Source organism: Dermacentor variabilis, chromosome 11 (assembly GCF_050947875.1).
Source record: "Dermacentor variabilis isolate Ectoservices chromosome 11, ASM5094787v1, whole genome shotgun sequence".
Taxonomy (NCBI): domain Eukaryota; kingdom Metazoa; phylum Arthropoda; class Arachnida; order Ixodida; family Ixodidae; genus Dermacentor; species Dermacentor variabilis.
The window spans coordinates 48,462,807-48,523,754 of NC_134578.1; the positions used below are offsets into that span (position 1 = coordinate 48,462,807).

Genomic DNA, 60,948 nt, shown 5'->3' on the forward strand with positions numbered 1-60,948 from the left:
GATGCGCAGCTGTTTTTCATTAAGTACGTATCACCGCTTCACTGAATTCACTGTAGATTCAAGTGCTCCATTCTCTCAAGGACACCGTATCTCATTTCATAATGTGTAGAGAGCAATAATTTTTTTAATAGAAAAACCTTCTTTTTCCTTTCTGAGTATATATATAAACGAGAAGAAAGAAAACAGAGGGGCCCAATTTTTATGAGCCATATCCTAAGAAGACAACAAACAAGTACCCCAAGGAATGCATAAGGGAATTTATTTGTACTTGTTAAGTGAATATTAATTCACCATTCAAGTGATGGAAAAGAAAGTGCATACTAAAAAGAACAGGCCGTAGGTGGGATACCAACTCGTGACTCCGCAGTACGCCGGTATGATGCTCTTACCAGTTGAGCTGCTGTAGCGCTGCTTTCCCATGAAATATATATATATATATATATATATATATATATATATATATATATATATATATATATATATATATATATATATATATATATATATATTACGTGGATTCCACTACCTTCCATCCGTTTACAGCTAATATTACACACATCGAAACGCTGAGTTCCCCTAATCTACCGTCTTTCTGCCTCGCCGAACAGAATTGGCAAAGAGGCACTTTTTTCGCCTTTTAGAGATCAGCTCTAACGCCCGTTCCTGCACTGTGCGTCGGCGTGCGTCAGCGTCCCTTGTAACCAAGCGAGCGATCACAGCGACAAATGAAACAGCCAACACGGACCGCAGCGGGGGATGAAAGGCAACGACTGCCAAGAGAGCGCGAGGAGGAAAGCGGAGGAGGAGAGTATGGCGATACTGGGAGGAGAAAAGCGTAGTGCTGCGCAAGATTAGCTTCGCAGCGACGACCGCTACGAGATGGCGGCACAATAGCGCGCCGTCGTGTGTTGACGGGTGGCATGCCGAGAGCGCGTTGACCGATACCATATATGGAAACAAAGCGCTGCATGAGTGGAGGTCTTCTCTGCGGTGACTGCTGTGAATGGCGCTCAAGCGTAACCCACAAGCCGCCTCTCACGATCTGCGGATTAGCGAGGTAGCCGCGCCATGTTTCGCTCAGTTTGCAATGTGCCACACGAGACGGATTGGGCGCGCCAGTTATTATATCGCGAAATGAAAACGATTATAGAGCTGCGCTGACATTTCGCATTACGGATTGTCGTAATAGTCGGTGAATATTTTAAACAACGTTTTGCTGTCGGTCTTGATAAGCACGAATTACAGCGTTGGACAAGCAGTTCGCGCGTTGATTACTCTGTCTGTGGTCTAATGGAGACGTGCTCTCCTGCAAGCGCTCTCAAATTTTAGGCAAGATGGTGCAGACAACGTGACGCAAACCCCAGTCGTCTCAAAGTGCTAGTAGGCTTTCACAAGAGCAAAGTAAACCTAGTCACTGGCTGATAAGTACCGCATTATGCTCATGTACTAGCCCACCGAGGCTGAGCATCACCATCGGACGCCTAATTAATTTATTAAAAATTTCAGAAAGGCGCTGAAACAGAAACCTACTTGCCCACCGAGAAGTGCCAGGTATTAGACGAGGGTGATTCGTACTACTAATGTTTATTTATATTTCGTTGATAAAATTTCAACCAAGAGTAATTACAATATTTGAAACTAAGACACAATAATGACTATTGCATAAACTTTCACAGGGTGAATACACACTGCCAATAATTTCTACCAAGAACATTGAAGCACATGCCGGCGGATATTACGAATGTGCAATATTCCCACCTAAAGGAAGTGGTAATTTTAGGGATAAGGGTGATGTTCTTGCAGATACTTTGAGGTGCACGGCCTCAAATATCGAAGCTTTATGCTGTCGTAATGTAATAGGTTTTTTAAAACATAAGAAAATATTTTCCACTTTTAATAGAACACTTTCCAGCTGCATACCTCCAACAGTTCTTCCAACTGCGTTGACGGCGTACGGAGCGTAGAATATGTCGCATGACTCTCCGTCACTGAATACAAGGGCGTCTTCAAACGTTACATTCTCTTTATCTGGGGAGATGGAAAGTAAGGTTGTGAGAGTAACTAACCAAAACATTTATTACCACCCAGCTAAGCACTTCTGTTGTGCAAGATATTTAGAAAATGTTCAAACGTATGTCAAATGGGACACCTAATAAAGAACATTCTCATTTTCGCCCATCTTTCTCCTCCCCCTAGTATTTACCTGGACAAAGAGTTGCCTAACTGTCCGTTTTTCGTTGTCATATGTGGAGTATGAATGAATTTTCTGTTTAATATGTAAGCATAAGTCCCGGTGTTTGTACGGCCCTAAGCGTTATAATAGCATGAGCAAATACACTAGCAGAAAAATCACTATCACTTGTATCACGGCAGATGTTTAAAAGCTTAGCGAGGTTTCAAGCACACATTCAATCATGCTCGCCAGTTACGTGCTTGGCACGACAGGGAGTCCAACAGTGAAAGTATTTGTAATTAGCAGTGGATTCCATAAGTTGCGCCGGGAAGAGAAAGCCTACGTGCAATGCGACATTGGAGGTCTTTTTTTTTTCGTAACAAGTGATATCGCTGCACATTAAGAATACATACTGCTAGACTCTCTTGGGAAGCAGGGACTTCAGTATCCTTACTTCTGTCCAACTTGAATGAATGTTGTCACGTTCCAACGTGCGTATTTAGTTTCATAGCTCTGCTAAAACAAATACATGAGGACCATGCAGGGTAAGAAAATGCGAACCGATTGAAGGTCACAATAAATTATGAAAGCCGCCATAGAGTGAGAAAAAGGAGGATGCTAGTGAACATTACTTTTATCCCCACTGCGCCGCTTGTCACAGGGGATTACTAATGTCGCGAAGCATTAGTAACGTTTACGCTATATCCTCACTGATTTCCGTCGGATGTGATGCAGTCTATGAGGTCACATGACACCAGAGGTATCGTGGGTTCGTGTGCTTTCTTTCTTTGCATTTTTATGTTGGAATGATAGAAATGTTCGTGGTATCTTTTACTGTATAGCGCTGAGGATAAAGGCTCAGGGAACAAACACATTCACAAAGGGAAGACGTCGGATAATCATACATTGGGGGCACCATATGGGGCATATATTTCGCAGAAGGTGGCTTGGTCTTTCTTTGCTGGTGAACTGTAAAAAAATTCTCTATTGCGGTGCGGAGCTGAATTGTGGCTGTCAATATGCTATAAGGCTATATCGTCCCTCACATATCTCAGTGCCACTTATATGCTGTAGCACAGGTGAATGTTTCGATGGAATAACGAGGACACGCATGAATGTAACAACGAAGACAGTGAACAGGAAGGCAACGAAGGAAACAATGAACACTGCAACATAAACGCACCAAATGATTAGTTAACATCTACCTAGACAAGTGTACAATTTGCAGCCCGATCGCGATACAGCAATATGCTGGCGATAAAATTTGGACTGAAATGGTATTCGGCTCTATTATAATTCGTCTTTATTATTCTCATTGCCATACACGTACAACACCTACAATCTTACTAATTGATGAAAATATTTTATTCGAGGTTGGCAGGGCATTTGACCCTATTCTGCCATGTAAAGATGGAAATTACAACGTAGTATTATCTTTTTTTGCACAAAATATTGCACCCGCCTTTCACGAGCATTCAGCATCGCACATATAAAGCTTCGCAGAAAAAATAGAAAGTTTATGGCTGTATGCAACAATCACAAAAGATGCTTACCTTGAACCTCATACCTAATGCCGTTTGTTGTGTTCCTGTAATTGTACATATGAATGGCCCAGACTTTTTCATGTGAGGTTTGTCTGAAAATGCAAAGTCGTGTGTTGCAGACACATTTTCAGAACGGAGAACACAAGACAATGCTTGTAAGTATCCGAAAGTTTAGATGGCCGCCTATTAGAGAGCAAACATGAAGGAGAGCAATCGATACACGTTTTGCGAAACTTCCACATACATTGACTTCTTTCAAAAATTAATATTCTTTAGATGGAAAATGCAGTTGGCTGTAAATAATGTACTAAATAATTATAGGATGGGTCGTTTTGGCCTTTGCAGCTGCGGTGTCATGTTGGCAAACGAAATATTATATGTAAGCCTAAGTTGAAATTGTTACAAGTTTTTTTTTTCAGATTCTCCGTGCAATTATTTCCTGAACTAACAAAATCTTATCGTGTCACAATGTGTTTGTAATGCCTCTTTGGTTTGTCATCAAATATATGTTCGAAAACATCATTTCAGAAATGTATTCCTAGTTATGACTTTCTGCAACAGATTCAGTGTGGACGGCTGGCTCTAATTAGATATGTACGGTCGTTCTCGGCTGACATGAAAAAAAAACTAGGACTTTTAAAACATATTCAAAGGGAGACACTTCCAAAACGTTCTTAGTTATATATGGTACTGCGCTGCATTCCTACGCCTTAAAGCTAAATATAGTGGTGTTTTGCGAGGTACATTTTGTTGTGCTCGTAAAAAAATGTATTTCATATAGGCTTTGACTTTTTTACGAAGCAACCAATATCACATTTTACCAAAATACACATCCTATATATCCCATGGAAGAGTTGCACGAAGCAACAGTTCTTACCTTTACCTTTGGTAACGCTTTTGTGTATAGATGTCAGATGAATAAAGTTAGGTAACAGTTATTACGGAAAATAAGCCCGCCACTCACATGGAATATACTTTCTTTTTAATAACTACACTGTGATCTACACGTACAGTTTCTACAGCGCATATGTTTTGGAACGCATATTTCAGATAGGACGCATGCGTATGATACTAACGTTCGAAAGCCTAACTGACGTTTTTTTTTTTTGAAAACGCAGGTATCTAGTTGGGAAAGTGCAGGAAAGGACAAGCTCCAGGAACGTCAGCCCAATATCGTCAACTTGAGGTTCAAACAGGCACGTCACTCAGGGTCGTCAACTCAGTGTGTGACAGTTGTGCTCCTCCGTTCGCCAGTTTTTCGTTTCTCTTTGAAACTGGCGGAGATGAGCATGCGGTAAAAATTTGAATGGTCAGCTTTGTGTCTTGAAACACTTGTAAGGTTCACATATGATGGTTTTCATTTCTTTCAATGTGGTGAATCGTCTTACTGTTTTAGATACCAAGTTAATTAGCCTAATTTACCAAAATTCTTGGCCCCATTACTTCCTCTAGTCGTGCCCAAATATATATCGTCGTGGTAAACACAGCCGAAGGCAAACCAATTGGTTATTTTTGCAACCTAAGCAACTTTCAATGCATATCGAGAAACAGCTTGTCAAAAAGATAACGTCTTCCAGAAGGATAAAAACAAAACTTAAATGAAAAGCAGACTAAAGCACGCCGTTTCTTCATTAAAGAAGACGACAGCAAAGCATTGAAGAGCCTTGTCTTGAGAAACCAACAAATTAGCAAAACATCATCAAAGAGAACGAGTAAAAGAAATCGACTACATCATGAATTCAACCTGCCAATTGATCTACGTAACACGAGCGACCAAAGAAATTGTAAGGCATACATAGCATAAATCCTTCTTGCGGAATGAGAGGCCGCTAAAGTCCTCTGCGCACAAAGATTCTGCAAGCTAAAGTGCACGAGCGTGAAATCATTACCGCTTCGTTAGTAATACCTTGCAATTCGCTGTTGGAAATTCAACTGAGCGTTCGCGTTCGCTAATTCACTCTGTTCTATTCATGCTGCAAGATATGGAACGCTAGAGAGAAGATGTGCGTGGTAGTGTTCTACGATAACAGTAACTAGCATATTAGAGAATGAAAAACCTGTGTGCCCAAGTCCACGCCTCCATTCTAGAAAATGACTACCTATGTTTCCAGTACTTCGCAATGAATGGTGTCAGTCTAAAATAAAAAAATGCACTCATCAGCTAGGGCTGGATCGCCAAGCTGCAAACAACTTCCACCCCGGAGTGTTGGTAAGAGTGAGCAGCGTTCGTTACGCGGTGACAAACGAAGCAGCACAAATTTCAGGCGTAGTAAGTTCCCCGGCACGTTGTCTACACGCCTAACTCACACTCAAGCATAAGCCCACTCGCTTATGCACGAATTATTTAAGATAAGTGAATGGGTGCGCTTTTGGATCAGCATGCTGCAGTATTGGCGACGGCTAACACCGACAGCACACAAATTTTCCACGCAGAACGGATTGTGAAGATCTGTGAGTGAGCGAAAAACTGACAATCATACGTCTTTGCAAAATTATGTTGTAAAGAACAAGTCCACAGAAACTAAGCGTGCAGAATATAAAAAACGCATGGTGACCAAACGAAAGAATTTAAAGAGTCCAAAAAGAAATTACACGCCACTGCCAGTAAGTGAGTGTCAATAAGAAATGCCGTATGCATTTGGTGCAGCGAGTGTCCAATTATGGTTCTTGAATTACCATACTGTCGCTCTGTTTTTTTTTTTCAAATTTGAAAGGTACCAACCTAGCCGAGTTGCTATGGCACCTGCTGACTTCGAGGTCACGGGTTCAATCCTGGACGATGCGGATTCCAACGACAGCGCAATGCAAGAATGCTTGTGAGCCGTGCACTAGGTACCCGTTTGTGTACCCCAATTTTTCTAAAATATTTCGGAGCCCCACACAACGTCCTGGCTAATAATCGGATAGCGGTTACGGGATATTGTTTTCTTTCATTAGTATCTAAAGGTACTTACAGTGTTTCGTGATCTTTATTCATGTAACGGATTTCTACTTCCGTGCTCTTGTTGTCTTGATTCTTACTTTTTTCTGTAACACTCACACATTTGAATCCTTCGCCCCATACTCTATCATTATTATATGTTGCGTTTGTGAGATAGTATGTCAAATCGCCAATCTCGATGCTCTGAAAAACAAAAGTTAACTACAATGCATTGCAGTTAGATGCCTTCTCTAATACTTTGCCACTGTCACTTCTCGTGTTAGCGCTAAACCACTTTCTTTTTTTTAATTTTTAGGATAACCAACAACCGAGGCATTGCATTAAAAGGCAAATATTTAAGGCACAACATTATTTAAAGCATACGGAGCAACATAACCTGTAGACTTGGCTTCATAACATACGTTTTAGCCGAACATACACGCAGAACATACAAGTGCTTAAATGTATTACGACTGTTTGCAAAAAAAAACACAGCACAATAAACCGCGAACTGAAAATAGTTCTTCCGCGCCAAATGACACTGAAAAGACTGAAAAATGAGCTACTGTACTTTCATAGAATAATCACGAGAGGTTTAGCATGTAAACGCAGTCACGACATTATGGTTAACTACCTAGCGTTGTGTTTAGCGATCAGTAATACTTAGGAAACAGTATATTACTTGGGCTCCTCTCCTCGAACTGAAATTATTTGAGGCTGGTAGTGACAAGAGTCAGAGGAGTGAATAAAGAATACGGATCGAAATACAGATCTATCCGAACACGCTTAGAACATCCTAAAATACGACACAAATAAATGTTCGCTAAAGTCTGCTCATCTATGAACCACACTATTGCAAAAATTATGGCTAGTGTAAAAATTGTTTTCACCGTCCACGCCTCTTGGAAACGGGAAAATTTGTGTTCATTCGCCCAGCGTGGAGGCTTTTCCTCAGGCGACTCACTCTCCTGCGCCGTCGCGCAATGAGCCACTCCAGACACAAGGAAAAGGACTAGCAATTGCATACTGAGTAACTTAGAAGATCCGCCGGAGGATGGAATGCTTCACAAGTCGCCACTTCACTTTTTATGGCGCCCCTCCTGAGGATTAACAATAGGATCACATGCCAACACCTTTACGTAAGCACACTGACGCAAAAAAAAATGTTTGCATGTGTTCTGACAAAGTTTGAACTTTTTATTTAAAATAATAGTGTGGTCTGACGCATTTGGATTGCGATTTTTCTCTTCTTGTACTTACATACATGTGTGCGCTACACTCATTCTACTCCGTTTTGTTTATGTTTTAAGTACATTTTTTTCTCAAGTAACGAGAAGTCATTTGATACATCAAAGCGGCACGCTCTGAAGGCCTGTATGTTTCTTAGAATAAATTGGTGGTTCTAGGAGAGCTGCCTTTGGCAAAGCTGCACATGCGTAGTCTTATATTAGGGTTAAAGATATTTACAGTTCTTGATATGAATTTTATTCATTTATTTTTATTTCAAAATGACCACGAAGGGTAGGGGTCTTCCTTATGGTACACTGAAGGAACAACAATAGTGAAAATAATTTCGGCGTTAGTCCTACATATGTACATTGTACCCAGAAATGCTACCAAAAAGATTCCTAGATACAATTTTCGTAGTTCTTTTGATAAGAATGGCACATATGTGCCAACAAATATTCTAGGAGTGTGTTCTCACAAGTGAGTGTACAACGTCATGTAGCACATACACATGTAGCCGTATGAGGCAGATAAAGAAAGTATTAGGAAGACAAATAAGTTTAAAGGAAGTTTAAAGGAAAGCAAAAAATGCAGCGCCGTGGTCTTAAAGCGCACCCGTGGTAGAGAAACGGAAGGCGATATAAGCGTGCGTGGCTATGATACGCACACGACAAACTGCCTTAAAATATTTAGACTTGAGGGAAGGCTTCGTTAACAAGCGTTAGCACAACAATCAGCATTCGAATATAATTATAACCCTTATAATAATTGTAAATATTCATCTCATCTATGGGATCTAATGCGCGCGTTGTTGCTTTGTCTCTGTGTGTAGTAGTTAAGAGAGCCAGTTTAAGGGCGGAGAGGAAGGAAGGAAAGGAAAGTCTCTGAAGCAAAATTTCAGCGCCGTTGTTTTAAAGCGCAACCGTGGTAAAGAAACGGAAGGCGATATAAGCGTGCGTGGCTATGATACGCACACGACAAACTGCCTTAAAATATTTAGACTTGAGGGGAAAGCTTCGTTAACGAACAATAACACGGCAATCAGCACTCGAATACGACGAGAGGAATTATTGAGACGAGGAAAATTCCCTTCAAAGAAATATGGTTTGCGAGACAAATGCTTGGACAGGCCGCCATTGGAATCTGAACCTGGCAACGTTTAACGTTAGAACGTTATCTAGTGAGGCGAGTCTAGCAGTGTTAGTGGAGGAATTAGAGGGTAGTAAATGGGATATAATAGGGCTCAGTGAGGTTAGGAGGACAAAAGAAGCATATACAGTGCTAAATAGCGGGCACGTGCTGTTCTACCGGGGCTTAGCGGAGAGACGAGAACTAGGAGTCGGATTCCTGATTAATAAGGAAATAGCTGGTAACATACAGGAATTCTATAGCATTAACGAAAGGGTGGCAGGTCTTGTTGTGAAACTTAATAAGAGGAACAAATTGAAGGTGGTACAAGTCTATGCCCCTACATGCAGTCATGATGACCAGGAAGTCGAAAGCTTTTATGAAGACGTGGAATCGGCGATGGGTAAAGTCAAAACAAAATACACTATACTGATGGGCGATTTCAATGCCAGGGTAGGCAAGAAGCAGGCTGGAGACAAGTCAGTGGGGGAATATGGCATAGGCTCTAGGAATAGCAGAGGAGAGTTATTAGTAGAGTTTGCAGAACAGAATAATATGCGGATAATGACTACCTTTTTCCGCAAGCGGGTTAGTCGAAAGTGGACGTGGAGGAGCCCGAATGGTGAGACTAGAAATGAAATAGACCTCAAACTCTGCGCGAACCCTGGCATCATACAAGATGTAGACGTGCTCGGCAAGGTACGCTGCAGTGACCATACGATGGTAAGAACTCGAATTAGCCTAGACTTGAGGATGGAACGGAAGAAACTGGTACATAAGAAGCCAATCAATGAGTTAGCGGTAAGAGGGAAACTAGAGGAATTCCGGATCAAGCTACACAACAGGTATTCGGCTTTAACTCAGGAAGAGGACCTTAGTGTTGAAGCAATGAACGACAATCTCATGGGCATCATTAAGGAGTGCGCAATAGAAGTCGGTGGTAACGCCGTTAGACAGGAAACCAGTAAGCTATCGCGGGAGACGAAAGATCTGATCAAGAAACGCCAAAGTATGAAAGCCTCTAACCCTACAGCTAGAATAGAACTGGCAGAACTTTCGAAGTTAATCAACAAGCGTAAGACAGCGGACATCAGGAACTATAACATGGATAGAATTGAACAGGCTCTCAGGAACGGAGGAAGCCTAAAAACAGTGAAGAAGAAACTAGGAATAGGCAAGAATCAGATGTGTGCGTTAAGAGACAAAGCCGGCAATATCGTTACTGATATGGATGAGATAGTTCAAGTGGCTGAGGAGTTCTATAGAGATTTATACAGTACCAGTGGCACCCACGACGATAGTGGAAGAGAGAATAGCCTAGAGGAATTCGAAATCCCACAGGTAACCCCAGAAGAAGTAAAGAAAGCCTTAGGAGCTATGCAAAGGGGGAAGGCAGCTGGGGAGGATCAGGTAACAGCAGATCTGTTGAAGGATGGTGGTCAGATTGTTCTAGAGAAACTGGCCACCCTGTATACGCAATGCCTCATAACCTCGAGCGTACCGGAGTCTTGGAAGAACGCTAACATAATCCTCAACCATAAGAAACGGGACGCCAAAGACTTGAAAAATTATAGACCGATCAGCTTACTGTCCGTTGCCTACAAAGTATTCACTAAGGCAATCGCAAATAGGATCAGGAACGCCTTAGACTTCTGTCAACCAAAGAACCAGGCAGGATTCCGTAAAGGCTACTCGACAATAGACCATATTCACACTATCAATCAAGTGATAGAGAAATGTGCAGAATATAACCAACCCTTATATATAGCTTTCATTGATTACGAGAAAGCGTTTGATTCAGTCGAAACCTCAGCAGTCATGGAGGCATTACGGAATCAGGGTGTAGATGAGCCATATGTAAAAATACTGGAAGATATCTATAGCGTCTCCACAGCCACCGTAGTCCTCCACAAAGAAAGCAACAAAATCCCAATAAAGAAAGGCGTCAGACAGGGAGATACGATCTCTCCAATGCTATTCACAATATGTTTACAGGAGGTATTCCGAGACCTGGAGTGGGAAGAATTGGGGATAAAAGTTGATGAAGAATACCTTACCAACTTGCGATTCGCTGATGATATTGCCTTGCTTAGTAACTCAGGAGACCAATTGCAATGTATGCTCACTGACCTGGAGAGGCAAAGCAGAAGGGTGGGTCTGAAAATTAATCTGCAGAAAACTAAAGTAATGTTTAACAGTCTCGGAAGAGAACAACAGTTTACGATAGGTAGCGAGGCACTGGAAGTGGTAAGGGAATACATCTACTTAGGGCAGGTAGTGACCACGGATCCGGATCATGAGACTGATGTAACCAGAAGAATAAGAATGGGCTGGGGTGCGTTTGGCAGGCATTCTCAAATCACGAACAGCAGGTTGCCACTATCCCTCAAAAGGAAAGTGTATAACAGCTGTGTGTTACCAGTACTAACATATGGGGCAGAAACCTGGAGGCTTACGAAAAGGGTTCTACTTAAATTGAGTACGACGCAACGAGCTATGGAAAAAAGAATGATAGGTGTAACGTTAAGGGATAAGAAAAGAGCAGATTGGGTGAGGGAACAAACGCGAGTTAATGACATCTTAGTTGAAATCAAGAAAAAGAAATGGGCATGGGCAGGACATGTAATGAGGAGGGAAGATAACCGGTGGTCATTAAGGGTTACGGACTGGATTCCAAGGGAAGGGAAGCGTAGCAGGGGGCGGCAGAAAGTTAGGTGGGCGGATGAGATTAAGAAGTTTGCAGGGATGGCATGGCCACAATTAGTACATGACCGGGGTTGTTGGAGAAATATGGGAGAGGCCTTTGCCCTGCAGTGGGCGTAACTAGGCTGATGATGATGATGATGATGATGATGATGATGATGATGATGATGATGATGATGATGATGATGATGATGATGATGATGATGATGATGATGATGATGATTCAACATTGCTAGAAAAAGACGCACATTGTATAACTGAATAAATGAAACTGGCTAGGTGACTATGTCACCGCTGCGTTTCAAAAGGGTGCCAATAAATCAGCATCAGAATTACCATCGTATCGTGGCACTTGCCTTCCAACGCGAGTATCGCGCCGCGTGGCATCCATATGTGTGCCCTTTGCATTGCAGTTGCAGATGTTTACAGCAGGTGGCACGCCACTTAGCAGCTGCAGACGCAGCTGTGCATGGTCGATATAGAAGTATTGAGGAAGGAAAAGAAGATTATGGATATATATATATATATAAGGAAAACCATGTGTGATAAACTTGATTATTTCAAGCAGGCTAGGCAGCTCTTTTTCATCGTCTCATTTCAAAAGGAATGTCATTCATTCGGCATTATCATCATTACCATCGCAATGTGCCATTTCACATGAGCGCCCTGCAGCGTCGATACCTACACACTTTGCATTGCAGCTTCCTTACGTTCCACAAGGTGTCCCTTCATGTAGTTGTTGAATACGATATCAGTTGCATGCTGCACGTAACTGACTCTGGATGAAGCAGGCTAGGTGACTATTTGTCACCATCCCGTTTTGCAGGGGATGCCATCATTGACTTCACCATTATCAACAGCAACGTATTTTGACGCGGGACAAGGGATATTACATGTGCACCATATAGTCTGGATACCTGTGCTTACTCTTCGGCACACAGGATGATCCTGAAGAAGCGATTCGTAGAACTCTGTGCGCAGCTGCAACCAGGCAACATCGAGCTCAGCACCTCTGTGCAGAGAGCACGACAAGGCGCAGCTAGCCGTTGAAACCGGGCGGACAGTTCAGATCGTTCTCGTGCAAACGACGTAAAGATACTTCGCCGCGAAGACCTGTAGTGCGTGGTGCCGAAAATAGAGCTATGTAACCGCTCCTCTAGTTTAGGGTATGACTTTTCTACGTGAACCACGCAGGCCTGTGACCTTTTTACTTCCAGGATGCCCTCTTTGTCTTTGGTGCAAATTAACAAATAAGCGATAGCGCCTTCGATACAGCAGCGTTAACAACTGTCTGCCACTCTATGCGGCATCACTGCACTGGCACCCGTTCTTTTCCGAGAAAACTGCACACTATCTCACTGAGCAGTAGTGCCCACAAAACTACACATATAGAAGTATACTACATCATCGCCCATGCAAACTGCATTCACGGCGAAGTGTGTAGTATGACCGAGAATGAGCACCAAGGTTCACTGCCAGGAACAACTCTACTGTGTGGCTCATGTGTCCAAGCCTGGTTGTCTTGCAACGTTTTGATATTACGTAATGTCAACACTGCGCGGTTTCTGCTAGAGCATTTCTACTATACTTAAAAGGCACGATGAGCCCTACATATCGTTTATGCACCTAACGGGGTGCGAGCCCCCTCGGCTGACATAGGTGTTGCAGTGCTCTAGAAACTTGAATTAGAATAGCGATTTGTTCTAAAGTTTGTTACAGCGGATATGTATGAAAGACGTTGGAACAGATAAGAGCGTGCAGTACGTTAATAAATGAGTTGCAACACAGAGGTCGCCAGCCTAGCCCACGTGCACATAAAACTGTCGTATTGCTGCAATGCAACAACAGGTTCGTTTGTTTCCCCACGATTGCACACATGCTAACGTGACCTTGGGCTGACCATTTGCAGATGTGCTCTCGGGGAGTGAGTGAGTAAAAACATCATTGAAAATATATAAAATAAGGCACGGTGGTTGGGGCCCTTATTCCAGGGCCTCACTGGAATAAGGGCAACTTCCTGGGCTTGGTCCCAAAGGGCCGATTGGCTCTCCCGATCCTCGTCTGCAAGGCAGGCCACCCACTGGCTATTCTTTATTAGTGGAAGTTGGCGTATTATGGGGCTATCTATGTGCAGAGGCCTTCTAGGGCGATACCGTGTGATATCTTTTAGGGTGTGTATCTGTGCACCACGGGCACTCGTCAGTGAACCTCGTGGGTGCTTTCGGTCAGATTCAAATTGCAGGTATTGGGTTTCCGAATGGGCGCAAATTGAGCTCGAGGCGGTCTCTTTGCACCATAAATCATAACTTATAGAGTTTTCTCTTTCCCGTGAATCCATCCCCATAAAATGAAAGCTCCGTGTGCGAATAATAATACGCTGCTTGCGCTCCCACTGCGCCGTTGTAATACATGCGCATGAGAAAAACAAATAAACGTAAAAATATCACAAGTTTCCCATAAGCGTGAAGCGATGAATGCGATAGGAACACGTTGGAATATTGCACACGGTGTAAGGCTCGTAGCTGTAGTGGCAGTATGAATTCAAGTATACGTAACCTAACTAAAAAGGAGCTGTTATGGTAGGAGTCCTCTTAGAGTGCCTCGATGTCTTCCTCACCCGCCACTCCTTACAGGGTGGAGATATCCAAGGCGTCTACTACGGCACTGGCCAGATGAATGCCGGACGCCTTAGTATACGCCTTTGGCGGAATCATTAGGGGCGCATTGTCAGCGCTCATGTGTATCCGCCATTTCCGTGCCCAGCGCCGCAGTAGACACCGCGGTTGTTCGCACCCTGTACGGACCGGCGGGTGAGAAAGACATGGAGGCACTTTAGGTCCTCTGTTTCAATTCTGGCGTTGGACAATTTTAATTATGTTTATGATTTACAGCCAATGTTTTATTTAGTGACTTTGCCATCATTTTTCCGTATCGGATACCCACACTTCCGAACTTAACAGTAGTCATTAGCCATAGGCGGAGCCATTCATCCCTCGTCTACCGACGTCTCGCTGAAGGGAGTCAGGGCGACCAAAATGGCTTTGATCAACATTACTGAACGCCTGCGTGCTCCCGACATCGAGGGCCAGTCATCTCTTGCCGATGGCATGAGCACTGACTCATTTTGGTACTCACTTCGCTAGTTACAAAGAGAAACAGAGGCGTTTATGACCAAGAAAAAAAATTAGCTGGTGTTGCATTCGCTTTTGCACGAGTTTCATTGTGCGGCTGTTGAGGAATCTCTAGAAATTGTGTTTCTTTTCTTCCATACGTACCTACACCTTGAATAGATGTGACGGCGTAGTGTCGACCAATGCCGCAATGCGGGGACGCTAAGTTCAGCGTTCTCCACCGGCGCCTTCGCACCACATGCTGCAAGATGACAAAAATAAAGTTGAGCGGTGCGTGCTCGAGACGCAGACATGGCACGTACTGTTCGGTTCTTGAAGCTGGTAGGCTGGTCCTCCTGCTCTGGTTCTCTGCTGCGACCCCTTGATTCCCGAGAGTCGTGACTCGGGCCTAAGAGATGACCGAACTCAGTGACCAACTAACTTCGGGCGACCTTACGCATGGTGCTACCGCGCGCCCAGAGGACGCCCCAGCTCTTAAGCTCCGCCTGTCCACATTCTGCCGCAAGAATGCGCAGGTTTGGTTCTCCCAGGTCGAGCTATCTTCCATCTGCACCACATCGGCTCGGATACTTCTCGGTTTCGCAACTTACATTGCAACCTATCTTCTAAGGTGGGTCAAGAGGTGGCGGACGTCATCGCTGTACTTTCGGCGATGCGCAGAATTAGCAGCTCAAGCACAACTTTCTAGATCGCATCACGGCGTCTCAGAGCGCGGGCCTCCAGCAATTGCTCCACTCCGAGGAGCTTGGAGGTCGCCATCCCACCTAGCTGCTCAACAGCATACGGCAGTCCTGTAGCCCTTGCCGAAGTCCATCCGCCTTTTCTTGGCCGCTGCAGGGGACTTGACCGTCGACCTCCTAGCCCAGTTGGATGATCGAGTCCACGACGTGCTTTCTGCGTCGGCCGCCACCCTCTCTTCCACAGCAGTGCCCTTAGTCATGTCCCGCTTAAGAGTCTCGCATCGTGCATCTCGCCATTTCCGACGATTCCTTACAGACATCCTCTCATAATCTGCGTGATTCCTCCTCATGTGATAGCCGTCGTCCGTCTTCCCCCAGCGGTCCCTGCTTTCGCAGACATCGAAGGTCGCCTATTTGCTTGTAACATTGCTCTTTCGAGCAGTGCACGCACCAGTGCAAGTCAACATGCTCCTGGTCGGTCTACGTGCCTCTAGATCACTGACTGCGGCATGTCACTTTGCCTTACAACTTGGCCGCCTTTTCATACTCATGAATCGCATTTTCCGATTGCACTTCCTCGTGAGACACGGTGCCGAGGGGAGCGTACTGTCTTCCTCAGAGGATGACCGCGCTTCTAAATCACCTGGACCTACGCTCCGTGCGGTGAACTCTACCTCCACCGCCACGTATGGACTGTGGACCCTCACTGTCGACCTTGGCCTGCAGCGCACTTTCCGGTAGATCCTTATCATAGCCGAAATCAGTAAATTTGTCCTTGGCTCCGACTTCTTGAGTCATTTCGACCTCAATGTTAGCATGCGCCGCCATCGCCTGGTTAACAGCAAGACACGCCTCTCAATTCCTGGTGCTCTGTCGGATGTCGCTCGCACTGGTATCCGTATGATGATCCCACAACTCCTGCATGCTGGAATCCTCGCAGACTTTCCCACAAGCTTAAATCAGTAGCCCAAGTACAGCATAACCCACCATTGTGTCACGCCTGGTCCACCTGTCGCAGCTCGTCCGCGCTGGCTCTTTGGTGAGCGTTGGACCATAGCTCAACGAGAATTCAAACACATGCAACAGCTCGGCATTGTTCGTCATTCGTCCAGCGCGTGGACCTCCCCACTGGCCCAAGAATCTTGTGTCCAAGAAATAACCGAGTGACAGGCGTCCATACGTTGACTACTTGGTGCTCAAAACTCAAGCGGGTCATGGTAGCTATCCCTTTCCACGCATCCAACATTACAGAGAGCCCTAGGAAGGGTGCAAGACCTTAAGTAAACTTAACTTTGTCAACGCGTATCACAAAACTCCGTTGAACCTGCCCATAACCTGCAGATGGTCTTTACTACGGGCTTGTCTTAGAATGTGCCCATACCCTTTGTGCCCCGCAACGGAGCTCAAACAGCCCAAAGATTGATTTCCGGTCTCCCTGTTGTATTTTGTATTTTGTCGTGTATTTTGCACGACATCCTCGTCGCGAGTCCCATTCCACAAGATCATGAGTGTCACCTCCGGGAACTTTTTCAGCGCCTTCAAGAATTCGGCCTGGTTGTCAATCGCCAGAAATGCATCTTCGGATCTTCCGAGTTCGAGTTTCTGGACCAGCGCTTCTCGGTGCTAGGAATGCTTCTGTTACCCTCTCACGTCCAGGCAGTGAAAGACTTCCCACCACCCAAAACCCTACGCTAGCTGCGTGAATTCCTGTGCATAGTTAATTTCCCATGCCGCTTTATTCCACACAGCGCCGAGTTTCTACTAGCACTTAGTGGCCTTCTTGCCACAATTAAGAGTTGGTCATCCGCGATTTCCTTATCTCCTGAAGCTCAAGCTCTTTTCAGGGCTCCTAAACAAGCTGTCGCCTATGCCAATTCAGTACTTCTCAACCACCCGAGTACTGAAGTAATACTAAAGCGCAAAAGACCATGAGTGGCAGGCGCTGCATGACCACCCGCGTTCATTCTGTCCGCAACTTGTTCCCGACATGTCTGTGCCTTGGCCCCCGATGCCGCAACTAGGGGACCCTAAGGTCAACGTTCTCAGCCCACGCCTTGGTGCCGGCTGCGACAGACGAGGAATATAAAGATTGGCAGTGCATGCTCAATGCGTAACCATGGTACGGACAGGTCCGTTCTGGTATCCTGCTGCACTGGTCGTGTTCTGGCACTCCCCTACGACCACTCGGGTAGATGACAACAATAAGGCAGTACACATCCTCTGTGGTTTGAAGTGATGTTACCTTAATCGTTTTAAAAAAGAGAGATATGTGCTAAGTGCCTGTGAAAGGACAGTATTTTCCCAAGAAAGGTCACATTTTGCACACACATATGAGGGTTTTGACGCAGTTTTCAAACTAAGTTGTCAACTTTTTAGTGTTATAGGATGGCCGCTGTAAGTCGCCTGCAAGCTAGATTTCCGTTTGAAATGATGCATTGCCCCTGTATTTCACCCGTATGTCACCACGTGCTGGGAATTCTCGACGAAAGAGTTATGTCACCTGTAGCTATATCTGCATAATTATTTAGTAAGAAGTCGAGGTAGAGTCCCAATTATGAAAGTTGCATATTGATACATTACGTTATCATTCTGACAATACAGGGGGCATTGGGGCCAACTTTATTGGTGTGATGGAGAGGTGGCAGAGAGGCCAAAAATGTTCAGAGACATGATAAATATGCGTGAATATGGACGTGGTATAGCGTAACAACAAATAAAAGGAAACCGTGGGTGCTCATGCGCGCCTTCACCTCGCAATGAGTAGGAGGAGGAGGAGGAGTAGATTTTAATGGAGAGAAAGGAGGAGAGGTCGGCCTGGAGAGCGTGTCTCTAGCCTGCTACTCCTCACTGGGGAAAAGGGAAGTGGGAAATACAGGGAAAGGTAGGTGGCGGGTGATTATGTTATGGTACAATGAGATACTATATACACGTTGTCCAATATGCGGATGCGCACTGTAGACGCAATACACGTAAGAGTATTGCGTCTATGAGTATGAGTAGAAAATAGTCACGTCTCGCGCGATGCATGTCAGGAGTTTTGACGATGGCCTCTTTAAGTATTTCGATACCACTTTTAAGGGAGACGCTGTAATGACGTAGTTACGTAGCAAAAACTAGAAATTAGAACTTGGTAGAACTCTGTAAACTGTGTAAAATTATCGACAGGCTTATTATAATCCCTTATTTATTCGAGTACAATATTAGTCCGAAATTATCAGTCATCAAAGTTGTTGCTTCAAAAAACGTAAAACGGAGGCAACCATTCAAGTATTTCAACTGCATCATAACTAACGTATTACGCACACAGTTTCGAAAAAGGGCCGTTATCTCTTGACCGAAACAGATTTCTGCTAGTGAAGCTCGGACCAGAGCAACAGAATATAACTAAATGTAGAAATAGTTTCAGCCGCATATTTTACTGTAAAATAATTCACAATGCGGCCATCTCATTTTCACTTCATGTTGTTTTGTTGTAATCGCAAATAAAGAGTTTCAGTTGAGTCTGTTTCAACTTTCTTGAGCTAGGAAGGTTTCTGACGTATCGCGAGATTTTACCATAGAAGCTGCGTGGTCATACTTTACGCTTACGGTCCATCACCCGATTCGGGTGTATTCGAACAGGCTGGTTTCCTCTCGAAGCTGATACGGCTGCTCAAAACTGTGCTAAGAGCTTTCAATAACATGTCCAGGGCCGTTATAGAAACTGTTTAATTTACGTACACATTAGACTGCGCAATCAAGTTATATAAAATCAATGCGCAACTGTGTCGTTTTCTTTAGTTTACATCGTTTTTAGGAGATGGTATTAAATCAAAGAGTGCCACACTATCTTATTAAGAGACTAACTTATAGAAATCAAAGAGCACCCTTCCAAATAAGCGAACGCATGTTTCCTGTTTTTATTTCAGAAACAGTCGAACAAAGCAGTATTGCTAAACACTGCTTCCTCTTCAGTCAGCATATCTTCAGCTTGATAAACATAAATTTGAAATCATAGCGCTATGCGACAGAATTTATTGCGGTTTATTTGTCTTCATGTTATTATCAAATAATTTGGCTTTTTGAGAGACAAAATATCATTTGCTCTTGTTGAGCTACCAAAACATTTCGAGGGGAATTCTATGAAAATGTCTACTCTAGTGTGTCCTTTGGTCACGAAGTGGTGATGTTGTTTGCGAAAAAATAAATCGATAAAAATAAAGGCTATCACACATTCTTTTGCTTCAGCGCCTTTAATGTTACCAAATTTCACCAGCGATGCGCCAACAACATTATTTATATTTCTACGAACAAATACAAAAAGAGCGGCTTAAAGCTCTTTTTGCGAAAAGTAAAAGCTAAGCTGCCGTTACCTACGTCAAACCGTAGCAGAACAAAAAAGGACGAAAAGAAACAGGCGATAGCCTTTCTAGCGAAATATCTGTATTTGGTGTTCGGATGGGCCCTTAGTTTACCCCGCAGTTCTCATGATTCGCAACCACTGTACATCTAAGAATTCAAGAAACTTTTCACGTCCTCTAGCGCACATCACTGTGTTTAGACATGCGCGCTCACTGTGAAATGTTTGATTTTTTTTATTTCTTTGTCCTTTTAGATTAACAGCCACGGTGACCACACATTTCACATGTTTTCACACAAACACGAATCAGATTCATATGTAGTGCAAGAAATTTAGGATACTTTTCAAGACATCATCACTGTTGAGAACACTAGTCATAACATATGGTAAAGACGTGCTTTCTTATGTAATTATACGCCCAGCGGAGCCATTATAGATTTTCTGTATACGTGCTGCAAATGGCCCGCGATCGATGTTACACACAATCTATCTTCTAAAGAGATGGCCATATGCTGGTTGGCACAAGGCTCTAGAGCCGAGATGTGAGTATAAAACAGTCGCGTCTCACGGTATGCATGCCAGTAGCATTATTGATGGCCGCTTTAAATATTTCGATACCACTTTTAAGGGTTACAGTGTCTTGAAGCAGGTAATGACTAGAAGCTCTATATTAGAACTTCTTAAAACTGTGAATTGTGCAAATTTTTGGCACGCCGAGTATAATTCCTTATTCACTCGATTAAAATGTTACTCCAATATTATCAATCTTCAAAGCTCTTGCTTTAAAAACGGGAGACGCAAGCAACCATTCAAATTCCTCACCTTCATCATAAATAACGTATTACGTGCGCAGTTTGGAAAAACTGCCGTTATCTCTTGACCGATGCAGATTTCTGCTAGTGAAGCCCGGACCAGAGCAACAGAACATAAATTGAGACACACTCTCCGCCGCATATTGTACTGCATGAAAATTCACATAGCTGCGATCTTATTTTCACGTCATGTTGTTGTCTTATAATGGCAAATAAAGAATTTTAGTCGAGTGTATTTCAAGTTCTTTGAGCTCAGAAGATTGCTTTATTTGGACGTACCGCGACATTTTACCACAGAAAGTGTGTGGCCATATTTTACGCATAAGATGCATCACCCAATTCAGGTTAGCCTAACGCGGTGGTTTTCCTCTCGAAACTTGTATGGCTGCCCAAAACCGGGTGGCACAACTTCTAATAAAATGACCAGGACAGTTAAAAAAATTTGATTTCCATTCACATTAGTTTACGCTATCAAATTATATAGAATCAATAGGCAACTGTATTTTTTTCTTTATTTTACATTGCGGGATAGTATGAATCCAAAGCGTGCCACAGTATCACTTTAAGAACTTCACTCATGCAAATCAAAGACAACTTTTCCAAATAAGTGGATTCATCTGTCTGCTTTAATATTTCAAACACAGTGGAACAAAGCACTATTTTCTGAACGCTGCTGACTTTTGAGTCAGCATTGAGCTTGAGAAACGTAAATTTCGAAACATGGCGCTATTTGGCAGAATTTTTTGCGGTTTATTTGTCTCCATTTATTAGACAATAATTTGGCTTTTTGAAAGAACAAAGTATCATTTGCTCATGCTGTGCTGTCAAAACATGTTGAGGGGAATTCTATGAAAATGTGTACACTAGTGTGTCGTTTGGTGATGAAGAGGTGATGTTGTTTGTTAAAAAAGAAATTGATAAAAATAAAGGCTATAGCACATTGCTTGGCTTCATCACCTTTAAAGTTACCAAATGTCACCAGCGATGCGTCAGCAACACTATTTATATTTCCATAAAAGAATACAGGAATGGCTGCTGAAGGCTGTTTTTACGAAAAGCAAAAGCTAAGCTGCCGTTACTTACGTCAAATATTCTGCGGAACGAAAACAAAAGGCAAAACCAAACAGGCAATAGCCTTTCTAGCGAAATATCTGTATTTGATGTTGGGATGAGCGATTTTATCCCACAGTTCTCATGATCGGCAGCCACTGTACCTCTAAGAATTCGAACAGCTTACTACATAGAGGTAACGAAGCGCTATCTAAAATAAATGACTGGGCTACTCAAAACCACTTAGAAGTTAACTATAATAAAACAAAGGTGGCCTTATTTCGACCTCAAAACAAACATGTGCAGCTTGCAAATAAATTCCAATTCAAATTCAAACTTTTCGAAACTCTTCTAGCGCAAGTCACTGTGTTTAGATGCGCTATCTCTGCTAAATGTGTGATTTTTTTTTCATTTCTTTGTCCGTTTAGATGAATAGCCGTGGTGACCACACATTCCACGTGCTTTCACAGAAACACGAATCAGTTTCACATGTAGCGCAAGACATTTTAGATATTTTTTAAGGAATCATCATTGTTAAAGAAATATAGTCACCGCATATCGTAAAAACATGCTTTCTTATTCAAATTTAGATACAGTGTAGCTATTGTAGACTATGTATTTACGCACTGCAAATGGCCAACTATCGATGTTACACACTATAAATCTGCTGACGAGATGACCAAATGCTGGTTCGCGCAAGGTTCTAGAGCCGAGATAGTTCCAAAAATTATACGGGTCAAATGCACAATCAAGCATTGTCGTCAACTGCGGATATATCACAACAAATTAAGCACTTCACATTATGTAAACTATCACTTGCGGATTTGCATACCTTATACTAACGCTAACTACGTGCCAGATTCGGAAGATATTCTTAAATAGTTTTGTGTCAAGAAGCAACAGTAGCACAAGTCTGGTGATAAATACAATGTAATACTATCCAATATTGAAGGCATCACCTATTTCAACGCACTGCCACGTGTACTTTAAATGATTCAGCAGTGAATGCGCGGGGAGAAGACGACCACTGAGCGCAGTGATCTGTGCGAGCATTGCGCTCATGTATACAGAGTTTATATCGAATTTGATCGGGTATCCAGATCTCGTGGTGCCTAAAGTGCAAAATATGGCTCGTTGTCTCTTACTCTTCTCCAGGCTTGAGCAGGTTTTGTGGGCCCATTAAAACATGAGTGCCCGTGACACAACAGACAAAGAAACATCATTCAAGCCGTAAAGGTATGGGGCACATACCTTCAGGAAAAAGAACTGTCCGGCATTCGCAAGTCGGTCAACGTGGCGAGATACCCATAAAATAATAGGTTCGCTAATTTTATGTTCAAAATGAAACCTGTAAGAAAAAAATCACTTCCGCTCGTAATGCGAAGTTACGCGAGAGCTTGCGAACTGTTGGGCGCAGTAAGCGTCAGAGTGTTTCGTGTGCTGTTTGTTCAAGTTCAAATTGGTCCCTTCGAGCGAGGAATCGCACCTTTAGAAGTAAAGAAGGTTGACTTCTATTCGCATGTGGCAGTTTCCCCCTTGATTGTGAAATAATAGATTAGAATTTCCTTCTTTCTCTTAGCTATCCGGAGTTATCCGCTGGTCTCTACAAAACTGTTAGCTTCATAATTGTAGATGCGCTCAACTTTTCCGACCTTTATATTTCAGATGCATCATTATTAGGCCTCACGCTAGTCTCGAAGAAAAAAAGACGACGTCAGTGCCATCTAGCAAACGTGCTAAGGAGGCGAGTGCTAGAACAAAACCAATGAGGACAAAGCAGACGCGTTCAATGATTGCATGTACATGCAGAAGAGTCGGAGGAAGAGAAAGCGAAAAGCAGAAGGCAGGTAGGCTAACCAGAATAACGTCCGGTTATGTACCCTGCACCGGGGGAATCGGAAAGGCGAAAACAAAGATGACAGGGAGCGAGAGGAGGGAAGGAAAGAAGGAAATTAGAGGTGAGTTCACTGACGCGTGTGGCCCAATCGTTATTGCACCAATAGTCACAGACGTTCACACAAGCCCGTCGTCCTCAAGAAGCTCAAAAGTGCCTTCAGAAGAGGCCAGAATAGAATAGGTCATGCCTATGCCGCAACATCCCGCCCCCGGCATAGCACGCGTCCACATTGCTTTGAATATGCGTTTTTCTGGTGCATCGCGGTATTACTGGTAAAGTTTAATTGGAAGTCTTTTTGAGGTCGACAAATAGGTAGTCATAAAAAATTACGTTCTTTCCCCCTTCAATTATGGTCTGACACATCTACTTGGTCACATGTGCGGGAGCGCAGAGGCTCTATATTGGGCGGCGAAGTCTCTTAATTTATATACCGCACATCAGAAACAGGTATACCTATAGGTATACTTGATGTGTCGACAGGTGTAAGGCCACAAGTCTTGAAAGTGTTCATATATCTTTTTACTTTATTAATGGATAGATGAGAGTCACGAAAAGGCGTAAATTCATAAGCCTATAGACTATCTCTGTACAGGTATGCGTCAATTGTGCATAGATAATCCACACACATAGTCGTCAAAGTATATACGAATATTTTACAGATTGTACCTTGACTGGTGTATTACAATAGTCCACAGATGCAATGTTTTGTGCAATGTTCATAGCTGTGCTAATGTTGATGTCTGCATAATATCATCGCCATTAGTTGCGTCGTCTTTCTCTGTCTAGAATGTTCCAGAATAAAACAGCGGCCTTAGGACTGGTACATTAGGATAGAAGTAATTTATTGATCTGCTCTATCGCAAAGGCCAAAACGTGCATACAGCCTGGCTGCCTCTCTTGCGCTTCTTGATGCACACGGTGCGCCATATAGCGGGGGCGCAGTAAAGTCCGCATGTGGTGCGGTTATGATTCCGCCAAGCATGCATCGAAGAAATTTAAAGGATTATGCTTGCCATTGTATGGTAGCACATACCCAGTTACCCAAGTTAAGGTGAAGGAGGTTCCCTGAAGAGCGCCGCAGGTATAATGGCACATAGGCAATGAGCCAAGTTGGCAATAAGGAGGTACGTTGAAGGAAGGAAGGAAAAAGTGGAGAAGGAAGGCAGGGAGGTTAACCAGTTTTGCCTAGCCGGTTTGCTACCCTACACATGGGAGCGGGATGGTTGAAGATTACCAAGTGGCTTACTGGGTGATTGAAGTCAGTGTCCAAAAGGTTCTTTCAAGAGCGGTACACAATTTGTGCCACATGCCCAGCGTAGCATCGCCAGTGGCTCTTGTTGGTGACATATAAGTTGAAAAGTGGGGCATAGTTAGACAGTACCCCAAACCAGTGACCCAAGTTTATCCGACGGTTGGCTCTGAACCCTATTCCACCAGCACAGGAGCCCGATGCGCTACATACTCGAACATAGGATAACGCCATTAGTTCCCGCGCACCCACCGCTGGACATGACGTGATACCGAGTTCTGAACGTGCCGCCAAATTCAAACACTGAATTGCGTCGGAAGCACGTATGGTTTGCTTTGGGACAAAGACATTCTCACTTCGCTTCCGACAATGCTAACTAAGTCGGCGTTCTCATCGTAAAGTTTATCGAGTCAACTCTGTTTTTGTGTATCAAGGTACGTTACACTACACCAGCATAGAGTTAGTAAAGGAATCTTCACTACATTTTGTACAACCTTTAAATTTTCGATTTAACATCCGGTAATAGTCTAACATATTGGTAATATTGTCAGTGCGCAGCCTTTTAGCAGGAATAATTACTTTTTTGATGGCGAAGCGCAATAATTCTGCTTCCGGTTCCACTCTCCTATTTTCACGTCTTTCTTGGACTCCCATTCTAAGTGGGTTTCACCTCAATGCATTCGCAAAAGTAGCGGCTAATGAATTATAATTACACATGGCAGCAACATTCCAGGCGGTGTAAAATAGGCCATATTCGGAGTAAATCGCAATGCTCAAGACTTCCTGCTATTTACATGTTCGCGATCATTAATTTTTCAAGTGCTGCTGGTACTCGCGTAGAACTGACGCTGCAATTTGCGCACATTTTAATTTATTAACAGCGTGTTTTCCGCACAAATCGTACACGAATATTTCCCAACTTTTTTCACTCGGCGTGCACACTTTTTCGTGGGATCGATGAGCGGATATTATTGCGATTATAGTCACAAATGCATAAACAACAGAAATAGCCCTGGACTAATTATGATATGTTTATACCCTACGGGGATAATATTGCCAACAGAACGACTTCATGTTCAAAGCCTAATAAGCATAATAATTATTGATACTCGTTCAATGGCGGATTGCATTTTCCTTGACTATTCCAAAGCTTTCGATAAAGTGTGTCAGAAACTGCTACTTCACAAACTACATCTCACGAACATAGACCCCAAACTTCTTGCTTGGATTGAGTGTTTCCTTAATAACCGTTCGCAATACGTGTCAGCCAATATTCTTAACTCTCACTCAAACCCTGTTCATTCCGGCGTCCCAAAAGGCTCCATCCTCGGGCCTCTTCTTTTTCTAATTTACATCAACGATTTGCCTTCTTCTGTTTCCTCTCATGTCCATTTATTTGCGCATGACTGTGTAATTTGCCGAGAAATAACAAGCAGTGACGATGTAACCGCTCTTCAGTCTGACCTGAACGCTATTTCATTGTGGTGTAAAACATGGCTGATGGAATTTACCATCACAAAATGTAAATCTCCTCGCGTATCCAGAACTTGCAACAGTATCCCCACTTATTTTTTTTAGATCATGTCCTCTTATAATCGGTAGGCTCGTACAAGTACCTTGCTGTACACATCACTTCCACGCTCACTTGGTCTCTGCATATCACATACATAATTAACAATGCTACTCGTATGCTTGGGTACATCCCCCTCAACTTTTCTAAAGCGCCCTCATCCCTCTAACACTGTTGTACAAAACGTTAATATGTCTGAAACTAGAATACGCCGCATCTATCAGGAACCATCATCATGAAAACCTAATACATTCACTAGAAATGGTGCAAAATATTTCAGTTCGCTCCATTTTTTCCAACTATAATAGAACCGCTAGCATATCTTCCATGAAATGAAGCCTTAATCTAGCATCCCTAGACTCACGTCACAAAGCGTTTCGTATGTGTCTATTCTATAAGATGTTCCATCATCCACACTTGTGTAGAGAATTAGTCCCTCCCCCATGTCACCTATCATAGCGACTAGATGATGCCTACAAGGTCGGTGTCCCATTTTGCAGAACTAACGCTTTCTTTCAGTCATTTATACCTCGTACAGCAGCAGAGTGGAATCACCTTCCTACACTGACAGCAAACATCAAAAATTACCAGCTTTTCAAGAACGCCTTAGCTAATGCTGTATGAGTAGACACACCTGTTAACTTTTTATTGCAATACTCCCTTTCATTGTATCACATTTCCTATTTTTTGTATGCCTGTAACAACTCCCCTCTCCAATGCCAATTGCCCTGAGGGTACATTAAATAAATAAATAAATAAATCGAAAAAGATGTGTGGATTTAGTGGCAAATGCCGAAGAAATGCGTTAGCATTATGCTGCACCTCTTGAATCCCGGATCTGATTTAAACGACATTATCCACATTGCAATGTATATTGTGGGAGCTAATTCTACCCAAGTCTTGCCTCTTTGGAGAGGGTTGTGCAAAGCTTTCCCATCCCCTCACTAACCAAAAGATATGCACACTTTTTTTTCCACTTTGACACTCGTAATGCTCACGCAATAAAACAACGTCCGGCTTTTACTTAATTTAGTGGTTTCAACCATACAATCTGCCTAGTTCGCATCAACTTGTCCTTTTCAATATTCGGAGGCCTTGATGTGTCTTCTTTTTTCGCAAACATTCACACAACCAATTCACATTACAACGCTATAAAGGTAGTTTTATGTAACCTTTTACAATAAGTGATTTTCAATCATTGCAATCTATCTCGCGAAATATCATTAGTGGTTGTATCGCCTCACTGGGGTCAGAGCAGACTCCATATGAATGATGTAGTGAAAAACTTTTACTCTATTGAACTAGTGGTCTAATTCATTTTAGCATCTGCTGCTGGTGTGAAAACAGTCAAAGTGTTTCATACACAGCGAATGTCCTCGAGTATTGTCACTCCAATGCGGACTTGAGAGAGAGGTGCTGGACATCACATCTGAACACGGAAATAAGCGATAAAAAAATTCGGCAGAGGCACTTAAGACTGCTTATGTACTGGAATGCGATATCATTATTGCAGCTTTGGTGAATTCTTTATTTTTCTCTCCTCGCGTTCCCTGCCCGCGTAATCTCACGCCTGCGTTTTAACTGCGCCTCAATAAGGCCACACATAAACGCGCCCCGCATCTCAACACGTTCGCTAGCCCGCGAGGGGTTTTTAACTCGCAGGACATCTCAGTGCCTCTGAAGTGAACAACAATACTTTTGATTTTATACACTCTTTTTACATACTCATGATGTGGCACCACCTCATACCAACTGGCTTCGTCCTCACGTGATCAACGACGCGTGCTCCAGGTCACCAGCTTAGCCCACCAGATGGCTGCGGCATCACGTGTGTACTGACGAACGCCCAAGGCACACATTTAGTCAACCAAAACCTCGGAGCCGCCATGGCGACGGCGAAGCGTGCTCGTGTCACACCCGGGAAGCGCGATTACTATTCCAACCCAGACCGAAATTCACCCAGTGTTATTTTCAAAGGCCATAATTTATTTTTGTTTCAGGAACACCCCTGAAAAACTTGACACTTGTTTGTGTATTTTTTTTTTGTTTTACTCTTTGCCGTCGGTGATTTTCGGTGCCATCATTCGGTCATGCCGCCCAATACTACGCCGGATTTTCTCCTATTGTGGCATATAATGCTTTAGCATTAAAATAAATATTTCAATAACACGCGCTAACCCACCGCAAGAGAACAAAGAGCAAAATGGTCTGATGTTTCGGCAGGCTTATGTTGCAATGAATATTAGTGGATTTGTGGGAAACCAGATGCCGCTGAAACCATCCCGTCCATTTCTTACATGGTTGCTCAATGGCTATGGTGTTGGGCTGCTGAGCACGTGTTCGCGGGATCAAATCTTGGCCACGGCGGCCGCATTTCGATGGGGGCGAAATGCGAAAACACCCGTGTGCACATATTTAGGTGCACGTTAAAGAACCCCAGGTGGTCGAAATTTTGGAGTCCTCTCCTACGGCGCGCCTCATAGTCAAAACGTGTTTTTGGTACGTAAAACCCCATCATTTAATTTTTAATTTCTTATATGGTCGGCTACAGAGCACCGAGCCTAGAAGAATGCGCAGTAAAATGAAAATTGACGTATGTTCGACTGTAGGAGAAGCTACACCGGAAGTGAAGTTGTTGTTTCAGAAAGCTTTGTATTTGAAAACTAATGCGTTCCACAACGTCTTTTCCGGCTGCTTGCTCTACTATTTCAGCTAATGAGGTGGTGGCTAACAGATCACAGAATGAGGCAAAATAATGAAGATTTCACAATCTTTGGACACCGACAATGTAAAGTCAGTAGTGCGGAAACTGGAAATCAGGAGAAAAATTCTTGGAAGGGAAAACTGTCGTCTGCACTACTATCGTGTAGCTACAGCGAATCGTCGCCACTGTCAAACGAAAAGCTCTGCAAGGAGGTGAAAGGGACAAGCAACGTGAATATATTCAGAAGTTAACAGTCCGGACAACAGCTTATGTGAACAAAATTAGAATCGTCGAAGAGAAAATCACTTCCTGAACCAGCTTCGAGAAATATAATGATTTCTTTAGTTGCAAAAGGAAACTGCACTCACACATGAACAAGAAAGAAATTGAAGCTGATATTACATTGGATGTTTAGTCGCTGGTCGTTTGGTTGTGCGGACTTTTCAGCAAGACTGAAGCTCGTGCTTCCAGAAGGAATCTTTAGAAATTGTTTTTTTCATTTCTATACAAAACTACTGATTAAATAGCTATGACAGTAATACAGCAATAAATATTTTGTGCTTTCCAGTGGTGTTATCTTAATCCCCTCAAGAGGGAAATGTGCTAGCTGTTCGAGACAAGCTCTTTTCTGAAGAATGATCACATTTTGCACGCGTATAATAAGGCTTCTAACGTAGTTTTCGATCTAAGTTTACAACTTTTCAGCGTTATAGAGGGGCCGATGTAAGTCCCCTACAAACCTTCTTTCCATCTGAAAATTTGCATTGCACCTATTCGCAGCCTCATATGGTTTGAACTCACGAATGAAATAGAAATGACTCACGTAACAATATCTTCATAACAAATTAGTTACAAGCCTATCCAGTTGCATGTTAATTTATTGGGGTATCCTTATTATAAAGAAAACTGCAGTAGGGCCACCGCTCTCAATGTGATGAAGAGGTGCCAGCGAGGACAATGTTCTCTCTGAGACGCGTGATGAAGATGCGTCAATATGGGCGTAATATGGCGTAAGCACACATCAATAAAGATATCGGGTGTCCAAGCGCTGTTTCGCCTCAAGGTGAGGGGAAAATACTCCCGTCTCACGCGGTGCATGCCAGATGTCTTAGCGATTCCCGTTTTAAGCATTTCAAATACTACTTTAAAGGCTGACAAAATCTGAAAGCAGTTACGTCGAAGAAACGATAAGTTGCGACTTGGTGAAAGCCTCAAAACGCTTTAAAATTTATGACAAACATATTATTGCCCTCTAATCTCTCAAATAAAATCTTAGTCCAATATTAGCAAACTTCAAAGCTACTGATTTAAAAACGTAAAACGGAGGCAATCATTCAAGTTCCTCAACTGCATCGTAAATAACGCATGACGTGCGCATTTTCACACAGTGGTTATTATCTCTTGACCGAAAGACATTTCTGTTAGTGAAGCCCGTACCAGAGCAACAGAACATAATTAAATGGAGACACACACTCAGCCGCATATTTTACTGTGAGGCAATTCACATAGGTGCGAAACCATTTTCAAGCCATGTTGTTATGTTACAATGAAAAATAAAGGACTTTAGTCGATTGTGTTTCAACTTCTTTGAGCCAAAAAGATTGCTTTACTTGGACGTATCACGAAATTTTACCATAGAAAGTCTGTGGTCATACTTTATGTTTACGGCGCATAACCCAATTCGTGTGTAGTCCAACACGGTGGTTTTTCTCTCCAAACTCATATGGCTGCCCGATACCGTGGCAAAAACTTTCAATAACGTAACCAGGACCGTTAGAGAAACTAATTAATTTGCGTACACATTAGACCACGCTATCAAATCACATAGAGTTAATGCGCAACTGTCTCTTTTTTATTTTACATTGTTCTTAGGACATGGTAATAAATAAAAAAATTCCACAATATAAGTTTAAACGATTAACTTATACAAATCAATGCGGACCTTTTTAAATAACTGGACGCATGTTTGTACTTTATTATTTCAAAATCAGTGGAGCAAAGCACTATTTCTAAATGCTGCTGACTCTTGAGTCAGCAGTATTTGAATTTGAAAAATGTAATTTTCCTCGATGTTATTTGAAAATTATTTGGCTTTTCGAAGGAACAATAGACTACTTGTTCTTGCTGAGCTCTAAATACATTTCGAAGGAAAATCTATGAAAACCTTTACTCTAGTACGTCATTTCGTGACGAAGAGGTGATGTTCGTGAAAAAATAAATGGAGAAAAGTAAATGCTATTGCACATTCTTTTGCTTCTACACCTTTGAGATTACCAAATGTCACTAGCGATGCGTCACCAACATTGGTTATATTTCTACGAAGAAACACAGCAAGAGCTTCTGAAAGATGTTTTTGCGAAGAGTAAAAGCTAAACTGCCGCGACTTACGTCAAACGGTCAGTGGAACAAAAAAAAGAAGTCAAAAGGAAGCAGGCGATAGTCTTTTCAGCGAAATGCCTGCATTTCAATTTGAGATGGACTGTTTGTTTACACCACACTTCACTTGAATAGAAAGAGCTGTACCTCTAAGAATTGAAGCAATTTTTCCACTCTTCTAGTACATGTTACTATGTTTCAAGCAGCGCTCTCTCTCCGAAACGTTTGATTTATAGTGCTTTATTCCTTTAGGTGACTAGCTGCGATGGCCACATATTGTGCATATTTTCATAGAAACATCAATCAGTTTCACATTTGAAGCACAAGATTTTAGATATTTTTTAAGGCATCGGTGTTAAAAAATATAGCCATAGCATGGTGTCAAGGCATGCATCCCTATATACCCACAGACACAATGTGGCTCATTTTCTTTTCTCTGTCACACCTAGCACACGTCACATGCCGTACCACCAATGTACAACAAATACAACTATAAAGGATGTAACACCATTATTGTTCTTTAATAAGCTTTGTTGTTACTATTCAGTCATAGTCGCTGTAATCTCGCTCTCAATTCCAGGCCCTATTTTTTATCATTGATCCTTTGGGTACATGCTACATATTTTTCTCTTGATGTTAAAGTTCTGAAGATGGAAGTGCAGTAGGCTGTATTATTCTGTAGCTTCTTCTCTTGAATCCAAAGTTCATAACCTGCAAAATTGTGTACAGCCATATGAGTTGCGAAACTTGACTGTTTACTCTAGATATGTAAATTTGGTCGTTATGCAAGAAGTATCACTCAAATGGCATGTTGGCAGCTCACCGGGTGGATAGAGGAAGTGGACAGCAGATTTAGCAGAACTGACACGTTGTTTAGAAAACTGTGCAGAAGTCGTGGCCAATTCTTATGAACCTACGTCCAAATTGTTCTAAAAGCTTTCCGATTCATTGAACGGATTATGTCCTTGAAAGGCTATATTTGTTGCTGTATTAACATTAAGGCAGTGTTTGTTGTTTTATTACGCAATTCTGCAGAGAAAACAATCATTAACCTTGAAACCTGTAAGGTATAGTGCAGGTTGGCTATACATTGCGGCAGATTTCTGATGTGTGCGTTGTCTTCATCGATGCGAGCACTGGCATGGAATTTAGCTTACAATATCCTAACCTGCAGCCACCACAATAAAGGAGAATGGTAGGAGATAAAGTGGAGAATGATTCCTGAGCGCTCAGCAGCCATATATATTGTTTCAGACGCTCCGAAGGTCTCGCCTCTCATAGCTGGCATTCGGCGGCAAACGCCACCCGCAACCCGGTTACGCGAAATCACGCACCTTTGGCACATGCGCCGTTGTAGCGGTAGCGACAGTGCAAACACTAGCCACCACAAAAACAGGCAAGAGCACTGCGGAAAGTGGTTGGCTTTGAAGCATACAAGAGCCCTTTTAAGCATAGCCATATGCATAAAAGAAGTTTGACGGCCCTTCCAGTGGTTTCACGAGGGTCCTTCATTGAACCACTACTTTCTATCGGTAAGCAAAGCTAGCGATTGCGCGGGAAAGCATCTTGCTAAAAAATGATGGAAGCGCAACACTGCGGACAATTTGTTGCGGCCGCCACCTCGTCGGCATTGAACCTTTATTCTAAGAGATAAAATCGTACGGGAACGCATAGCAGCCCTTGTCAAGTGCCCCCTCACAACACAATTCCTGGTGTTGGTGAGGGGCACAGCTGCTGCCCGTGGAAAAGCCATCAGAATCGCTGGGATTCCGGTGGGCACTTATACAAAGTTATGTTCTTTCTGAATCGCTCCAGAGTGATTCGGTTCGATATAGTGAAATAATAAAAGGAGACTATGCAGTTAGTAGCCGACGTGATTAAACACTTCCACACCTCCATGACTCCGCAGATTTGTCGCATCATATTGAACTTCGAGTCCACACTGACTGACCAAGTCCATATTCAAGACCATGTCAACTGGCCAAGTCCATATTCACTGACCAACTACGTCTAGTCAGCCATATATTTTCTTGTAGGAGAAGATTACGTCTGCATGCGTGGCTTCCCCCAGAAGCTGCATCTAAGCCATGCTAACAAAAATAATATTGCTGCTATATAGTTTTGCACATACTAACCACGTGCCCTGGCTCAGAGATATGATCGTTGCTCGTTGCGTGGTCGTTGGCTTTCGACTTTGATTCAGTTTGCATGGAGGGAATGCTTCGCGTCCAACCATCTTTAAGAAGTGGGCTTTTGTTGTTTCTAACCGTTTTCCTAAATCTGACTGTCCTACCTTTAAATTGTACAGCTAAAGTTCCGCTGTAATTAAACAAATGCAATACATTGCAAATATCAACTTTTAATACGTGCCTGTCCCACATCCTTGTAATGTCCGCTTACAACCACGTCACGTTGCCAGAAAATTGAATGTCGACCCTACTGCCAAGTCATCTTCAGAATCGATTCGAGATAACTCGCGCCCTCTCTCGAGATCCGTTCACTGTGCAATGTGTGATTCAATGGATATTTTAGTTCGAATCTATCTGAAGAGTGTAGATATAGATTATGGTTTCATCGATGTATGGCACTCTAGTATTTGGTAGTATAATTGAGAAAGTCAAGCTCTATGAAAATAAAGCTATGTTTCGTGAGTATTACGATAGTTTGTTAGGTACCCTACTGGTATAATCACACTATCCAGAAACATATTATTGCAGTTCGCAAAGGTGAAATTCACCAAAGATGTTCGGAAGCAGAACGTTTTCGTACAGTTATGGAATTCTAATTTAAAAATTACTTTTATTGGAGAAATGCTCAAGGTGCTACGTACGCGTTCCTTCCAGAATTCATGCACTCCATAACCAGCTTGCCAAAGAGCAAACTTCGTCTACCATCGCCCCTGCCACTGCTAATCGAAATTTGTGCTATAAGAAAATGCGCTGTTGGGAGCCGAATATAGTAACCTGTAGCTCTACTAAGAAATTAGCGGCACGCAATTTTTGCAAGCTTTTGCATGCAATGCAGACTGTGTGTGTGCTGCCTTCGTACACTTCAATATGAGAACAAGTGAGGCAATGCTGTAGCGGACAGAAGCGAAGTTGTGTCCAGCTTGCGAGCTCTGAATATCATGAGGTGACGAAGTCGCAAAATGTTTCAATACAAACAGAATGATTTGCTTGCAGCCTTAACAAGGCGCTTTCACACTACCCCAAATTAAAAGTGCGTACAAGCTCAATCCAAACAGGTCGCTTAGTTTTTGGCGAACCGCTGTTCAGAACCAATTGTCACCGACATCATGAATGGTGGCTATGGTAGCAGCGATTGAAGCGCGACCATGTGATTGAGAAAGAAAAACTGTTTTTTATTAAAATGAGCCACACTTTGGTACATTCAGCCAAAACTAATTCCTTATCAATTATATATATGCGTGGCAAGGAAAGAAGACACATCTCTGTTTCCGTTATAAATATCAATAAATACTAAGAAATACCGCGTAGACCCTGCTGCCGCATGTAATTTAGTGGAGCTCTTAAAGTGTGCAGAAATGCTCGCTCGTAAAGTGCACCTGTTACAATACGCCTCCCTCAGACGTTGCACAGCTTTGCCTTTCGGCGTTTGTCTGATTTGGTGGCGCGGGCAGTTTTATTCTTTATTAAACAGTTCAGTCAAAAGGAGACAGTTACTACTGCGAGATAATTGCCTAGCTGTTTTCATGTAGCTGCGCTCCCCGACGGGTTCGGTGTCCGACGACGCCACCAGCACTCTACACCCAAAGCTTTTGTCGGCCTCCAAAGAAACTATGTTCCGAGCAGGCATGCAATTTCTACACCCGTACGACTGACCTTTTGCTGCACCGTTTTCCGCGCTGACAGCTCGAAACACCCATCGAGTCAAATTGCAAAAGATGTGAAAATACAGCTGTAATGGCATGACACTAAAAGTAATATCTTTCCTTTGAGAACAAATTGACGCCACCTCTGTTTTTAAACGGATATGGCGTCACATTTTATTTTCTTCCGCCGGCAGTGCTCCCTCGTCAAATAGATGGCGCTAAGTCCCACGAACCGCCTAGGAAAAGCCATGTATTGAAGGTATGAGCTTCTATGGAAGCTTCGCTATCAGGTGTATTTACCTTGGTGCGTACCCAGGCTTTGCACTAAACAAGTTTGTACAGAAAGTAGGGCATTGTCTACTCACACATTGCTCAGTGCCTGACAAGAGTTCGCCGCCACTTACCACCACTAGATTTATTGGTGCATTCGTCTCTCATAAAAGGAGCATCGATGATAATTCCGGTTTCTTCATTTAAGAGTATGAGAGCAGGTTCAAAATATTTGTCTGAAGTTGACGGGCATAAATTAATCTTTTAGGAACAAAACATTTCATACCATGTATGGTACAACGTACTTAACATTCACAGTGCTTTATTCCTCTAGTTAGTGACTAAGGAATGCAGTGGCAAGGGCACTGCTGCTTATTTCAGAGTTCATGTACGGGCGACAGCCAAATAAATTCCCACATTACATTACCAAATGTCAAAGAACAACTGGTTTTCATGAAGACGCTTATTGGTGAGTATTCTGAAGCACGGCATACGTAAAAAGGCCTACCTAAATATGACGCACAACGTTAGAGGGCCGAGCTTCCACTGAATTATTCAATTGTCGGAATAGAAATTACCTATTTCAATTTGTACTAAAACCATTTAGATACAAGCAGCCCAAACAAACTGAACCTGAAAGTCTACTATGAAGGAAAGTCCATCAAAAACTTGGTTTTTGTTACTTTCATTTCTTCCCTAATTTTATTAGGCTTGGTCATGCGTTTTGGGAGTGTTCGTTGCCTGTTTAGCACCTCAGTCTTTTTTTACCTTTATTGACTTCTTCAAACCGATTTTGTTCGCCCAGCACGTTACACTTTGATCCTAAAATCTAAGACGACAATCAAAACATGCGCCTATGCGCCTATTACTAGGAATTTAGGTTGTCCCGCGACGCTACAACTACAGATTAGTGCTAAATTTTACATACAAATTTGTTCCTCTCTGCTTAGCCCAGCTCTGCGGCCTTTAAGAACACTACCTGAAGGTAATGCTTTGAAGGTCGAACACTGTCTTTCAGAACAGCCTCATGTAAGTAGATTTCACTGATTTCAAGATTCACATGCCGCCTTAAAGGCCAACTGTTCTGGCTACGCTTCATTACTCTGCATAATTTTAAGTTGCTTTTTAGCTCTTTCTGAACGGATGGTTTCTGTTGGAATTCTCGAAAACGTGTTCTGCGGAAAATATTTGACATCCAGAAAGAAACACAACTGTCCTCGGAAATCTGAGGGTCAGCAATGCTAGCTACATTGTTTGTCGACTTCAGGCCACAGATACATGTGGCTCTCCCTGATATTTCACAAATGTCCGTGCGTCACATAAAGCTTTGGTTAGGCAGCAGGGCCATACCTCTGGAGCCTGCTGCTTAACGCATATCATCTACCGTTGGTGGCTCAAGATGGCATTCAAATAATACATCCCCATATTTCGCGTCATTCAAATTTCGAATCACGAAATCCGAAAAACGAGATGTTTAAAATGCCTTGAGCGGTTAGCAGTTTCGGTAAAATGCCTTCCAATAAATTAGAATTATTTTATCATTGAGAATTCTTTTCGCTATTGAGCCAATTCTTTTTGTTATTGTTATTTGTCACATGTGTCATTCAGGTGCCCGCACGGTGAAATTTTCACTTCCTTGCAAATTTGCATGAGAAGGGCATAAGGAACGAGCTACAGCGCGTTTATTTTGGCAATGCATGCTTCTCCATCCAAGTAAGCTTTAATGCACTAGTCATCGCTGCAAAGCTATGGGCATTACGCACTGGGCGCTGGCCACATGATGTTGTAGCTGTTTGAGATTCCTACGCGATCGGCCGACGCGAGTCACTTACGTTACGAGGGAAACGAGATGATTATCTGAACAGCAACAGACGTATTCTTGCTTAACGCCTTGCTTGAACTCTGTGCTGGCTATAGCCTGATATGCAAAGCATTGCACGATCCATGTTTAGTCGGCACCATTTTGCAGGGCGCGAGAACGGTGGCCACTGTGGTGCTCCACAGCCAACTAGCGACGTCTAAGGGCAGTAGCTGGGCACGAGATGAGATACGTTGGCCGGTCGTGTCCAGACGCTTCACTTCTGGAGCCCAGCAGCTACCGTTAGACATCGCTGACTGCCCCCGGAGCGGCCCCACGGCTGCCATTCTCGCGCTCCACACAAAAGTGAGGCCGACTGTACGTCATCGTTTCAACGCCTAGCAAGGTCCAACAAAATAGGTCGCGAAGTTTGGAACGAAAACCGTGCCAAGACCTTACGCGAGAGATATGAGTTAGTGGTGCACGATTGAGGCGCGTCCAGGTGGGAGGTGCACAAACACTGAAACTATAAGACCTGCGTGAAAAAGAAATCGAAAATTTCAAATCAGAATGCTGTCATACGAGTAAATATTCTTGTTGAATATTTTTGTTGTCCTAAAACGACAAATTATATTTTTTTTTTCTATTTCACAATTTATAATTTTGTTCTTGGTAACCCCTACTGATCAGTGATCCTGGCGCAAGACTTGACAAGACTGTGCAAACCAGCTGTTACGCCGGCCGGAATGGCGTTGCTCACTTGAACGCGGCAGTTTCATCCGAGTTTCTTTTTCTTTGTTATTTCCTTGCGTGTTTGTTCAAAGCGTGGCGTGCACTTCACTTCAACTTTTGCCTGACCTAGCGCACGGCATTCACTGGCGAAAGGTGTGAGTCAAGTATTTTTTGTTATCGTGCAAGTTCACGTTCGGGCATCCGACGCATTGTCTCTCGTGGGGAAGATAAATGTGGAATGCTCTGCGAAGAAACGCGGGGCTGTGTTCGTTCACTCACCGTAACACAGGCTCTGAATGTCCGAAAGGCAGCAAAATTTGTAAGTCGACTGTTTTTCAAATGGTAATGTGGGACAATGTTGTCTTGTCTGATAACTGCTGGATATTATTGCATGTTGTCGCACGGAATTGGCGATTGGATTATGTGAAAAGGTTTTGAACACGTTGTAATACATTACCACTGTGTGCTGGCCATAGTAGTTTTCAACCCTTTAAACATATTTTGTTTGGTCAATTTTATTCGCTACATTACTCTAGGCGCATAAAACTGAACCAGCTTTTCAAACCTCTGTGGCACTGTGATTTATTTCCATATCAGCTCATCTTCTTGAGTAAACTAGTAGAGCTATTGCCGTCAATAAAAGCCTAATTATGTCACCAATAAGGTATACTCCATTCCTCTATTTTAATGACACGCTGGCGCATCAGCTGACGCGAGCCGCAAGCTCGCCTCAGCCTCAAAAGAAAAATAACTGCTGGCGTAGCGGCTGAAACGCCGGATGGTAAAGAAATTCAAATACTCGCGCCGAGTAGCATAAGATCTTGACGTCACTGCCATTTCCGCTTGAGACGTCGGCTTAATTTTTTTTTTCGCTTCCTGCTAGTTGTCCCCACAACACGTAGGTGGCAACGGTTACGATGAGCCACCATTTTCTTGACATGTAGGCGTCTATGGAAGCTTCGCTAGCAGTTTACATATACTTTGCGTTTACGGCGATGGTAGGTCTGGAGTGCGCACTTGCCCAGATGCGACACTCGCGTTTTAGACTGACCCTATGACCTGGCATGCACACTTGTGTTATGCGTAAGTAGAAGGTGGAAGCGCTTGCATAAAGATAAACGCTGGCTATAGAGAATAGTGAATGCTCAACATTTCCCACAAGATGTGATTTCCGCATTGGGAACACCCGGCGACAACTTCCTGTGGCACCTCAACGAAAGCTGCGAAGCCGAAGCACTCCTTTTTTTTACTGCGCATTTACATGTAGTCCGTGAATGTATGCTACTGGAAGCTACGTGACGCAAGACAAATCCTAACAATTATTACTTTTCTTTTTTCGTTCCAACATTCATTTCGTAAGAAATAAGAAGTTTGCTCAGGAAAAGTACTTCCGTTCCTTGCTGTTCCTAGTTTTCTTGGTTTCCGGTATTCGTGTCTGGTTTTCGTGGTCCTGTAAACCACCACGAAAACGTCGGTACTACTTAACACAAAGCAGAAACTCCACGAGCGCGTGTGCATAGCTTTGCTTCTGCTGCCACGAAAAGTTGTCTACGGGTATAGGCTGTGTGATCTTGCGCTGCTGTCGGTATGAAAAGCTTGTGCGTCTGGTTCCTATACCACGAAAAGCTCGTTCGTATGCAAGCCGTCTATACGAATTACGGGAAGAAAACGCATACTTACGGCAAGTCGTGCATTTGATGCATTTATTGTACATGTTGTATAATTGAACTGCGCAAGCAAGAATTCCAAAGATGTCTCGCGCATTGACGTACATAACTATAGGAAGAACACAGACAAGTACAAGAGAAGCACTCTCAAAAGGTTGCCTTCCGACTGTACTTTACAAGAAAAAGAAAAGACCAAGACAATTGCTGATTTACTAAGACAGCCACAAAAATAACGCTGGACTACACCAAAGTGATTTTGCACCATTCTGTCTAGACAACTGTCATCGCACGTTTCAGAGTAATTGGCTGTGATATTGTCGTTTGGAAAGAGCAGTGTATTCGTAAAGCAGACAGACTCAAATTGATGTACTCTATTAGCTATCGCAGCAGCGACAATGTAAACAATAGATTGCAACGAGCAACTACGCCTTCAGCGACAGCAAGTTGATAGGCGTATATGACAAGTCATGGTCTAAGGTATCGCAAACGGATGGGCATCTAGTTCCACCTCTTTCCTATTTATGATGGGGGCGAAATGCGAAAACACCCGTGTACTTAGATTTACGTGCACGTTAAAGCAACCAGGGGATCCAGATCTCTGTAGTGTCCCACTACTGCGTGCCTCATAATCAGAATGGGGTTTAGGCACGTAAAGCCCCATAATTTTTCTTTTTTCCTTCGCGATTATATTAAGCTGTTGCCTTGTTCTTTAACAGGCTTTTATGAGAATCGCAACGCACGCACAACGTGGTAGTAAAAGCATTCGTGAGCTCCCGATCCCTCACATTGCGTCATCTCCCACTGCACACTGCCTTCGGATTTTCTCACTGTGAAAAGACGTACTGCACTAATACCGTCCGGTCAACGTAAAAACATTATCGTATTCCAAAAAATACAAATAACGAGAAGATCGCTACACCGTCAACAACTACCAAGCCACTTCTGGAAGCGATCACCAAAACAAATATTTGCGAGCTGTGCGTTTTCGTGACGCTTACAGTAATGCACCCGGATGGACATTATCGGTCGATAACCTGGTCCTCCACCGTGAGGACCAATCTCTTCGTCAAGTGTGGAAGAGTGCCAGAGTTACAAGTATTTTGAAGGGGACGCGACAGTAACGCAAGGGCTTGCGTAGTTAAACTGCCTTACAAATCTACACAGCGAATACCAGTGAAGCTTCTCGGCCTATGGGAGTTGTCTTCAACAGGAAGACCATCTCCTCGAGCGACGAGGTTACTGCGAATAATGTTGCTGCCTCTAGGACTTTCCGTTGAAGAATAAGAATTACATGCGAGAGAAGCGGTCGCGACAGCACGGAAAAGAACACGAAGGGACGGTTATTTTCTTCCATGGCCTCAAAGCTTATGACAGTCTTGAGGTAAACATGATTACTTCTTGTTGCTGCGTCCTGCCTAAAGTTTCGTTAAGGCAAAGGCGTCACATTGGGTATGTCGTGCGATGTTTAGCGTGGTGTCCGAGAAGTAGAGGAAGGGGGCGACGAATGAAGCCAGCAACACAGAATTGAAGAAGTACAGAGTGTGAATTCAGCTCGGAGCTCTAAGCTGCAGCGAAGAGAACAAGATGTGAGTCCCATAAAATTTCAAAAAAGTTAGCTCAAAAAATTAAGAAAGTTCGCAATGCGGTGTCCCTACATCGCTTCAGGGCTAATCACATTAACGTCGCTTTAATCGTGCGATGACTTCTGCCGGAATTTTTTTTTTTTTGCTGGGGTGGCAGACAAGCGCGCAAGGAAAGCCGATAGGAGCTGCCAGTGACGCATTACACACTTCACAAACTCAACTGCTTTCAAGCACCAAGGTCTGCGTACGTTTTATCAGCCAAGGACGATATCTCTTCCCTCGCTCGCATCCAGCCACAGCCTCCCTTGAACCCTCGCGACCGGCTCGGAGATACCAGAGAGGGTTTCTAAAACTGGGACACCGCGAACACGCTTTGAGCCGACAACGTGGATTGACCGCTCTTGCGTTAGCAGGCTTTCGGAGGTATTGACCATGAGTGACTCTCTCCACGGAAAAGTGGCCCTGGTTACGGGTGGAGCTATGGGTCTCGGAAAAGCAATCACGGAACATCTTCTCCAGCAAGGCTGCCGGGTAAGCTTAGACGAGGTATTTCTTAAGCAGCCGGACTGTTCTAGTGCGTTGGACTCTAAACCTCAGCGCATTGTCCCGGGCATTGTAGTTACAAGGGTTTTGCGGCAATCAGCGAATTGCAAGTGATATTGATGATATATAATTTGCCTGATATACGCAAGCTTTACATACACACCGCGATGTATCGTGAAAATCATCAGCACGAGCTGATGGTTTCACATCCTCGCTCTACATTGGTGTCAACGAAAATGCCAAGTCTTCCTCTGAAGTAACTTCCGTACACTTTGTGATGCTAAACCTAAACAGTCAAGTTGTGAACGAATAAAGTTATTTTAAATCTGGATCGCTGCACAGTCTGCTTGAACAGTTTAGGTCACAATAGCTGATTTATCGGCAGTATAGTTTTGGAATGAGCACTTCAACTTCATGTGCAGTGAGTGATCATAGAATCTGCAATTTTACTAAAAACAGTAACGACCAACTAGTTTAGCGCTGGGTTTGTAATTATTTTCAATTCAACTAGCCATGTGTGATCCCTGACTTGAATTCTTATGCGAGTTGTAATATGCGCGCTAATTTAGTTGATACCAAAGTAGACTATAGTAAATTTTGTAATTAGTAACTGCTTAATCCTGAGATAAATTTTTTTGTTCAACCTGCATACGCCTCTTCACATAAATCCAGATTAGCCAGCCAATTTTTTTTTTATGTGCCACAAGCGATGTAAATTAGTCTTGACGTAATTGTTCTGCGGAAACTCGAAAGGAGGAGGGAAGAAATTAATAAAGGGAAAATGAGACATCCACCCAATCATAGCAATTGCTACGAAGGAAACCCATACGGCTTCCTCGAAAGAAAAGCCTCGCAGTTGAAGAAAAATTCGTCCTGGTCCGAAACTCGAACCCGGGACCACCGCCTTTCCGGAGCAGCCGCTGCACCATCTGAGATAACCTGGCGGCTAGCAGATTGCAGGGCGAAGTCAAGTTTATCGACAACTCGAAGCGAAGGCAACAGTTACTTTCCAGGAAACCGTATGGGCTTCTTTTGTAGCCATTGCAATGATTGGGAGGTTGTCTCATTTTCCATTTATTAAATGAATCTTGTTATCATTTAAAATGCACGGTTTCATAGGGCCTTTCTACTAGTACTAGCTGATGTTTGTGAAACTTTCCATATGACTAAGAAGCCAGAGAAGTGGCTAGAACATGCGTAACGGGCCCTGTCACGGACACTGATAGGCATATTTCTGAGGCAGAAATACGTCAGTGTGCACCAGATACGGGTAGTTAACATTCCAGTTCATTATAATAAAAAGTGGTGTTCGGTCAGAAATAGAGCCGTAGCCTGCTCGGCGTCCAGACAATGACAAAGTCTAGCTTATCTTATGCGACACGTGTTTAGGGCCTCTTGGCAGAAGTCTAATCGTGAAAGTCGGAGAGCATAGGCAAAAAATAGCTGCACGTTCCTTGATAACACGAACGTAGATAGAACTACATTTGCCCCACGTAGAAAGTAAAGCGTATATCAACATGTTTCTTTTCTTTTTTTTGGTACGAACATCGAGTGACACTCTTGTTTCTTGCGCAGCGCTTCCGGTTCACCTACTGAGATGTTCGGGGAGGAAATTTAAGATAAATCACAGAAAAAAGTTAGTGCTGTACAAGATTCATAGGTTTCATTGTAGATATAATATCAGAGCATGAATTTGTTTACAAGTTGAGTTAGTGAAGTGTCTGGAGTACTTATAAATAATTATAAATCACTGAGATAACCAAGGACGAAATTCAAGATATATCAGAACAACAAAAATTAAGAAATAGTACAGTACAAAACTCATGGGTTTCATTATACATAAGATATCATAGCGTACGTTTAGTTGCAGGTTGAGTTACTGAAGTGTCTGGAACAATTAGAAATAATTATAAATCACTGAAACGACCAGGGAGGAAATTTAAAACAAATTAGAAAAATAGAAAATATAGCACTGTACAAAGTTCATGGGTTTCATTATAGATATGATATCACTCCATACATTTAGCTACAAGTTAAGTTACTGAAGTGTCTAGAATAATTAGAGTTAATTTGAAATCACTGTGATAAACATTGACGAAATTCAAAATAAATCAGACTAAAAATAGAAAAGAAATAGTGCAGTACAAAACTCATGGTTTTCGTTATAGATATGATATCAGAGCATACGTTCAGCTACAAGTTGAGTTACGAGAATGTCTTGAATAATAAAAATTAATTAGAAATCACTCATTGTCGCACAACTTTAGAGACCCGCCACATGAGCACAACTTTGGCCAAATTCCTGGAACCCTGGAAGCAAATTGGGCGTACTTTACTTTACTTGCACATTGTTTTCGAATGCGGATCGAAGTCCGCATAAACATTAGGGACAAATGTTGGTTTCCTACCTTACCCCATCCTACCTGTGGGCATATGCGGATGCAAGCATCATGCCCCATTTCTGAACTAAAAAGAATAGCAGCTAAAATTCTTTCTGTTGATTTCGGATTAAGTTTCTTTTTCTGGTACAGTGGACGCGCTTGCTTTACTCACACTACTAACAATTTCATTTGCACGCCTGCTGAAGCCTACAGTGAAGCACAGCCTACAGAAAACTGGAGTACAAGGCGCCGCGAGTATAAACAATTGCGCGACTTCCACACACCTAGCAAGAACAAACGTGTAATTTGCGACGCATATTTATTTCTGAAGCATACTTAGGCGTCCAACGAAATGTGTCAACTGGGACGCAAACGCTTTTTGAGGCATACTTACGCGCCAGCAGTGAATGTAAACTCACTATGGCGTAGCTGTTCTCAAGAGGCATTGAAAAGCTAATTACTTTCGGAGAACTTGAAGACAGCTCAAGAATATGTTGACACGTAGTCCCAGTCTCGAGTTCTCCATTTTTATGAACGTCTATGTTATCATTTACATTCATTTATTATAAAATATATAGTACACAGGGTGTTTCAGCGAACACTTTCATAAATACGTAAAGTTTGCCTGTGGCGGATAGCACAATTCTAGTTCATGAGCTCGCCTACTCGAAGAGACGAACACTGATTGCACAGAAAGTTAAATGCGCTAATTCGAATAATTAACAAACATTTACTAATTAGGGTCTTAAGTTATTATTTGACGGTCCATATTTCCATTTGCAAATTGTAGCTGTGGAATTCGCAAGTCTAATCCACTTGCAACAAATTCTCAGGCTGAGGACAGTTCTGAGATATTAATTCCCGTACTTTGCAGAGACCTACAGTGGCGTTCCAGTTCTCTTTGTGTCTCAATGCATAAAACGATGTTCGGTTAAGAAAGTGACTTACATTAAATTAAAAGTAACATGACTTTTGTAAAGAAAGTAACATCAAATTAAATCAGAGTTTGTATTACAGCGAAGGTTTGTTAAGCGGACTTATTGGAGTCGGTTGACTGTCAGCAAGGCGCGTAGTGCTGGCACCAAGGCTCACCAAGATGGCACACTCGCCCCGAATCACGTGATGGCAACGGGTCTTGGAAGCGTGCCGATCTTCTTCCTTACAAAACACATATTTCTTGGTTATCAGCTTGGGTAATGCGTAGTTTGTCGAACAGGAAGCCATATACACGGGGAAGTGGGCCTCTCGCAGAAATTCACGGAAAAAGATTCGCGCTTACCGTTGCTTTCTTCTTGCTCAAGTTTCGCAAAAACATCGCATTTTTAAGCCAGATCATTCACTGTAACACTTGGTGCAGTTATGCTTGCCTGTTTTAGTGGGGAAAAAAGCGCAGCTGCTTTCATGGAAGGGGTAGCCAGTTGCTGAGACGAAGCAGACAGCAAAGACATTTGTGGTCGCAAGGCGACAGTTGCTGCAAGCAGCCGTTTCAGGAGTGATTACACGTGTTTCAGAGCAGTGGCAGGCACTCGGCAGTCCTCCCAGAATGGCTACTATCTACTGCTAAAACATCTAAAACATCTATCCAAAACAAATCCGTACTGGCACCGCTTTCACAGTAGTTAGCGTCCCCTCTGAAAATGCCACTTCGTTTTTTTTTTTTAACAACCAGCCACGTAACTGTATTTAGTGCTACACTGAACCATCCGCACCGAAATATTCAATTATGCGAAATCTCAGCAACACCAAAGCACAGCCGGAACCACAAAAATCGTTTCTTTTTCACAATTTTTAAAGGAAAACGGCCGTCCTTGTAGGCGCATTAGGCAAACAAGTTTTGTATTCATTCAGGCAATGATGAAGGAGAATTGCGAGAAGGTTAAGCATGGCGTTATCTGCAGGTCACCACGGCCCCGTGTTATGAATTTCCCAGAGACCACGCAATTTTTAGTTTTGCCTTTGAATGTTACCTCCTTGCTTTTGCACCTCGTATTTTAAATGGTTTGCCTTCATCAGCAAAAGGCCGTCTGATTACAGAACGACTGCTTGCACGTTTACGTTTCGCAGGTTGCGTTCATCGATTTAAATGAATCTGCTGGAATCGACACTGAGCGTGGTTTCAGAGCGACATTTGGAGAGGACCGTGTCATATTTATGAAATGTGACATAACTAAAGACGAAGCTTTCGAAGGTAAGATCCTCTTACCGACAAGTAAGCGCTTCGAAAAAGTTTTCGCTTATCCCTGTCCTATCTTTAGTGGAGTCGTTCGCGTAATCTAATAAGATCCGCTTACCATATTCTACACCGTGAGGCAAATCTCGTGTGTTGTGTTAGAAGGGCAAAAATAAAATTACCTCAGAACATACGTTTGCAGTTGCGTTGCCATCATAAGTAATGCTAGTATGATCTCATAGATGTGTTGGGTAATAATACGCAAGAAACCATTTCATTTACGTACGAACAGATAATTGTTCTGGCACATTGAAATTGTTTTGGCCCAAATATGAAATTTTGCACGCTGTTTCTAGAATAGGAACTATTGTTTCCACATTACTACATTTATAAATGGCCATTCCAACTACAAGCAAAAAAAATAAATAAAAGAGCAAACTCTTCTCGGATCTGTGTAATCCCAAAATTTCCAATAAGCTCCCACTGTCACTCGTGTTTATTATTACGGAAAAGGGTACTTTATTTCGTTTTATATTTTATTTATTATTTCGTTACCACTTTACCCTCTTCATGAATATCATGCTTCTTATAAACCAGCAGTAGGGACACGGAGGGACTCGATCTTTCGTAATTACCCCAACAGAAATCCAACTGGCAACGAGAGCCAAAGAAAGCAACGGGTTGATTAGCTGTGGTTGAAATGGAAATGTATAAAATAATGAATGAAGGGGAAAACTAAAGCGGAACAAAACATTACTTGTCGCCAGTGGGAGACGAATCCACGACCTACACATTACGCCTGGTAGATTTATATGGTCGTGATTGTATTTTATTTTGCACAAAGCATCGAGTTTCCTTTTTTTTTCTCTGGGGGAATCGCGATACAATGTCCACAGAACCTTCAGCACGTGCTTCCCTCGCAGGCAGTACGATGAGAACGCGTCCAAAGTACAGTATAATTACTAAACACCATATCGTGTAAAATGAAGCGGTACTGAATAGTATCTGTACATCCAACATTTGTGGTTGGTCTCAATGGTAGCTGGCCGAACAAGCAGTATGTGAAAAAATCTACAATTAATGAGCGATAATAAGAAGACAAGCCGAAAAACTCTACTTTTCATAAACACAGGAAGGCGACAGGAAGCTGAGCCAGGAGAAGAAAAGGGGAAATACTTTTTCTTTGTGCAAGAGCAATATAAATAAAAAAGTACAGCATGTTGCCTATGTTGATGGGCTCGACTACCCCCCCCCCGCCCCCTACTGCAAGGTTGCCTCCTCCTCCAGTTTCAGCTTTCCCGGTGGCTTACGGGCTATGGTATTGCGCTGCTAAGCACGGGGTCGCGGGATCAAATCCCGGCCGCAGCGGCCGTATTTCGATGAAGTCGAAATGCGAAAACGCGCGTTTCCCGTGCATCGGGGGCACGATAAAGATACCCTGGTGGTCAAAATTCATCCACTATGGCAACCCTCACATTAACGTCATTGCTTTCGCACGCAAAACCCCGGCCTCCAATTCAATTCCTTCAGTTCTGTTAGCGTTTTTGCTTATTGGGTTTATGAAGTTTATTCTAAACATGACTGACTTTCTTTATACTTGTAAAAACTGCGAACTTGTCTTTGCGCATTCTCTGTTTCTATAAATATCGGCTTTTCATATCGAAATAATGGGGGGTTTAAGGAAATACTTCTTATTATAGGTGAAAATAGGACAGTTTTCTTTGCAGTCGGACACAATTTTCATTTTCGTGTACTTGTGCGGAAAGTAATGCAGGTAGCTTCACGGCCACTGACTCGCCCTCACTGCTGCAATCATTTTTTTTTATTTCTTCTTATATGATTTATGCTTCGCACGTGTTAAAGTGTATTTCCTATTATTACTATGTTTATTTGATTTCCTTCTAAGCAAACTTCTATTTATCCTTGAACCGAATATGATTAGCTTGAAATGCAGTGCTTCCGACCTCTGCACTTGCACCTCATTTGACCCTGCCTACAGAGTGACAAGGTTGTAACCTGACATAAGTGTATTTCTCTTTATTGGGAAGATTGCTTTGTCCGAGCAAAGAAGAAGTTTGGACGACTGGACATTGTGGTGAACAACGCCGGTTTCGCCGGGGAGGAAAGTTGGAGAAAGATATTTGAGATCAATACAGTAAGTACGTTGCACATCAAAGTGCATATTCAATGTATATACGTGCAGCTGAGTGCATTGTCCCCAACGTCACTTTTTTCGGATCTGGCAGTGGGGTTAAACCACTCCCCTGTAACCCAACTGTGGAAGAATCTCAAGGCGTATTCGAGTCTTTCTCCTCTAAGTCAACTACGTGTTGCATGGGCTGAGATAGTTTGTGCGCAGCATTGAATTTACTTGCTAGACATACTTTACAAGCTCCTGTATAAGCTATGTGCATTCCGGAACAACTCAAGAAAAAAACTGAAGGCTCATTTGTTGTATTTTTCTCTCATCCTGCTACGTGCCTTGACTTTCCTTGGCCAGCCAGCTACGGTTTCCTGTTGGTCGTTCGATTAGTCCGACGCAGCAAGCCCACTAATATACTATGGAATTCATCCGCAAAATAGTTACAATCAGCCCGCTTGCGTACGTCATAACAAAAACGCAAATTGCAACAAAATATGTGTTTATATGTTGTCTTCTCATCGAAATCCCTAAATCATACGGAACTTCTAATGATAATAACGTATATTATTAAACGGCTTCCCTAATATTCTCGCATAACCTGTATTAGGCGTGATAAATGCTTGGGACGATGCGTATGTCCGCCTGATGCTTCGGCTCCTATAGCTCGGAATTTCGATCAAAAAATGGTGCCACTGAACAAACGTCGGTTCTACTTAATAAAAAAAATTGATCGCGAACAAAGCCTGTACATTCAGTGTTTGCACATGTGTATTTCTAAATCATAGAGACCTCTTAATTAGGTAGGGCATGATGTTCGTCAGCTGCTTTACACTGCTCGGCTTTCGTACATTTGTTTCGCCATATTTCGTGCAGCGTAGGTACTTGCCTACTTTCACCCAATCTTGAGGAATGCGTATGTGTCACTGTGGCTAAGGGAGTATAAAATAGATAAAGTTGTTAACATATATGTCACTCTTGTCGCTTCGTATACAACTTTCCTCACCAATCTTTTTCTGGACAAGCATCGTACATCACCTTTGTCCTCAGACATCACTGCATCCCTTTATCACAGTCTACGTCCGCCTTGTCGGGTGTATCCACTTCACCATATCATTTTAGCAATAAGGGCAGTGTCCTTTTTGTCGTTTTTATGGGCGCACAGCTATTCTCGGCACGTACTTTTGCAGTGGTGACTTCGTTTAGTAGCGACACTCCATTTTGCAGTAAGGCCAGGAATTTACATTAAAGTAGCAACTTGTCTATTCGCTGTAACAACCCTGAATCTTTATCGACGAGGGGCAATCTTGTCTTCTGTACAAGACACGAGCTTGGAGACAAATTCAATCCTACCATGAAGTTTCGTCGTATCGCTACTTATACTTCAACGGGGCTCGCCTACTGCACTTAGAGAGAAATTCTGATTTTTGAAGCATTTCATTTAAGTAAAATTTGAAGCTCTTTGCATTCGAAGTAGTTCAAATTAAAAATTCAAGCCATTCCACTTTGTGAATGTGGGTGACCAGTGGGGCTGCATATATAGTGATAAATATGTTGATAATAAATATGTTGATTGAAAATAAAAGACTCATACAAGAATTAATTTCGTTTTTTATCATGTCTCGTTGTTTGTTTAAATTGCATACTCAATGCCTTTCTTATTTTTAACTTTCTATTGTTTGCTTTCTTTTAATTTATTATATAGTCAGCAAGGTGACAATCGCTTTAGGATCTCTATGAAATACGGCGAGTGGCTCTGTGGCTACACCGGAAAGGTTCTTGGCTAATGTGATGTCTGCACACGACCGATGACGCGTCGTGGGCACACTGGTGCTTGTGTAGCATTGACTGCCGAACCTTTGCAAGAGAAACGCCACGAACCACTTTCCGGCTGGCCGAGACGCGCCTCATGTTGAAATCACCCACGATTACGATGAGAGTGGAATAATCCCTGGGGGTGACCTAACCAAAGTTGGACACCCTTGGCCTTTGCGGCGCGATCTTCGCCCGTATTACGTGTCGCCCGCCGTCGCCGCGCACACTCCCGATTCTCTTCATGAAGGTGTCCCTCGTAGGTGCGCTGTCTTTTCCGCAGGCCTCACCGCACGCGGCCTACCCATTGTATGGGTGGAAAAGAACGGAGATAAGGTTCTGGGGTTCGCTTACAGAGCCCGTGACGTCAAAGCGCAACCCATACTAAGCAGTGTCCGGTTCGGTTTTACTTTTTTATTACGATATTTTTATCACAGTTCTGACACTTCCAACGATAAAACGCAGCTGCAGCATACTCGGCTATACGCTTCTGCTTTGTGCTTTAGCTCTTTTAGCTCTGGTGTGGCCGCCAGGTTTTTTGCCTACGCCCACAAACCACCAGAACCTATCGTATAACAACTCCAGTTTAATAAGCGTACCCTGTGAAGCTTTTTGATACAAACGTAGTTGGTTCGTGGCCTTGCCAGGTTTGTAATTAAGCAGATTCATCGGGAATTTCGTTCAGATTTGTAAGTCCAATATTGGTCTGCGCCCCTCTCGAAATCCCGCGACAGTCGTAAGCAAATCGCTTCCACCTTCGAGTGTACCTCCTGGTTCACTCCTGGAATTCTTACTACAGTACTTACTCCTAATAATGATCATTTTACACCAGAAACTCGTAGGTTCATTTATAATCCTCCTGTTCTTTCACTCACGGACGCTGCACGAAAGAGCAGACCCTGTCTCCAATCATGTGATTCTTTCTAATAATGTACATTATCGACTTGTTGCTTGACATATTCATTGTTTAGATGGCGGTATACTTCGGGACACTCCTGGCACTAAAATATATGGGAAAAGACCGAGGCGGAGAAGGAGGCTACGTAATCAACATTGCATCCATTGCCGGTACGTATACCTCTTTTGCAACGTACGCTTCTAACACAAGTACGAATATTCATTGCAAGAAACACACCAAGCAAGTCTGACCAAGTAATATATTATAGGGTGATAGTTATATACTTCTGCAACATTTTTAATACCGCGTTGTTCCAAGCTAACTTTTCCTTCTGGCGAGCTGACCACCAATTGTCAGCATATAGAGTAATAGTGTAAATGGTACACACGCTGTAACCTCTGCTCGATTTCCATATGTCGAGTTCGTCGTATGTAGAGAGTTGAATAAGTTAACAGCCATTTGAAATGTATTCAAAATTCTCTGTTAAGAAATGTTTCTCGTCGATACTACCCCCTTGTCACACAATTTACTACCTTAGTATAAATTCGCTTGGTAACGCTAAAATTCTTAACATTACTGACTGAACAGTGCACTCACTTTCACTATTGAATTTCAAAAATTTGAAACCCAGTTGGCATCATTAGGGACAAAGTTTCTAGTTCGCAACGCTTATACCGAACCAGCTCTGGTGTATTCTAGAGTGAGTCGTACGCATACGTATATGTGTGTTGTATAAAGGGTGGAAACATCACATCCGGCAGTGCTAACTGCGGTTGGAATTGGTAACTGAAACGCATTACTAAGAGCGAGAACCTTGTTTAGTCAACAATCTTAAGAGCTTTCATGCTACCAACTGCAGTTATACCGAAGTAGTAAATAGTGTGACCACTGGGTACTTAGGAAAACAACCTTTCTTTTGAAGAGCGTTGGATAAATTGGTTTTTACAGCTGCAAACACCGCAGGTCATAAAGAAAGTCGAAGTCTTCCTCGGGCAACAACAAAGAATGCTCTTTACATCCGGTCGTTCTGCTCCAGGCTCTAGTGGTCAGGGCTATAGGAGGCACTAGACGTGAAGTCTTTACGATACGCCATCTTCCGTGGCGTTACATTAGCCATGGTAATAACTTGAGGCGCTTATCACCACGCGGGGAAGTGATAACCAAGGAGAGTGTTTCCCTACCCTCTCAAGCTCAACTAGCAATTGTGCCACTACCCGACGTAGAAAGCGCAACTTGTCCCTCAGTGCGTATCTGTTTTGGACAAGACAGCGACGGCGGCCTGCCCGTAGAAAAAAAAAAGTGATGCTGGGCAAAGCACGAACTTAGTATGGAAATTCTATGCACGACAAGGAATCATTGAAGGCGCAAAGGCTAACTGCTCGCGCACGCAATCACAGTGAATGGCACCGAATCTTTTTTTTGTCACGTGTATACAATGCAGGGGAGCAATAAAGACGGCTGTAACAAAAATAACTAAGCTACAACTTAGCTCCACTAACACCCTCAAGTATACGATAACGTACTTACATTGTGGTGATTGTGGCGTCTCGACAGCAGCTCACGACTGCGTCACAGACCAATTCCCGCACTCCCATTTAGCAAGGTCACGTGCTTTAATATCTTACTAACTGACGATGTCACATACAGTGCGATGCGCTCGCGTACCCCCAGCACACATCGTGTTTTCTGTTAGATACATTCAAAGTGGGGGAAGTCCGCGTGTAGTGTTATAAATGCGCGATAAATGGTGAGGGAAAGCATATGTCTTCTAGCGCAGCATCCAAGAACTCTAAACATCAGACCAGGAGCGTTTCCTTTTTTTTCACCTGCTTCTTTCGTTCCACAGTATTACACACCAGTTTCTCACACTGTCCTCTCCTGACAGCTAGCGCTTAGAGGCTGTATTAGGCTACACTGTATCGGTGTATTAGGCTGCACTGCAATCAGTATCGGCCCACATTTTCTGTCTCCATTGCTTTAAGAATATGGCCACATTTTCTACTAGATATAGATGCTTCCTGAGTAGATGGAGTCCGCATATCATGGTATTCGTTTTCGTTTAGATACTAGATACCTAAAAATTGGGTGAAGTCTGCCTATAACGATGTGATGTTCAATGTTCGAACTCGCGTTATGTATGAATCAATTAGACCTGCTAAATATTGTTTTGTTATAGAAAAGCTAACTTTTATTACCATCATACGCCACTATATCTATACACAATATGGTCACTAAACAATTTTATTTGTTTTCCCTTCAAAAAGACATTTTATTTCTTTTTTACCTGTAAGGCCGAAGACACGTTACAGAGGGTAGGATACAACAGCTACAACAAGCACAATTATTATTATATAGAACAAGAGGGAATACAAAATTAGAGCACCATTCTTTTTTAGTCACTTTCAGATACCTAGAATGCTTGCTGGTTTAAGTCACTAAATGTTAAATCATTTGTCGCATTATTTCAGCATGAAGTAACCACTCGACGAAATTGAGATATTTTGTGCTGGGTGACTAATTTACTTACTTCATTTTTTACACTGGAAGAAATCAAACAGAACATCGGATTTTAAAAGCTAGGCTGACCTATATTTCGTCCTCCCCTACGCTTTAATAAGAGAGCGGTTAAGTTTTTTTACATAATTACTCTTCATTAAATGCCATTTGCTGCTTTTGTTGTGCATAACTAGCAGTAGCCTGCGATTATTTAAAATGTCTATGTTCCAATTCGCGAAATTAAGGACGATTAGTCAGTGAAATAATCCCATTTCATGAAATGCATGCATTTACATAGTGAAAGCCACCAGGATGAACATGTCATTTTGTGTCTGAGCATGATTTGGCAGGTTTTCTTTACTGCAGCGGTGGCCCTGAATAATATCACACCTCAGCTAATTCAAATTCTTATGCATAACTAGCAAGCTAACGCCATCAAAATAAACCCATATATCTACATCACGGCGAGCTTAATAGCCGCAGTGGCAATTTTGGACATGAAACGCCTTCGCTAATCATATTATCAATTTTTCAGGCTTGATCGTCTGCCCCCCCATTCCGGCATACAATGCATCCAAGTATGGAGTCATAGGACTCACAAGAGCATTCGGGGTAAGTATAAAGACAGGTAAATATTTATGTATTCTCGCTTCACATATGGTTATGCTTACTTTTTGCACATATAGATGCGTTGTACATGTAGTCCCGTTTACGGCAGAGGCCAGCTCCAGCATCGCTGAACGGTGAAAAAGAAAGGACTTTCAAGCTGCAACACCGCAGTGTGCTTGATAGAAAGCACATTGCTAGAAGAAATTGTACAGTCACATGCGATATTAGCTGCAGCGCCATGCTGTGTGTTTCTTTCCTGGTCAGTTTTCATTATAGGGCCTTCCTTCCTTCCATGTGAGTTACCTTGCATAAAGCAAGTACAACAATCATAGAGCAATTACTCGGTTCACGTTGCCTTGCGTAGCACATTTTCCTTGAGGAGGTAAGAAATGTGCAATAACGGAACAGAAAATATTTTCCAGGATGTCAGCAGTCGACTTAAGCAAGAGTCGTTTAGCGTATTGGTGGAAAAAATGAACGCAAGAGATTCATACGACCAGAGTTGTTACAGCTGGCATAGTTAAACAAAGAATTGTTGAGGAAGAGAACAAAGATGAAGGAGATGTGTACAAGAATGCTAGAATGAAAAGCATGTACAGCATACGTGAATACTTATTCAGGCTACGTGACTAGTTTGAAATAGGATGCCAATAAGTCATCACCATTACGATGTCTTGCTGAACTCACACGAAGCTTGGTGGCAAAACTTGTTAACTGCGCAAACTATCCTGCTATTATTCATTGTCCCATCGAATCATAGGCTGAATCATTCCTTCCTAGGACTTCAGTCGACTGGAATAATCTACCTGCATCATTAGTAAGCATCAGTGACCCCACTCTTTTCAAGAATGCACTAATCAAAATAAAATGATTTATGATGGCAATTGGCATAATTACGTACTTATTCGTGAACATTGTCGGCTTGCTAAAGTATACTCTTTGTGCATTTTCACATTATGTAAGTCTCTGTTTTGGTTGTTATGAATGCATTACTAGTATTTTTCATATCGCTTTTGTTGCCTACACTGGGAATTCCTAGAACTAATCCTGTATTTTTTTTAACTCTTGGAATGTATTCTCGCCCCTCCCCTCTGCAATGTACAATTATGTACCTTGAGGGTATCACAAATAAAAATAAGATAAACACTAAACTAAGACTTCGAAAAGTGCGCGGCAGCACTACTCTCCGTAAGGAGCTGCCACTGCGTCTCAATAGCGCACGGTGATGATAGCTGAGCTAACTACAGCAACAAGGTCTATTAACGACTATAGTAAGCACCTAAAAGGAAGCGGGGCTTCTCAACGAACTCGTCTCCTGGCTAACCGATGAGCGTTATTGTAGCCCAGTGCCTTCTCTCTCGAGTGCCAGGAATTTCTTGCACTAGGTGTAGCCTCGCAAGTGCCTCAAGTCTAGGTCCTTTCCTGAATCACTCTAACTGGCGTTTCAGACTGATCTGTACTACACCCGCACGGGGGTAAAGGTGAGCTGTCTATGCCCGGAACCCATCGAGACGGCCATGTGGCGTGGAATAACGAGCTTCTGCCAGGAGATTGCCCTGAACACGCCTTATATCACTGAGAACTACAGCAGTGGGGTGCAAAGGTAAGCAAAAGTGCTTGAGGAGAGGAGAACGGGTTGAGCAGGGCATCAAAGGAAAACTATGAGCATTACTTCCCGCACATATGTCTAGAAATTGTCGAAACACGCGCGCAGCTCGTTGCCTCTTTCTTGACACTAGGCCAAATATAAATAGGACTTAAATGTTCTGAGAAACTATTCACCTAACGTTTCAGTTAACTGTTGCATAAATTTGTTCATCAGTGCGCTAAATTCATCGTGATAGAAACAATGGCGCAAGTTTCTGCCGACTGATGCCCCTCAGAAAAATTGGGGTTATCAGTAGATGTCTGATGATGATATTAGGCTCAGCCCCACTCACTGGTGAGCGCGATTGGGATTATATATAAACATTAAATTTTGGTGAATGAACATGAAAGACTTAGTACATACTTTGTATAGAGAATTACGTTGGCAATACTACCACGAAACTACAGGGCCTTCTCTGGTCTTCGGCCTTATAGTTTCAGTCAAGTTTCTTCCTATTGGATGCTTATAGGTCACATATAGGCAAAGAGGGAGACTTAGGCAAAGTACTCTACCGTATTAGCTTTTCCGAGGTGCCTGTGCAGTTCCTAGAACTACTTTTATAAAGAATTCTTGGCCACTAAACGGGCAGTACATGTTTTGAAGCAGAAGACTGGGAAACAAAAGAAAGTGAATCCCACGTTCGACTTTTCCATACGAGGAAATACGAAGGTTCTGGTGTTCGTTGAAAAAATGCACTTTAACTGTGTCCGCTCTTAAATCAGGTGCACTTTTGCTTCCGTATAAGGAAAGAAAATTAGATAATAAGCAGTGTCACTGCTGTCTGTCTGAACGCTGACTTCTGTATAAGAGCCGCAAGCAGACTTGACTGAAAAGGAAGTTTTTCTCTCGCTTTTCTTTTGCGTATATTTACTTTCAACTTACACATTATCGTCGTGATTGCGTGATCCCGCTTCTGTCATGCTCATATGTCCGACTCTTATGTATTTATACTATTGAACATTACATAGTCGCGTGACCTGCAGTGACCGGCGCTACTGTGTGTCACCTCTACTCTTGTACTTTATTCTTTGAGATTGGTCATCTCGCTCTTTCTCTCCGTCCTCCCCTCCTTCCAATCTTCCATTACTATGTTTCTGTCTCCTCCTTTCTGAAGAGTAGGCAGGCGTTGTGCCCCTTACGTTAGCAGTTGTCAGCCTACTCCCCGCTTTCGCTTTCCTGTCATATGCACGTATGTTTTGTAAACAAATAATAATAGCATATAAACTGCAACGTACATTCTTCCTTCCACTCAACATAAGGTGCAAATTAGTAGGCTTCATCCGTGACGCTGCCTTGTAGGGTACATGTCGCGGATTTGAGGGAATTATTCCTGCCACTGTGTCTTTGTGCGCTTGGATTCTTTTCAACTCTTTCCAGGCCTGAGAACGTCGCCAAGGGAGTGATTAAGCTCATCGAAGATGGCGTGAATGGCGCGGCACTGCTTTCTCTTTACGACGAGGGACTGGTGTACCACGAATTCTCGAGCGTCCGATGATCTTTCCTATAACTGGTCGTGACTGTGATCGGCAACCTGTATAAATGCATCTTTTTTAGCCTCTAGTCAATGCACCCTTGCTCTATGTTCATAACAATATTAATCACTGAGTTTAAGGTAGTTGCCTCTACGTACAAACTTGTAAATTTTGAAACACTCAAGCTTGCTCTTATCGAAAGGCAGTTTTCTGTTACGGATGCCGACATCCAACGGTGTCCTATCAATGTCTACAGTATGCTTAAACTAGACATGTCGAGCAAACAGACCGTTGTTTAACTGAAAATCGGTTGCTAAAGAATTAAGAATGTAAGGACCTTTCAAATCGTGGAACCTTACTGTACGTTCTTCAAAGAATAGTACACACACACACATATAAGCAGGCCCTCGCGCAAGTATTTAATTCTCGTATACTAAGCAACACCAATGCCTCACTCCTTGACATGGCCTACAAGCCCGAGTTGTACTAACAAATGAATGTTCAAGAAAACAAAGGTCAAGGTTAGTGCTTCCTGGAACGCCATAGTGCACTGCTTATTGACTATTGTCGCATTGCGCATCAACGAGTGGGAAAGTTCAGCCACCAAGTTGCCGTTCGGTTTGTTGGTATGGTATGGTATGAAGAACTTTATTGAGGTCCTGAGGGATCAGTCTGGGACTGATGCGGGCCGCTCCCACGTCGGTACAGAGAGGCCGAGCCCCTCTGCCATCACACGGGCCCTCTGGACAGCCCTGAGTTGGTCCGCTAGCACTTCACTGTGCAGCATTCGCTGCCACCACTGTTCACCTCGAGAACCATCACCGGCCAACGCCAAGCAGCGCCACAGCATGTGTTGTAAATCGAGCAAACCCCCACACTTACTACAATAGACTGAAACCCCGCAGTCCGGATTAATTTTATTCATGATGACCGGGTTAGGGTACGTCCGTGTCTGCAGAAGCCTTAATGTAACTGCCTGCGGCCTACTTAATTTAGGATGTGGCAACGGGAATGCCCTGCGCCCTAAGTAATAGTGCTTGGTTATTTCGTTGTAGGTTAACAGTTGGTCCCTGTACTCAGGAGCGGGAGATCCAGCCCCTTCAGGGAGTACACGGCACACTAATCCTCGTGCCTCCCTGTGCGCCACCTCGTTGAGGTTACGCGGGGCTCCCTCCACTGTCCCCATGTGCGCCGGGAACCAAGTAACGGTATGCGAAGTGATATCCCTACCCTGCAGCAGTCTGTTAGCCGGTTCCGCAACAAGTCCTCTCGAGAAGGCTGTAATCGCAGATCGCGAGTCGCTGAACACCAAAACTCTTCTAGAATCAAGTAGTGCTAGAGCAATAGCCACCTGTTCAGCAACCCCCGGGTCTTTGGTATAAATGGAAGCAGCATTTCTAACGCTCCCTTTGCCATCTACTACCACCACCGAATAAGCATTTTTACCATTAATCCATGCGGCGTCAACAAACGCAGACTCCTCCTCCTGATCCTTTGCCTCTCGCAACAAAGCCCTAGCTCTCGCGACCCGCCTCCCTACATTGTGCACGGGGTGCACATTCCGCGGAAATGGACGAACCATGATATTTGCCCTAAGGTTCACGTTCAACTCGTGTAGGGGCGCCCTATCGTGCGACACAGCCACCGATTCTTCAATTGACTGTAATATATACCTACCCGCTGGTGTACCTAGCAACCGCTCCCTCTGTGCGGTACGTTGAGCCTCAGCAATTTCATCTAAAGTATTATGCAAACCCAGTCGTAACAACATATCGTTTGACGTAGTCATAGGCAGACCAAGCGCAGCCTTGATGGCTTTTCTGATTAATGCTTCCAATTTATTTTTCTCCCCCCTATTCCAATTTAGCATAGCTGCCACATACGAGAAATGACACATAATAAATGCGTGAACTAAGCGCATCGCACCTTCTTCTCCTAAACCCCTATGCCTATTAGAGATCCGTCTTATAAGTCTTATGGCCTCCTCCGTTTTCTTGGTAATACGCTGAATGGTTCTAATGTTCGATCCGTTCGCTTCAAGTACAAAACCCAGGACCCTGATTGCTTCAACTTTGGGTATCACCGACCCTTCCCTAGTATGAATTCTAATGCAAGGCTCAACTTCCGGTACCCAACCCCTCGGCCTACGACCTAGCTTCTTAGATTTAAAGATCAACAACTCCGACTTTTTAGTGGAGCACTTGAGCCCCATGAGACCCAGGTACTCCTCCGTAAGCGTTACCACCTGCTGCAGCCTAGCCTCAAGCTCTCCATCACTACCACCGACACTCCATATAGTAATGTCATCTGCGTAGATAGAATAGCCAATATCCTGGACAGTGTCCAGTCTATTAGCCAACTTCGACATCGCCAGATTGAATAACATAGGCGAGAGTACAGATCCCTGCGGAGTACCACAGCAACCCAATTTAACGACTTCTGATTTTATCTCCCCAAACCTGAGACATGTCTTTCTATCCGTAAGGAAAGCCTTGACAAAATTGAAAAGCCGCTGCCCCATATTCAAGTCCGATAGCACCCGTAGAATGAAAGAATGTCGGATTTTATCAAAAGCTTTTTCCACATCAAGTCCAATTAGTGCCTTAGTATCCCTTGTTCGCCGGTCAAGGATCTGATGCTTAATCCTGATCATAGCATCCTGAGTCGAGAGGCCGGGCCGAAATCCTATCATCGAATGCGGAAAGACCCCATTGCCCTCAACATAACGCGTTAGCCTATTTAAAATGGCATGCTCAGCGACTTTTCCCAAACACGACGTCAGGGAAATAGGTCTGACATTTTCAAGCCCTATGGCCTTGCCCGGTTTGGGTATCAGAACAGTAGTTGCCAGTTTCCACTCTTCCGGGAAAGAGCCTTCCTTCCATAGGCAATTGATCTGCCGCGTAAGGAACTCAATTGACCCATCGTCTAAATTCCGTAGCATTTTATTCGTAATGCCATCCGGCCCTGATGCCGATCGACCATTAAGATTCTGCAGCGCCATCCTGATATCACTTTCAGTAAATTCCGCGTCCATAGCTGCATTTTCGTCTCCACTATATTCCAAAACCACATCAGGTGTATCGTGCCAGGTCTCCAAAGGAAGGTATCTCTGAGCCAAATCCTTTAGCAACTCCTGCTCCGTGGAGTCCCGACACGCCTGATGGACCAGCTTACCTATCACAGTCCTCTGATTAGACCTAGTGTTTGTCTCATCTAGTAAATGTCTGAGCAAACTCCATGCGCCTCCCCTCTTAATGCGACCATCAATAGAATTGCACACTTCATCCCATTGCTGCTTGCACAGTACCCGACAATGGTTTTCAATTTCCTGATTAACCACTGCTATACGCTTTCTAAGCCTTCTATTTAATCTCTGACCCTTCCATCTCGC

General features: G+C 43.1%; 1 protein-coding gene across 1 annotated transcript; it reads left to right on the forward strand.

Moving 5' to 3' along the window:
- Window positions 1-41,741: 41,741 nt before the first annotated feature.
- Window positions 41,742-57,642, forward strand: LOC142563085 (15-hydroxyprostaglandin dehydrogenase [NAD(+)]-like). Its single transcript, XM_075673604.1, has 7 exons — window positions 41,742-41,916; window positions 46,374-46,497; window positions 48,528-48,634; window positions 51,403-51,499; window positions 54,361-54,437; window positions 55,883-56,037; window positions 57,460-57,642. Exons 1-7 carry the CDS (start codon window positions 41,818-41,820, stop codon window positions 57,575-57,577), a joined length of 777 nt encoding a protein of 258 aa, XP_075529719.1. The 5' UTR covers window positions 41,742-41,817; the 3' UTR covers window positions 57,578-57,642.
- The last annotated feature ends 3,306 nt before the right edge of the window (window positions 57,643-60,948 follow it).

Coding starts and splice junctions, on each gene's coding strand:
- LOC142563085 (XM_075673604.1), top strand. CDS start 41,818: ATGAGTGACTCTCTCCACGGAAAAGTGGCCCTGGTTACGGGTGGAGCT. Junction 46,498..48,527: donor TAAAGACGAAGCTTTCGAAG/GTAAGATCCTCT, acceptor TTTATTGGGAAG/ATTGCTTTGTCCGAGCAAAG. Junction 51,500..54,360: donor CAACATTGCATCCATTGCCG/GTACGTATACCT, acceptor TCAATTTTTCAG/GCTTGATCGTCTGCCCCCCC.